Genomic DNA, 72,089 nt, shown 5'->3' on the forward strand with positions numbered 1-72,089 from the left:
CTCTAACTCATGAGCCATGCTAGATATGATGCTGGGAATAAGGCCCTCAATAAACCGATAAACCCTCTCGCGGACAGTAGAAACCAAGGCTGGTGCATGTCTAGCCAAGCTGGTGTAATGGACTACATACTCTGAGACTGTCATAGCACCCTGGCGCAAATGCTCAAACTCTGCGCGCCATGCGTCCCTAAGGCTCTGAGGAACATACTCCCTTAGGAACAGATCTGAAAACTGAGTCCAAGTCAGCGAAGCAGCCTCATTTGGACTGTCTAACTCATAGGTGCGCCACCACTCATAGGCGGCCCCTCGAAGCTGGAAAGTGGTGAAGGAAACCTCGCTCGATCCTGATATACCCATGCTACGAAGAACGCGGTAACACTCATCTAGAAATCCTAGAGCATCGTCCGGTGCTAGATCACTGAATATAGAGGGCTTGTACTTCTTGAACCTCTCAAGCCTCAACTGCTCATCCTCGGAAGCCGCTGCACTATCCTCGGGCTGAACCGACACTACAGGCGGTACAAGAATAATCTGAGGACCTGCTCAACATGCACTCGCTGCTCAGGAGTGCGGGCAGCGGGAGTCTGTGCTCCTTCCCCGGCTAGAGATGTGGCTGCAGCAAGGGGAAGCAACCCTACCTGAGCCAAGGTGGTGTACATGCTCATGAACTGCGCCAAAGTCTCCTGAAGAGCTGAAGTAGTAGTAGCAGTAGGCGTGTCAAGTGCCTGGACTCTGGCTGGAACTGCTGGTGGTACCTCGGCGGTAGCTCGCGCAGGTGCTCTAGCTGCATCACGTGCGCGTCCTCGGCCTCTACCCTGGCCCCGACCTCTGACGACTGTAGTAGGGGCGCGGGTGCCTGATCATCTCGGGTAGCACGTGTCCTCACCATCTATGAGAGAATAGAAGACAGAAGTATAGAATTGTGATGTCAAAATATTGCACGAAAAGGAAATCAAATGAAGTGGAAATTTTCCTAACAGTTACATAGCCTCTCGTAGATAAATACAGACATCTATGTACCGATCATCGATACTCTAATAAACCGGCTTGTGATCCATGACTCCTATGAACCTAGGCTCTGATACCAACTTGTCACGACCCCGGTTCTCCCTCCGTGAACCATCATGACGGCACCTAGTCTCTACGACTAGGTAAGCCTAATTTGCGGAAGAAAAACCAAAATTTGCGGAAGTAAACAATTTAAGACAGAAATAAAGTAGTAACAGTGTTTAAATGTGTCGCTCGGCTTATACCATATTTAACCCTCAATACCAATAAATAAATCCAAGACCCAAAAACCCACGAATCACAAGCTAAGATCAATACTACATAGCTCTAACTCCGGAATGTCTGATAAGAATAGGGAAGTACAGAAGGGCTAAATACTAAAAACATGAATAGAAAGGGATTTCTCGGTCTGTGGACGCGGTAGATGTACCTCAAAGTCTCTAGAGCAGTCACCTCCCTCAAGGATGGTAGGCCTGAGTAGAAGTACCTAGATATGCACATGAAAAACATGCGTAGAAGGGGCATGAGTACACCACAGCGGTACTCAGTAAGTGTCAAACCTAACCTCGGTCGGGTAGTGACAAGGAAGGTCAGGGCCCTACTGAGGTTAAATTCAATATAAGGGTTAACAGTGTGGAATAAAACAGTATAAATAAGTGCAATAGTAAGAAATAACATAGAATTGACATAACAACAACAACTAGAATAGAGACAAAACAAGTCACGGAAAGAAATACAACTCAACACAGAGATAACAACCGGGGCACCTTCTAGGATACCGTCCTGTAGTCCCAATTACAACTGTCCAGTAGATCTCCCGGGATACCGTACCGTAGTCCATCATATATATGTCTGAAGGATCTCCCGGGATCCCGTCCCGTAGTCCAACTATCAATGCATGGGGATCTACCGGAATCCCAATCCGTAGTCCCAAATGTAAATACCCAGTACTGGGAGAATCTACCGGGTGCATTCCCGTAGTTCCATATAACTGTGCAGGGGATCTATCGGGAATCTAACCCGCAGTCCCAAAGTAAATGTGCAGGGGGATCTATCAGGAATCTAACCCGCAGTCCCAAAGTAAACAGACACAAGGAGCTACCGCAATCCCACATTCGTAGTCCCAATGTAAATACACAGCAACAGCAAGAAAATATTTAGAGAAGGGAAATTTCATATTAAGGCAACAAATAATTCTAGCCTAGCATGCTGCACAGAGTTCAGGTAAACAGATTGAACAATTAAAGCAATTAAATCACTTAGACATGCTTTCTTAAGATAATAACAGGCTTAATAGTACAAGTAATAAAAGCAGGAGAAGGAACATACTGATAAGTACTTAAAGAAAACCGAATTTCCAACAATTTGCACAAGTACGCACCTGTCACCTCACGTACAAGGCATTTCAATTACCAAATATATCAATCCTAAGGGGAAGATCCCCCACACAAGGTTAGACAAGTCACTTACCTCGAACTGGCTCAAAATCAACCCGACACCACGTCTTTGCGATGAGTACTCGACTCCAAATGGCCCAAATCTATTCAATTCATTTGCATTAAGTAAATAACACTTCAAGTAACTGATTCTACAATTAAATTCTAAGCTAATACATGAAATTGTGTAAAATGCAGAATCGGGTGAAATTTATATTTTCAGAAATCTCGTACTCTCACGAGTCTATACATAACAAGAACAATAAAATCAAATTCCAAATGACCCCTCAAATCCTCATTTAAAGGCCTCTTAAACTCAAGCCCTAATTACCCATTTTTCCCCAAATTTCACACCACTATTAGGTCTTTAATCACACAAAAACGAGTTATGAAGTCAAAAATGTTACCTCCAAGTGATTCCCCTTGAATCCCTCTTCAACCCTCTTCAAAAAGCTTCAAAATCGCCTAACAATGGAGGAACCTAGGCTAAAATTCGCAAAATAAACCTTTTAAAACATTTTGCCCATGCATTTAATTCCTTCTTCGCGAACGCGGTCAAAGCCGCGCATTTGCGAAGCACAAAAATGACATTGACCAAAGGTTCTCTTACGCGAATGCGACAAGGCCCTCGCGAACGCAATGCTTTACCCGTCTAACCTTCACGAACGCATTCCTCTCATCGCGAACGCGATGAGTAAATTCTACTGGGCCAAATTTCCTCCTTCGCGAACGCGAAGCCCAATTGCGAACGCGGTTCACAAGTATCCAACCTTTCGCGAACGCGAATCTCCTATCGCGAACGCGAAGGCTTAATATTTGCCTTCCTCAAATGACTCTTCGCGAATGCAAGGTTCCACTCGCGAACGCGAAGGGTAAAATTCCTCTGCAACAACTGAACAAAATCTGCAACTTTTTAACAACTTAAAATGATCCGTTGAGCATCTGAAACACACCCGAGGCCCCCGGGACCTCAACCAAAGGCACCAACATATCCTAAAACCTTATTCAATCTTGTACGAATCTTTAAAACACCTCAAACAACATCAATTTAACCAAAACACATTGGATTCAAGCCTAAGTCTTTCAAAATCTTCCGAATCACGCTTTTGATCAAAACCCAACCAAACCACCTCCGAATGACCTGAAATTTTGCACACACATCCCAAATGACAAACATAACTACTTGAATTCTCGAAATTCCATTCCGGCCCTTGGATCAAAATTTCACTATCGAACCGGAAACTTCAAAAATTCGACTTTCAGCATTTCAAGCCTAAATTAGCTACGGACCTCCAAAATACAATCCGAACACGCATCTAAGCTCGAAATCACCTAACCGAGCTAACGGAACCATCAGATTTCGATTCTGAGACTGTCTTCACACTATTCCGACTACAGTCAACTTTCCAACAATTAAGCTCTCATTTAGGGACTAAGTGTCCCAAAACTCTCCGAAACTTAAAACCGAACATCCCGGCAAATCAAAATAGCAAAAATAAACTTGGGGAAAGCATTTAATAGGAAATTAGGACGTTAATTTTTAAGACCACCGGTCGGATCGTCACAACAAGTACCTGGAACTGAAAGATGATTACTCCCATCCTTGAAAGGTGGGGTAAAGAGAACTATCAAAAAAGAGAAGATATCCCTATATGTAAGATGGAAAAGCATTTTATTCTCCCAAGGGATCCCACTAAACAGATACATGTTACTTGTTATATACTTTTCAATAGCTTCAAATGGGACAAATAGAAATCTGCAGAAAACCCTTTATAAACTCAAAGACTGTAAAAAGGAGAATGAATATTTGTCACGGAAAAAAGGGGACCTATGAACAACCTGAATCTAAGTAATATTAAACCAACTTTCAATGTCGTATGACATTATTGCACTCAACAGAAAACAAAATTTTCTTTAAATGATAGGAAATATTGAGTTGGCATCTTCATAAAAATATGAGTTGATTCACTGTGAAAGAGCATGTCGATGGCATAGTCACTGTACGCCGAAAGGCGGTGAATGCCTCTATTGAGTCTATACGAACGATGTACCAGTTGCCCCCTCCTGTGGATCCTTATGATGACTATTATGAGGGATATGGCCTATCACACACGCAGTGGGCGAGGTTCTTTGAAACAATTTGTGTACCTGGAAAGGAGATAGTCTGGATGAAGTATGGTCGGAAGTTTCATTCCTCGGCGCTAACCTTTGAAGGGAAGTGCTGGTTGTATATTATCAACAACCGTCTGATCCCATCCTCCAACACTACGGAGGTAAATGGACCTCGAACGGCCCTGATTTGGTTCTTCATTAATGATCGCAACTTTGACGTGGCCAAAGTGATCCATGAGGAGATGTTCACCCATTGCCTAATCAAAAGGTATGGGTTCTTATTCCCTTCGTTGGTTACTAAACTTTGCAGGGCGGCTCGGGTGCCGAAAAATCTAGATGTTGATGGGAGAATGCCAAGAGACCACAAGTTCCGAGCTGACAAGGTGACTACTAGTAAGGAGCCGATGGCAGCTGGTGGTGATGCTAGTGATGATTCTGATGACTCTGAGGAAGCAGAAGCTGAGCAGGAGGAGGCGGAACTCGAGCCACAAGCCCATGAGCAAAATGAGGCAACTGCAACACAATCTGGGACAACAACACCATCTGGAGCTGCTCAGGTTACACTGTTCACAGCTTTGGAGCAGGAGGTGGCTGGATTGCGTACCTTGGTCACTGACTTGGGTACCCGTGTTGACGTAGTGGCTGACAGGCAGGTGAAATCGGAGAAGAAAATATTGGGCTGGTTGAGAGCTCTGGGTCGTGCTTGCAATTTGAACCCGGACATTGTCTCCGACCAAGAGTGATCCTTCAGGGAAGTTCCTTCACCTCACTATTTGTTATTTTGTATGCCATGGGGACACGACTTCATTTTGAGTGTGGGGTGGGGGTTACTTGAATGTATATATGTATATGTAATAATTTGACTGATTAATGTTCCTTCATTTCTTCTTGATTGTTTTTGGTGTCTTGAGTAATAGTACATTAGGAAAGCTTAAGGTAGGTAAGTTGACTTTAAAAAAAGAGAGAGAGGAATATGAGGACTCTTCCTGATGACGGATCTTTTAGACAATCTTCTTGAGGAAAGTAAGTCTAAAGAAAATACTAAAAAGATTTCGTATTTTTCTTGTTTTGTTTTAGGTAGTGTAGCAACTCCACCTTAGTTTTTCTTTGGGCCACGGTTCTTTTCCAAGGGTTTATCTTAAATCGGATGTAGTTAGTTTTTGTTTATTTTGATTTTAGTTTTTTTTAGTTAGTATTGATGGGCTACGAGCTGAAATAGAAAGAGAAATCCTTGGCGTTGATACACCTGAACACAGTAGACACTAGAGTGTAACGCTTAGTCTCAATGGTTGACTCTTGCTAAAGTGCCTTAAATTGTATGTTTGTAACTGACTTCAATACTCAAAAGAGAGTGTCTGGATAATCCAATCTGAAGTGAGTCATATGCCATGTGTGTGTGAGTTGTACTGTATTCTATGTTTTACATTTGATGCCTAGAACTTGCCCAGTGTGTTTGCAAAGCGAAATAATAGTTTCATTCAGTCTTAGAAGTGATATAGGCATTTCTTTGATAAGCCAGATATATAAAGTAGACCCACCTAAATGTAGTACATCGTAGTCAACCCCGTTGAGTCTTCAAGCATGTTTCTTTGGCAACCACATTGCAAACCTTACCCAATTTTTTGAATGGACATTTGTTTGAACCTCGTTACCTCATGTAAGCACTTGAATGGTAGTGAAATATGCAAAAGCTAAAGTGTGGGGTGGTGGTTTGGTTTTTGAGTCGAACCGATGAAATAGAGGAAATGTGCAGTTGTTTGGAAAAGTAAAAGAATAAGCACCACTAAAGAGTAATTGTAATAGTTGATAAGTGGTGATTTGATAAAATTGCACCTAATGGAATGTGATGTTATAAATAAAAATGTGGTGGAATGTCTGGTTGACATAAATATGGTTTTGAAGGTTAATGTAATTGTATTAAAAGTGCTTAGGGAGGTTAGTCACTATATCCAAATATATCATACCCGTCCCTTAGCCTACATTACAACCAAGTGAAGTCCTAACCGATCTTTGACTGAATGGGCTCGATTAGTAGAGTAGTATACTACGGGCAAGCCTATGGTGTGTCTTTGTGGCATGTGAATGTTCTTTTTGAGAGTGAGTGAACTTTCTTCATCTAAGTTCCTAATTGTTCTCAATATTAATATTTGCGGAACTACTCTCTTGTGTGATGTGAGGGCATGTGATTCACGAAGGAAAGGTAAGTCTTGACTGATGTATAGAGTAATTTGAGTAAGTACGAATATTGCACGACACGTGAGAGTCGACTTTTGAGGAAAAGATTGTTCACTACTAGGCGTAACTTTGGTGATTTGTTCTTGGTGTGATACATTAGGGGAAAAGACTTAGCGAAGGGACCTTTATAGAGTGTGATGGATTGCTCGAGGACTAGTAATGATTTAAGTGTGGGGTGTTAATAATAGGCTAGATTTATGTAATTTGGTGACTGCTTATGCCCCAACTTGACTAGGTTTGACTGTTGTAGGATAGTTAAGTGATGGTAAATTGGCTCTAATTGTGAATTTCATGATTTTCAGGAGCGAGTTACGCGTATGAGGACTTAGAACTGCAATTCGAGCTAGATTGAACAAAGGGAAGCTCAGAGCTGAGTACGTGGGAATAAGAGAGAAATAAGGGCTGAAATGAGAACCCAGACTAGCGTGCCCTCTAGCGCGACCGCGCTAGCCCAGGAATTCGAGGCAGAATGGTAGGCCACATGTGCGGCCTTTAGCGCGATCGTGCTAGTCCATCTCCGGAAAAATAAATTTCAGGGGTAACCTTCAAAGTTCGGGGGCAATCCCACTAAACCTAAAAGAGGTCCAGCTCGCCCACAGGAGGATTATCAAGATCTGGATAGCTAAGTTCAAGGGAGTGAAGAAAGAGGCAAGGAGGAGACTTCAACATAGAGTTCTTCATTTCTTCCTTTTGTATTTTACCATTTGTGATGAATTTGGCTATTGTTATGATGAACACTAGTATGAGTAGCTAAATATTTAGTCTAAGGTTTTGATGGACCCTATTGAAGGATGAACTTCTTGTTATGTTAATATAGATTGCTTGGTTTAATCTCTATTTGTTTCAACTACGTTCTTGTTGTAGTTAATTGATAGGATCCTCAATTAGTTGTGCCTATTTAGTATGCATAACTCGGGAGAGAGTGCATATTTAGGTAAGTGTTGAACAACACCACTTCCAGAGTATATGAGAGATCAATAACCGAGGGATTAAAGGCTAGATTAGGGATAACGAAGCCTTGGGTGCAATCTAAAGTGAGCTGTAATAAACAAAGCCAGCTAGCGTAACTCGGGAGAGTGTGTCTAGTAAATTGTCGTGATTACTCGGGAGAGATTTACGGTAATAAGAGTGCTCATGACTGATAGAGGTGATTAGGCGAATCTATGTGAAACATAACCAGAAGGGATTCCATCAATAGGGGAAATCATAACATTAGATCCTTCTCTTAATTATTTATAACTTGATCATAGTTAGTCTTTATTTACTTAATTGCAGTCCGTCATAGTTAGTGAAAATATTCTCAATTGTTTTTCAAAACGTTTGGGAAGTTGATTACGTAGAATTAAGTGAGTCTAACAAGAGTAATCGATAGGTTAATTCCTTGTGGGTTCGACTCTGGGCGAAATACTCAGATTATATTTGCAACGTCCGTTTGTCCTTTTTTAATAAGGCATAGTTGGGCGTGATCAAATATCGATGAGGCTTACTTGGTAGCACTTGCTCCTAAGCGCCGGTCATGATCCTAAATTGGGTCGTGACAATAGTAGATCTGAAAATATCAATCTAATGTGAATAAGGCAAAATGCATCTTTCACTACAATGTTTTTCACTGAGTAACCAAGTAATTTGCAGATGGAAAAGAAACAAAGAGGTAAGAACCCCAAATAATGATAATATCCCATCATCAAGACTTATCCACCAGGGTAGAATCAATATTTATTAAAACGTGCACACATGAAATATAGTGCTCATAATCCATAGGTCTATGTTTTAAGAGTCGAGCAAGGGCTTAACAAGAAAATAATTGAGGCTCAACTCTGTTTCTTACAAGTCCAAGAGAGGGAAACCACGCCATGGCTGCAAAAGAACCTATTGCATGTGATAGAAAAGCTTCAAATCACATACCATCGTGGGTTTACCACGCCAAGATAAGGGTTTGATTGTCTCTGCGTCCAAATAATTTTATAGCTCAAGAAAACAATTACCATTATTGCCTCTTCAAGATTCCTCTTTGAAAGAAAGATCAAACTCACCATTAAACTTTTTAGCTAAATCGAGAATTCCCTCAAGAAGCAATTATTTTTCGAGAAAAATATTCATTAGGGTAAGTATTTTTCTCAAAAAATGCAATTCACGTTAATATTTGAGGAAAAGTCAACTTAAATTCATCTCTCAAGAGAAAACACTAATATGGTGACAGATCAAATTGAGACTTTGACCACTGCCTTTGCACTATTTTTTTTTTTTGATAAGGTAAATTGTATTAATCAAAAGGGAGAGAACTACCGCATACAAGAAGTATACCAAAAAGTAGAGAATTTACTTCAGAACATGATTCTCTACAAAAGACGTCCAATCTTCTATACAAATAGGGGCTATATGAGTGGACCAAAAAGCGATCAAAGATAAATGACTATTCTTAAGATGTGAAAAAGGAGACTCAATCCCCTCAAAAGCTCTCCTATTTCTCTCCCCTCAAACTATCCACATGAGAGCTAACGGGGTGAACTTCCACGCCTTTTGCTTTCTTCTTCTACGGAAACCGGCCCAGCTATATAGCATTTCCTTTACAGTGCTTGGCATCACCCATTGAACACTAAAAAGGTTCAGGATCGCCCTCCACAAAGCCGAGGACACAGGGCAATGCAACAAAAGATGATCAACTTCTTCCCCTGAGCTTTTACACATATAGCACCAACTAACAAGTGTAATTTCCCTCTTTCGCAGATTCTCAGCAGTCAAAATCAATCCCCTCGCCGCTAGCCATGCAAAAAAGCACACCTTCGTGGGCACCTTAGGAATCCAGATCGAGGAGTATGGAAAAGAGGCCTCCTCTCTCACAAACATACTATGGTAAAAGGACTTTACGGTGAACAGACCATCACCACGCAAACCCCATCTCCAAGAATGGCTGAGGCCTGCCTTGCCCATATAGCAGTGTCAATAAATCTTGGAGTTCCGCAATCTCCCAATCTTGCATGTTCTTTCTAAATGAGAGGTCACATACTACCCCTCCCTCCCCCCTACATGCTCCTTACGAATCTGTTGGACCATCAATTCCTTCTAGTTTGAAACTCTGAAGACGCGGGGGAAGGAGACCCTCAGAGTATCCTCTCCACACCACTTATGATTCCAAAAGCTGATTCTCCTTCCATCTCCCACCCTATAAGATATGTTGTCACTAAAGGATTCTCAATTCTTCATGATGCTCCTCCGCATGCCATTAGTGACCGAAAATCATACTTTCTGTTTTAAAAGTAAGGAAAATACTAACTATTGTATCATTAGTGACCATGTTTTCTTGTATTACCAGCAGAACATATTTTATCTTTTGGATCAGTAGCCTTTGAAGAAAAAATCATCACATATTTGTCTATTCAAAAATAGAACAACTCAGGAAATTTTTTAAGCTAGATCTCTTAGACCGAGTTGTTGACTGCTTGACTCTATGGTCTGGTAGTCTATAACAAAGTAAGCATCTATGAAAAAGAATTGACCAGCTTGCTTATAGCCTCTTTACTTATGAACGATCTGATTTTCCTATGCAGGCTATGAAGAACAATTTCAAAATCTCTCGCATAAATTCCTCTTAGCATAATAAAGACGATATTAAACGATGGAAACAAATGTCCTTTTAAACCTATCACCTTAAGAGCCAAACTGATCCGACAAATGGGGTAGGACACCCATTTTGCAGTAATATTTGTTCAGAGGTTAACCGTCACCAAGCCTTTTATATCTCATGGAATTGCAATTATGTTTCATATTTTGTATCCTTTCTATTTTTGAAAATTTATCGGAGTAGCATTTCAAGTCATACTGAATTTAGGAAACTATAAAAGAATTTAAGAACCACAACAGGTGTCAAGGAAAATAGAACCCAAGGAAGAGAAATCTAAAAAGTGATTTTAATATAATACCTGATTTTGGCTCTTCAATCATTGCAACATTTGATTCGTCTTGATTTTCATTATCAGCATATTCACTATCAATTTGGTTACAACTTATTATCTGCTCTTCAGGGCATGCTGTGATATCCAAAGCTGCAAAAGAGCGACACATGTCTGGTTATCATCAGAAAAACCCATACCAACATAAGAAAGAGTAGAATGTCCATTGAGGCAATTTGGACAGGAACAAAAAAATTGACACCAATATTAAAAAGAGAGCGTGCATTGCATAATCAATTAATGAAAAGAGCCAAAGACATAGGTAAATCCAGAATAGCCATTAGAAATTTTTGTACCTTCTAGAGTCAGCGACGACACGAGAAATATTGTGTATAGAATTTGAAGATAAAGACGGAAATCCTTAAAAAAAATACTGCTTACATGTTATGCAAAATTGCTAGAGCCAAATACTCAAATCAAAATTGAGAGAGAAAGAAGAAGATAGAGTTATGGAAGAGTGAAACAGTTTCTAGAATGTGCAATTACGAAGGAAGAAGGAAACTTATGTATTCTTGCCCCTAGTTTGACCAATTATACATCAAAATTTCTGGCTCTAATAGAAATGCCTTTTAAACATAAGAACTGTAAATCACCCTAATTTCAATTTTAGTTTGTCCAATTCTACTCTTTATGTGTATTCACTGAACAAAAAATTTATTTTTTGCACGTCGATTCACATGAATAGAGCTGACTTAACTTCTTATAACCCACCAAAAAGTAAAGAGAAATCACTACATCTTAACACAAAATACAGAACAAAATATAATGGATAAACTATTCATAGAAAAAAACAAAGATAAAGAAGCCAACATTTCACCAAATAATACTCACCAGAAAAGATAACGACAACAAATGCACAAAAGGACCAACACCTGAGACGACGAAGAATGGATCCCATCTCTCCCACCCTCTACTTCACAAAAAAAAGTGAATGATGGTAAAGTAGCAAATACATAAAGCATTGGCTATTTGGAGAGAATCAAACAAATCACTGGCAACCATGAGCTATTTTAAGAGAAAATTCACATGCATACAATTATAGGAACAACAAAAAATTCTAAATTAAAAATGGAAAAAACCAAAACATGAATTTTCAACAGATAAAATATAAGCTGATGAATGAATTAATTTTCCGACAAAAAATTAGATCTTTTGTTAATTCCGTAACCTAGCCAACACACATGCATCTATAGAACCCAGCAAGAGAGTAGCAAAAATAAAATTAACAAATATCCACCAGAAACAGGCGTAGAATTTGTTTTTTACCAAAATTCAAAAATATAGACGCCATAGACAAACTTCAACCAAGACGGAAAACTTTTGGAGATGGCATTGTCAATAAAGTGAAAAATCGATGCATGCAAAATAACTATAACCTAAATACTAGAGAAAAGCATGAAATCTGAAAGAATATCAAATTAATCAATTAGAAAATCAACTAAAAAAACCAAAATCAAAAAATAAAATCGAAACTCACCGGCAACAGGCAGAATGTAGAGGAGCAGAATAAACTAAAGACTATGAAAGAATGTGATGGAGCGAAGAAAACACTCAAACATGAATCACAAGAAAAATGGAGAAGGCAAAATTGATACTGAAAGAGCCAAGAAACATAGTAGATGAGTGAGACACAGAAGAGTAGATTACCAACAGGGCAAAAAGAAAGTGGCACCTGTATAGCACGTGTTTACAAATGAAAGCAACAAGAACTCCTCAAATTACGAAAATGCCTTTCGTCGTACCTCAAAACCTCCACTTATTATATAGTTAAAAAATAGAAAAGAAATAAGTTAGTACATTCCTTTTTTAAAATTCTTTTTGGTACTAAAAATTAAAATATACTATTGTATATTACAAAAAATATATGCTCGATTTTAATTTGGATAAGCTTTGCTTAAAATTTTACCCTTATTTTTAAAATAATAAGAAAAAGAGGTAATCAGAGACATTTTGGTTTTTTATGTGTTTTGTCCAAGGCCAGTATTAGGATTCCATGTTAAATTCAATATAAATAATATCAGAAACTTGATATAAAATAATCTCAATTTACTTATACCAGAAACACACAATACAATATAAAATTTTCTATATGCTCTAGTAGGCTAAATTTGGTTTGATCAAAATCTCCAACGAAATACCTCAAACTCTTTTTTGGAATAGAACGTATTAAGTTTCACTTGATGCGAATTCTAAAGAGAAGTTATAAAATCTGTTTTTAATTTATTTATAGAAATTGAAATACTGATAGTATTCTATCTGTTTAGCTGGACATAATTCATTTGTTGAGACCTAAAACACAAGCAAAAAAAGACACTTGAGCATGAATTGGAAATGCATCCTCATAGATGTTTGGAAGTGATTGTGAAAGGTGGAAGTAAGATGATTTACCAAGTTATTTGTGTTATACGAGTGGAGAAGAAGTGCTTTGATTCCAATTTATAAGAAGACGCGAGAGAGAAACTCTAAACCTTGGGAAAGAGTGGCAAAACGTAGACTTAAAAGACACTATAATAATCACTAAGAATCTATTTGGATTTCAAAATGCTGGCCTGAAAATGAAAATGGATTCATATAATCAATCCCAACTTATTTGGGATTGCGTTGTTGTTCAAGACACATAAATCTTAATTCTTCTCTACTCATTATCTCATCGAAAATTGAGCTGATTCTCCTATTTATAGAGGACATACTTTACTCATGATAATGAAGTGTTACTTTCCAATGAAAAGAGTCGCAACGCATTTTCATGATAGAATATAACCACTCCAGAAGGATAAATGCTACTGTATTATCATTTTCATAAGTTTCATCAATCAACCAGTTTAGGAATATGCTAACCACAACACCAATTAGTTTGCAAATTTCAGAAATAGAAAAGTAGAGAAAATTCTGCATAAGGTATAGTTGGATTTAATCCTTCCTTTAGAGTAAGCTTTTCATGTTAGTTTCAGCTGATAGGTGGCCGGCCACTTAAACCACCACCTCGAGCTAGAGCCTGAAAAACTATATACACAAACGTATCTAACTTAAAATAAGAGATTTGAGTTGATTTAGCACGATTATGGCCATGTGGGCCATCCTGGATTCATATACAGTTGCAGAGTCCGTAAAACTCCAGTATGACGGCAAAGAATATATTTCCATAATTTAAACTTGTATTGTCAAGTACAATTGTATTCTTTTGTCTGGACGATCTCATACTGATAGATACACTTGCAATGACAAAAATTGAGTGAAAATTGGTCAGTTTATCAGTGGTTTACCTATTTCCAACTGATCGCTAGATCCAGTCTCAACAAGTCTGGAAATTTCCTGTGGCACTGGGATGTTAAGCTCCGAACATATCAAGTGTATTATTTTCGCAGTCACAGATCCAAATGACAACTTATTCAGAGTTACTGCAATTGCAAACTTATGCTTGATGTTACAAAAACCAGTAGATCCGCCCATACCGGAATGCCCGAAGCCAACAAGTTCCCCATTTGTTGAGTAACTCCTTTTAAGCCCAAGCCCAAACTGCCCATTAGGATAGGTAAGGTTTTCATATTCTCCAACTCCCATGAAAGCATCATGAACTCTTTGGTTGTGGAAGAGTTTGATATTCCGGTTATCACTTGACGTATCACCGCCATTGTAGCTATTGTTGTCAGGAATCCGGAGGTAAACATTACCTTTGCCATCATGTCCACAGCCATTCTCAATAGATGAATTGCTATTTTGAGTCGGTCCAGGACCATCAGCATCTGAAGCAGCAGTTTTCTTTCTAGATTTTTGCTTTTTAACAGTCTGTTGAGAAGGGAACTTTGGAATATGTGGGTGGCTTCCTAAGGTTGGCATGGAAGCATAATGCGGTGGAGGAACTTTCCCACCCTCAGCAAGTGCAGCATAATAGCGGGCTAGGGCACGAGCTGAGCAGTGTCCATTGGCAGCAGGTATAATAGCGCGGCGAGCATAGAGTGAGTTGAATATGACAGGTAAAGTAGTTGCAAGTTGAGCCATCTGCTGCGGCTGGAAGGTGGATGGTAAGTCTGAACGGTTGCTGACATTCGACAACTTGGTGAGATCATCCATATCTACTGTAAGCGTTGCAAGTCGAGATTCTACACCTGCAATAGGGAATTTTAGGTGTCAACTATCAAATGGTTATATAGAGAGAGAGAGGGGGGGGGGGTTATGATTATAGCTAGGAAGAGACTGATTAAATGACAACAAGACCCTTCAGGATCTACCAATCCCTGCCCTCAAGGAAGGGGATTGTCCATTGAGTGGTTTAATCGTTAAATGTGTAAAGCAAAGGCTGTCACTTGCCTCCAGAATTTAAACTGTTTGCTATATGAAACTTTTCTTTGAGGTTTAGACAAAACCTACAGAATCGGGACATAGGCGAAATTCATAACTTCATAGATCTACTCCAAAAGCAGAACATCACATTGTTGCATCAAGATATTTGGAAGAGAAACAGAAGGAGAAATGAGGTTTTTTCAACAAGGGGAAGCCTGAGAGTTGCTACATTGTGCCAAGTATCTACATCACCAACTTCTAAAGTATGAAGTTTTTGTTTTTGATCGGTCAAGGATGAAGCATATTTACATGGTGATACAGAAACTTCAGTCTAGAAACCCCTTTTTAGGCTAATTGCTTGAGGCTTTGGGTTCTACTGTTGACTATACAACATCCTGAGAACTCTATGGCTGTCCTCCTCCTGAAGGTCGTAGGTCAATGCACACAGCGGGTGGTTTCTCACAGCTTTGTACCATGTGAGAAATAAGATAAACAAGGTGAAGAAAAGGAATGCCAAAGACTAATGTCATACGTCTTAAATTCTTTTACAGTCACACTTTACAAAGTATCATCATCGCTATCATTATTATTATTATTGATATTGTTATTGTAACTGCTTTGTCTGACGCCAGATGGTTTGGAAATTTTGAAAACTTAGTAAACAGATTCATATAAGCTACCCCTCAAAACTTGAGGTGGTTACAGGCCAACTGCCCACCTTCAAGTACTCATAAATCCAGCATGTTAATACCAGCAATACTTCATCTACAGCATATAAACATGGGAAACTTATTTTGGACCTTAGAATTTAACCAGGTGGTAGCGAAAATGATGGATAAAAGCAGTTTACATTATCACTGTTCGGAAGTATTACCTATGAATATGGTATATCCCGCATGGTTAGATTAGTTATCAACTGATAAGGGACCTAGAAACTATGAGATTGTTTACTAAAATGTCAGTCAGCATAGTTGGCGAGATTGAACAAGCAAAGATGACTCTATTGATAGCAAGAGCAGCAGGAGAAATTAGGAAATGCTAAAAAGTAGACACTAATCATGCCTGGAGGAATTCCAACATAGAGCTCTCCGTCAATCTTTAAAGGTCGAACAAACACTTCTTCTAGGAGTTCTTGAAATCTTCTTCCTGATGCTCGCTGTATTGAGATGACAATAGATAAATACCTCAAAGCATGTCAAGATTATAAAATATACTGAGAGAGATATGTTTTTGTACAGACGCTCCACTACAAGATTATTTCATTTCAAATTCAAAAGAGGAGCCAGTAAGAGCTACTGTCAGGATCTTTCTGTAAAAAACCAACCCCCAGTCCCACCGTGACCATAAACATGGTGCACAAAGGAAACTTCCCTTCAATTTAAATTAAACTTAGTTCAATAACATTTTAACTTTGCATAATTTAGTTGATGTTTTAGGGGTCATGACACAAAATAATTAGCAAGAAATTATGGTCATGAAATTTGATCAGAAAACATGAAATGCAACATTACCTCAATAATGCCACCACATAACCAGCCAAAAGACAAATAATGGTACAGCTGCTCATGACCCGGTGCAGTTTCTGCAGCAGTCATGGCAATCCGTTTTAAACATTCATTCCAATCAGTCATCAAAAAAGGGTCTTCTTGGCTAATACCACCCATGGCATTATGTAAACCAGAGGTATGGTTAAGAACATGATGAACCTGCCGAAATTTTAAAAAAAAGAAAGATAATGAAACAAGCACTCAAACTGACATAGTAGGAAAGTAAATATCCAGGACTAAGAAATAGGTATTCTAGAATTCCAGGTGTTGCTTTCTGCCAGTATATTCGAATATTTCCTGAAAAAAGAACGACATTAACTCTTTTTTTTCTTCTTTAATCATTTACTCACTCAAGAAGTGTCAGAAACAAGATTTCCAAGTAAAAATAACAATTTCTATTATGGTGTAGCTCCAGAACTTCTTATACCTTTATTTGGTCTTTTCCATTTGATCCAAATTCGGGCCAAATATTTGCAATATTGTCATCAAGCTTCAGCTTTCTGTTAGATAAAATGTTCTCATTGGTTAATTGCAAAGGCTAAAATTATGTATCCTAAACAAAGCAAGAGCACGAAATGGCTCACAAACATCGGGTACCTCTTAAAACTTCAAAATGAGCAAGACACATTTAAAGAAAAAGTAGAACTACAAATGAGTATAGGAAAGATCAAGATTACTAGTAGGTAAATCAAAGATATTTCTACCTTGAAGCTCTTAAAGTTTGAATCAGTATTTTTAAAGTGGATGTATAAGCGAAGGTTCCATCCCAAGCAAAGCGAGGTGCATACCTTCTAAATTTTGACTTACCAGGAACCTTCTAATGTGAGGGCATATCGATAAAAAACCTAACAGTGATGAGAAAGTACGAAGAAATAATGACATGCCTTGATTGAAGGCAGGCCTTAAAAAAGTAACTTTTTCGGTAAACAAAAAAATCCACCCGTGTGAGCTTGCTCACATTGCCAGGTCCCAAACCCGGATAAAGAAGGGTAGTTGTGATAGGTTAGCAGCCAGTGTAAAATTAGGCCAGTGGCGCACGGTTCGAAACTCAGTGGATAGTGCCCCACACTCTTACCCTTCTCCACTTAAATACTATGCTTTTATCTGCGGCAGGGTTTGAATCCGTGATGTGCGCCAAACCCACCACAAGTTGCGCTCTTACCACTAGATCAAAGCCCCATGGGCAGCACTCGTTTTCTTTATTAGAATAAACGATTAAGAAACTTCTGTATTTTAGACAAGAGAATAGAAAATTAGGACATCCAAGAGTAGAAACTGAAATTATTGCTAGGATCACATACCCATTATCAACCAGCCAGTGTACTAGTCCCGCACTGATTCCCTTTGTTACTGAAAAAACAGAAAATAAGCTATCGGGTTGGACTGGACGAGGATCATATTTTCCAAGTACCCCAGCAGCAGTATCAATGATCACTTCTCCATCTTTGTAGGCACATACCTTGAAATACACAACAAAAAATGAGCATGCCTGAATTAGTGAAACCCGGGAATGAATCGACAAATCTATAAACCAACCTAAATGGAGAGACATTTTCTAAATTAGAACGTTAGGCAGCAGTATGACTAATCCCTTCAGCTAGGATCGTTAGATCACTTCATTAGAAGAGATATGGAAAACAACAGCCTCTTCTAAGTTGTTAAGTCCCAATCTAATATCAGAAACCCAGAAAGGAGCATCGAATAAAACCCTACACGGAGAATAATTGAGTACATATCCGATTTGTAGCACTATAGAGTTTGACTAAAAATTACCCATTCATATTCACTTAAAGAACTCTCAACTCAATTCAACAACTTCGAAGACTAAATTATGTCCTTCACTATCTGAAACATCCACATGGCTAACACAGAATTTTCCAGTGCTATTCTCACTCATCTCCCAGAATTATAATCTGGTTGATATTCTCCATAACTGACTGCTCCATCTTCTGTATTTATCCTGTGCTTTCTCTTTGTTTCAAGGTACAGCCTACCTCTACGCCAAACCCCCAACTGAAAAGGTAGTCCGCACTCTATATTTAATTTATTTTCTTCGATTGAGTGTTCAATATGAGATAGAGGTTCACTAAACCTTCCTTTTCCACGGACATATCTTGACTAAAGACCTTGTGTTACTTTTTTCTGCAGCAAGAAATTGTACTCCCACAGCATTAGTAGTGTTGGCTACCCCTGAAGTTGCAAGAGTGGGGAACAAAGCCTTTGGGAAGGGAAGCAGGTTGGTAGGATAATCAGACTGCAAAAATATGGTAGTTACGAGTATGTACCTGAATTCCGAGTATTTTCTCAGCATTCCCAAGCTCGACCAAAAGCTGCCTTAGCTTGGCTTCAACATCGGAATGAACTGGGGTGTCATAAATCCATCGTGGATTCAAAGCTGGCCCTCTATTTAAGTTGCTGGTACAAGTTGATGATCAGATACTTAGGGAGTAATGCATCCGCTGAACATATGGTAAAATAAGCACAAAACAGAGCTCACCATTGGAGAACAGATTCAGCAAAAGGTCTCATGATATCGATATAGACTATGCGGACATTCATTGTTGCAGAAAGCCCTGAGAATCACCGACAACCACTGAGTCAGTTCTTCGTACTTAGATGATACAAAGAGGAGATAATAGTGCACATTCATCACAAACCTCTAAGAAGATTAAGAACCCTCCCAAATATAACGATATCACTAGGAAAGGCATCCACCTGGAGAAAAAATTATCAGCTGCTTCAGAATCATCAAAGTCAGTGGTTGATAATTCACAAAGTCAACAGTGGTCAAAAAGCTATTAGCTTACAGGATTAAAGCGTTTCACTTCCTTCTCATTCAGTTTCATTTTTTCTTGTATAACCTTTAGGTTCTTTGACCTTTGCTCAGATAACATTTTCATACTTTCCTTCATCAAATTGAGAAATAAGTCAGACGAGGGAAATTGGATAGATATAATCAACTAATAACAAGAGCATCTTACAAGAGCTTCATTGGCAGGCGTGGAAGAACGGAAGAACACAGAAGTAACCTCCATAGCTTGTTCCGGTACGTCAAGGCGAAACTTGAGTCCCATTTCTGCAAATGCAGACAAAAGTGCAACATGGTCCCCCTGCAAGAAGTGGTATCTCAATTTTTACAATGGCAAGTTGGTAGAGAAACAGCATAACCATATTTTGTTGATTATCTGAAAACAGAAGCACAAAGTGATTGTTGTCATTGGAATAAGAGGGACCAACAGCGCTTCACAAAATAATTACATTTAAGTGTACGAGAATAACAAGATGAGCAAACATCTTGCACCTTAATTAGATTTTTTATTGAATTTGGTTATAAAACGTGCTTTATTCTTATAACTTTATCCTGAAAGAGGGAAACTCATTAAACAAATATACTATTAAATAATGGGGCTCATTGACCTATTACCTGGGTTTAAGCCCTCTGTACAATTAAATCAAACTATCACACAGATATAACAACAACAACACAGTGGGATCCCACAAGTGAGGTCTGGGAAGGGTAACATGTAGGCAGACCTTATCCCTACTCTGGAGGGCAGAGAGGCTGTTTCCGAAAGACCCTCGGCATCACACAGATATAAAGGTTTTAAATAATTATCCTTTTCTGATACCATAATATCAGCAAGGGTAGATGAAATAGGAGGTCTGGCTGGAGAATAGAATGTTAATTATTATTAAAAATTTGATTGTTGACACTTTGTAAAAAGTTAACTGTTGACAGACAGGACTGATACACTAGTACACTGCTTGTGATGCTAAGAAATGGCCAGACTAAGGAGTTCATGTTACTAGGTGGAATACTTGTCATGGCATATCGGAATAATACTACTGAACCAGTTAAGTACTGTAAGGGCTCGTTTGCTTCCCGTATATGAAAAATAACCGTGGCATAAGAATCTGCATTAGGAATAACAAGCTTGGTTCATGACATAAAATTCTGCATATTAACACAACATTTGCTTACCATTTTTGTTTTCCATATGAACAAAACATTCATAACTTATACAGGAATATTGTGTAGTATTCAATGCAAGATAGGAATTGGAATAAGAATATGTTTACTAACAATACATAGATAAGAAAACCTAAAATGATATAAAAAATGCACTTAAGTAATGCGCCATGTTTTAGTACCCAAAATAAAAAGGAGATACAATCTTAGTTTCTTTAAACTAAAACTTGTACTTGTGTACTAACTGGTATAGATCATTCTTGACATTTGTATTGCAACCCCTGCATAATAATTTTAAAGTAGTACTTATCGCATAATTGTTCTTAAATTATTACTCACCACATAACCATCATATATTACAGTCCTTGCATAATTAGACCATCAACCAAACGACTCTAAGTGAAACCTTCTATACCAATGTTTCCATCACCAAATGTCTTCATTTTGGAGTATCTTTCATCTGTAAAATGAATCATTTAAGTTGAATAATTGGGCCATGGATCCAGATCTAAATACAGGGTTCAGCAGGTAGTTGCAATCTCGTTTATTCCTGGAAGTACCAATAGATTGCAAGCTCATCCTCCACTTGGAAGGCAAAGGTTCCTTGTGCATCCACACATTTACGTGGTCCTTGTCCCTTCAGGTTTAACACTACTGACCTGATACAGTAGAATAGACCTTACAATCTTGAAGTCCTAACTGTCTTAGTATCTGACAGGAGAGATAAGAGATCACTTTCGCTTGTTTTCACATTGTTCCTTCACAACAGAACTGTAACAGTATTTTTAGTAGCTGCGGAAGACACTGTTGTTTCATCTTCAATGCATGAGTTTAGACATTAAACACTGGGATTGATCTAAAAAAGAAGGTTAAGTTATTTGCAGAGATGCTCCACGGGCTGCCATTATTTACTAGTGTAGAGTGTGAAGCAGGATCAATTGATTGTTTCATTCACCGCTCCACTTCTGGTGATCGGTCACTGAAACGAACACAAGGCTTTAGCAAGCCACCCAATGTAGGACGAATTACCTCCCATCCGTTCTAGCTACTCCACACTGGCCTTAAAAGCGCCTACTTTTCTTTCTTTTTTGAGCTCTCACCTTGAGCCGATCTTATTCAATGGATTGTGACTTTCTCACTTGAGCTTTCTATCGAATTTCCATTGGTTTGCGAGTCCTATAAGTGGAGTAAAGCAATATTTCTCCGACCAAATTATAGGACACAGTTTGGTGCCTCTCTATTTTAGGTCCCCGTACATTTCAGAACTTTTAAAGATTTGTATCAGGGTCCATACCACCCTAGAGTCTGTTTCTCTGCTCTCATCTGAAAAACCAATCTGTCTTCTGCCTCTGTGCAAAACTTGTATTTTTGTGGTGCAAGTGTACAAGCCCAACATTTTATGGTGATATATCTCTTCCCTGTTTCTATGTTGTAACATATGTGTGTATGTCGTGTTTAAGGCATCTTTGCTACAATGATAGATTTAGTATGGCTTTAGTAGTCAATCTTTCCGGTATGAAACCAAATTGGTTCTCGGAAATGGACACACTCCTCCTCATCCTCCCTTCTATCACCCTCTCCCAAACTTACATCGTATGGCTTAACAACTTGATACCCCTATAGTTGTTGCAGTTTTGGATATCCCCTTGTTCTTGTACAACAGAACCATCGTACTCCAACTCCACTCTTCAGGCAAAAGATATGGGTAAGGACGGCAGGAGGGGGCTTTGAATACTTCCTGGTTGAGATGGGGTTGCATCAGGGATCTGCACTTAGCCCATTTTTGTTTTCCTTGGCAATGGACGCATTGACGCGACACATTCAAGGGAGGTGCCTTGGTGCATGTTAGTTGCAGCTGACATAGTTCTGATTGATGAGACGCGTGGTGGTGTTAATGAGAGGCTGGAGGTCTGGAGACATACTCTTGAGTCTAAAGGTTTCAAGCTAAGAAGGACCAAGACCAAATACTTGGAGTGCAAGTTCGGCGGTGTTGCCCAGGAAGCGGACGGGGATATGAGGCTTGATATGCTAGTCATTCCCGGGAGAGAGAGTTTTAAGTACCTTGGGTCTATGATTTAGAGTGATGGGGAGATAGATGGATGTGTGGGCACACGAGATTAGACGGAATTCGGAATGAAGTTATTAGGGACAAGGTGGGAGTTGCCCCTATGGAGCAAAAGATGCGAAAGGTGAGGCTGAGATGGTTCGGGCATGTTAAGAGGAGAAACACAGATGCCCGCCTCGGTCAGGAGGTGTGAGAGGTTGGCCTTGAGGTGTAAGAGGAAGGGTAGAGGTAGGCCGAAGAAGTCTTGGGGAGAGGTGATCAGGCGGGACATGGCTCAGCTTGAGCTAACTGAGGACATGACCCTTAAAAGGAGGGTGTGGAAGTTGAGAATTAGGGTAGAAGGTTAGTACGTAGTTGAGTGTTTCCCTTTGTCTTCCTTGGTTCAACAGTATTCGTGTTAGTATGGTATCGATTTTACCCTTAGTTTGCTATTTTCACATATCTTGTATTGTTAGTACTTGCCATCAGTATCCCTTTAGTTTGATATCATTGTATATCTTACTTGTGATAAGTACTTCTTTCATCTTCCCCTTTGTAATCTTGGATTTAGTTTTCTAAATATCATGTATTGTCATTACTTGCTATCAGTGCTTCTTACATGTTCTCTTTAGCCGAGGGTCTTCCGAAAACAGCCTTTCTGCCCTTCCAAGGTAAGGGTAATGATGCATACATCCTACCCTCCCCAGCCCCCACTTGTGGGAATACACTGGGATATTGTTGTTGTTGTTGTTGTTGACATGGTATCTTTGACAAAACATTATTAGGTACTGATACTCTTGAATTTGTTTTAAATAATTTGTGAATTTTGTCAACTAGAAAAAATAGCAGAAAGATCAACTAATATGACTTGGTCAGACTCATAATGCATGACAGAGTTAGCCGGATAGGGCTTCGGCAATATGCCTGCATCAACAACTTCATAAATCCATTGTATCCATCATTACAAGCATATTACACAGTCCTCATTGGATGTTAAAGAACTTGACAAACCTCAGCAGCTGCCAGAAACATTTTTGCGAGAGCTTGTTTCAAGGAGCTTGACAGCAACTTTGTGAGCCCAAAATCAAGCAAAATTGGGCGATGAGGGGGTTCCTTGCTCACCAGAAAATTTCCTATTTTTGACAACCCAAAAGAATATTAAACAGAGTGAAACACTACTAAGAGTTGGAAACATGTATTCAGCATAATTAGCAGGACGAAATTGTAGTTTTTTGTAGAATCTTAGTGAGGTAAAAAGCATAGGCAAGTTAGTATGGAGTCTTAACAGCATATCAACAAAATCACGTCAGACGTAAATCAATGTAAGCACAGTGACTCATCCCTAGTGAAAGAGAAAGGAATGGAAAGCTACCTGGATGAGGGTCTCCATTAAAGAATCCATCAACATAAATTTGGTGTGCATATGCACGTGTAATTTCTTCCACAAGTTTTTGCTTGTCTATTCCCAAAGCTCGAAGTGATTCAGCGTCATTCAAATGAACACCGTCCATATACTCCAGTATGAGCACCTTTTCAGTGGACTGTCATTTCATGTAATCCAATATAAGAACATTGTTGAAAAAAGGAACAAAGATATCTCACAATACATGGATAGAAGTAACTAATGAGAGATTGGAGTGATTGAAGCCTACACCTTTCTGAAGTAATCGGTCAACTAATATAAATATCATAGACAATTTCAGCATCTTTAGGACATGTGAACTTATATAGGTGAGCCCCTCACACATCCCCTCGTTGACAAACATAAAGATCTCTCTTTCATATGTAACCAAAGGGTAACGAGTGGACCCTTGTGCGGAGAAAACGAAAAAGGAAAGACCCTACTCAGTGTATTTCCTCCCTGCAAGACCTAAAACTTGTTAAGACACAGGCAGACCGTCAAGTGATACATAAGATTGAGCTGGTTAGAGACCTTTACTGTCAAACTACCTTAAACTCCACTCAAAATGAAGCATAGGAAAAAGAGGTCAGGTGTACTAATTTGCATGTGTCAACTGTCTTTATCTTCATGCAAAAGATAACATGAAAAGAGATGCAATGATGACTAGATTTCACCAAGTACCTTCGGAGGATCCTTACAACAACAACTACTACTATTCAATCCCAAACAAGTTGGTGAAGTCCCTCTTAAATCATCCATATGAACCTTCGTGAAGTTCCTCTGACCATTACGGGGGACATGTTTGCTTCTGGATAGATTTGATGCAACAACTCTCTACATGTAGATACATATTAACTACTTACGGCAGGGAGCTCCTCTCCCTAGTAGTTCTATCAATAACATCAAATTTATAAAGCATTAAAGTAGGAACTTCTACTAGAGACTAGAGCTCCAAAAAAGTCACAAATAGTAGCTTAGACAGCTTTTAAGTACTAAGGGGACGTACTTGAATGACTTCAGGAATTAGTACGTCCACATGATTAGCAGGCTTGCTATCATCACATCTTTTGTTACAACGGAGATTCCTAGAGACCTTTCGAGTGTTTTCTGCCAGAACCGAAAGAAATAAAAAAAACTTAACAAACATGATCCAGAAAAAAACACTACTGAAACATTAAGAAAATCAATTTGACTACTTGAAGCATACCAGCCTCATGATTGAAGTCTAGTTCTTTAGGTGCTTCTTTGCACCATTCATCTATCATGGGGTGGAAATTATATTGCGGTTCCGCCCATGCTACCCAATCAACTATTGACTTGGCATTTTTCAGGTCCTGTAAAAGAACTGGAGTAAATGACACTACTCTTTTTCAGTACTCTATATTCACACAGCAAAAGAATCATTGCCTCTAGCATAAACAACCTCCAGAATAACTGCTTTTATTCCATCATGCTGAACTTTGACGACAACATCCTGTCCATCACTCAAAGTTGCACGATGAACTTGCGCTATCTGCGAAAAGGTAATGTTGACAGCGATAAGGATAACTTATAAGCCTCTTGTATTGAACAAAGAAAAATGTAAAAAGCCAATGTTGGGACCACCATCGGTCCTACAGCTCGCACCAACTTCCTCTATTATACTCCACATCTGCGTACTTCTAATAAAATTGATAAAAATAACTATAGATTTTACTGCCAAGGTAGGAAAGCAGTGGCTGAACTACTACTGCCTAGTTGGAAATCCTTGTTTTCACTCTGCACCTAGCTTTTTAGTTCAGACACTTACTGAGGCAGTTGCCAGAGGTACTTTGACAAAATCCAAGAATAGATCATCCATGGTCTTCCCAAACTCTTTCTCTATGGTTTGGCATACCTGGGGGCAAACAATTCATTCAATTAGTAACATTTATCTGATGAATGTTTAGATATTCTTTTTATCAATCTGATGAATGTTTGGATATTTGTTTTATCAGTCTGATGAATTTTAGATATTCACACTGCATAAACATAAATTGAACTTGCAGATTTCTTGTATGATTTTATGAGCCAAAAATATATAGATATTACAATGCTCTAAGAGCAAAGAAATGAAACCATAAGGAGCTATGTAGCTAATTTCCTGCTAAAGCGAATTTAGCATCCCAAGATCATGTCATAGAAAAGACTATCTGAATATATAGAAGATAAGTAGAATTTTTTTTATAGGATTTAAAAGGTGCCACTGAAATGTATAGCTCTAATGCTTAAAAAAAACTAAGAGTTTCCATAGGAGCAAACTAGAGCTATTTCGACTGAGCTACTCTTTGACATGGTTTTGTCTAGCAAGGACAGTACAAGAGCAATAATAGGCCCTAATAAATGAATGATAAACTGGTGCTTTTTGCTCACTATGGCATATAGGTTTTTCCATAATTTGCAGCTTCACACTGCAAAGGCATGCCATCTTCTTGTGACTTGTAATTGAGGAATTGCCATCTCCCACAACCATTTTCCTTTCCTCTTAAACTTCCATTTCCAATAAAAATGCGGAGCGTGGATAACATGCATGTAACCAATTAAAATTTTCAGAAATAAAACCGCATGGAGCAGAAGGGTATTTTCCTTGGTGGGTTTCTAAAGGAGAGGCTCTATAGGTAAATAAAATGAGATTTTCGTATAGAGAGGAATTTTGTGAAAATATGCTAATCAAAGAAAAGAAGAAGAAGAAGAAGAAGAAGAAGAAAAACGGAGGAGGAGGAATCATGTAAAAATATTAAAAGAATATAAGTGTTTGAAGAAATACTTAATATCAATTCAAAAGTCCAAGCAACATAGAATAGATAACATAGTGGGATAATGACGCACGTATTTTCCCTGTTGTCTTTTGGTTCTCCTGCTTACTTCTGAGATGCACCATAGTATGACTTGTAAGTAAATGAAGTCAGAGAAGTTTTTAGCATATCTTTTCAGCTCGATGTAACCTGAGGTGCTTCGACTATTAATAGTTAACTAGGTCATGTTAAAAAAGCCAATTAAAAGTTCGACTTTAAAATGTGGTTAAACACAGCCTCCACTCTTTTACAATTTCTCTCTCCTTCTCTCCTACCAATTTTACCCTCTCAGCCACACAAAAAACAGAACACATGGGTCAGGATGTGCAAACCACTCTTTTTTTGTGCAAGAGATTTTTGAGAGAACCTTCACGATGTTTCTCAAGTCTCAATCATAAAAAAAATATTCAGGTTATCATTCATACAATCCTCATCAGAGAAAACTAAATCAGATCTCAACATACAAATTATAAAACTAGAGAACCCCCCCCCCCCCCCAAAACCCCAATAAAAGAGAACTCTTAAAATAGAGTGCAAGGAGAAGACAAACAAACGAAGGAGGAATGCCTGAAAATAAAGAACGAAAAGAGAGAACACTGACTCACCAAATTCAAAGCACCAGTTAAAGCTCTTTGAATTATTTATGCAAATTGACAAGAGAACTATACAACTAATAGCATAGAAGATTCACCTCCATGTCACAAGCATAAAGATACAAATGATCAATTTTTCTAAATGGTTCTTTTTTTTTTTTGGGCAAGTAAAGATTCTAAATGGTTCCTGAAAATGTAGTTTCTCTAGATGATAAAAGTTCTAGCAATAGGGTTGTTATTGGAAATGACTAACATATAGAACCGATTGACTATCAATAGAGTTGTTATTGCAAACAATCCGATGTTGAAACTCCTTTTATAAAGTTTACCGAAGTTACCTCTTTTAAAGAGCGGGGGGGAAGAGAGTCCTGTAATTGCTTCAAAAGGCATGTGTAAGCCTCTGGCAGTACATCAGCACGTGTAGATAGGTACTGTCCAAGTTTCACCCACAAACCTTCAAGCTCCACTATTAAATTAAGCACACGCTTAGCATTGCGTTCATGAGCTTTCTCCCATAGAGAAGCTTTCTTTGACTTGTTCGCCCATTTTTCTCTCTGCTGTAAAGCCTTGATGAAAACATAACATAATAGTGGTCATAAGCTCTTCAATGTTCTTAGCAAATAGAAAAGGAAATAAGATGATAAAACCCAGTTTCTTGTTCTTGCATCTTTTAACTTTCAAACATAACACTAGCAAGCTAGCAGCTAAAGGACATAACTCGTACCTTGTAATCAAAGTAAATGATAAGAGCTACAGTAAAAACTTTCACACGCCTCTTATAGATGTTTCCCCATCCCATTGATTGTAGCCTGGTTGAGAACTGTACGTCCACCTAAGAAAAAATAGATCTGCAAGAAAGGAGACTAAAGAAAGATTTAGTTTGGAAAAAAAAATGAGTCCGATCATCCTGCTAAACCAGCATGAATAGCAGTTAAAGGATCCAAAAACAGTTCTGAAAACTTCAGTTCAGAAATAACGGCTCAATGGTAAACTAACAGACTATGAGAACACTTATGAAGACTTTAGTTCAGAAATACTTGCTCAACGGTAAAGTAACAGACAAGAAGTCACTCTATGTCTATCAATGTCATGTCAATAGTGGGAGGTATATCAAACTATAGGAACCCCTTACCCAAACCCAAACGGAGAAAACAAAAGAAAATAAAAAGCAAGAAGAAATAAGTAGTGGATTGTCATGTGAACAAGCAAATGAATGATCTCCTAAATATCAAAACTTAGTTACCACACGGACTTAAACCAGATTACTCATACCTGTGGTGTCATTTGGCAAAGACCAACCCATAGTAAAGGAGTAATTGCAAAGTAAAATTAGAGTCAACGAAATATCTGCACAAAATTAAATGTGTTCTTACAGATCTGAGAACAATCATCATTCAGGCACTGACTGCATTCTATTTTCCATAAAACACTCTTTCCTTTCTGGTCTTTTCTAAAAGACCGCTTTTCTACATTTAGAGCTCCTAAATCTTACCATTCTCATTTTGCCCTTAATTACATACTCTTGTAGGAATTAACATGGCATGTAGAGGTCACTAGATATTAAAGGGTACTTTTGGTATGTTATATATAATTAGCTCATATGTTAAAAGTGTTAGATAGTTATGTGTAAATATTCCTAGTCACATATGTAGTAGGAATAGAATATGTCATAGTCTCATATGTAGTAGGAGTAAAATATGTATCATATATAGGGCTCATTGTATCATTGTTAAAAATAATAATATTTTCTTCCGTGCTTTCTCACATGGTATCAGAGCTTCAGTGAGAAAATTAGAGTTGTGTGTCATTCCAGCGATATCTGGGAAGAAAGATCTCATTGTCGTGCAATTTTCCGGCAACTTCGACTTGTTCCCAGGGTTCATCACTGCTATAGTGGTATTATGCATATACCAGTACCACCATCAGATCTGAAACCCTTGTGCGACCAAACCCAACAACCAGTCCTATCAGAACAGAAAAGTCAGACATCGTGCATCTTTCCGGTTGATGACTGATTTGCGTTATCTCCTCATCGGTAAGTGTTGTGTGAAAACCAACACTACCATCTTGATCGGAAAAGTCAGGCGACAAAACCCCAGTCAATCGCTCCGGCAGAAAGTCACTCGCGCGCCTCCACGCGCCGCCAGAACTAGGGTTCCAACGAGCTTCAGTAACTTTTTCGACGTGTGTAAGCCATTTCGGCCACTTTTTGACAAACCTTCTTCAGGACAACTTACTCGTCCAGTGATTCCGAGTAAAAATATCTCGGTTCTATGACGTGATATCGCGGATGACAAATTAGAAAAAATAGAAATGGGATATGTCTACTTACTTAGGACAAGTACAAGCAGACATGGAGGAATTTGAGAAGTTGATGCCAGTTTCAGCTACTATTGAAAAGCAACAAGAGCAACGACAAAAGATGTTTCTAGTTCTTACACTCGCTAGACTTCCTATTGACCTTGATTCAGTGCCTGACCAGATTTTGGCTAGTCCGACTGCGTCTACAATTGATGAACTATTCTCTCAATTACTTCGCCTTGTTGCAGCAGCCAGTCACATAGTGATCTCTTCACAGACAGTTGACTCCTCTGTTCTCGCATCCCAGACAGTGGAAAATCGGGTATCTCAGACTATGGAGAATAGACGAGGAGGAGGTCGTTTTGGAAAGACTCGACCCAAGTGTTCTTATTGTAATAGGCTTGGACACACCCGTGAGGTGTGTTACTCTCTGAATGGTCGACCACCTAATAATGTTTATGTCGCTCAAACAGAGACTACAGGTAACCAGAGGTTTTCTTTATCTGAAGGGGAATATAATGAGTTCCTTTAGTATCGAGCAAAGTAAGCATACACCTCCACAAGTAGCCTCTGTTGTTCAGACTGATACTTATGTTGTCGGTAATTCCTTTGTTTGTGTTTCCCAATCTACTACTCTTGGACTGTGGGTCATGGACTCAGGCGCCTCTGATCATATTTCTGGTAATAGGTCACTTCTGTCAAATATTATTTATTCACAGTCTTTTCCCAATGGAGTCCAAACAAAAGCAAAAGGAGTTGGACAAGCTAATCCTTTATCCTCTGTCACTTTAGATTATGTTCTTTATGTCCCTGGTTGTCCTTTTAATCTTGTATCTGTTAGTCGGTTGACTCGTGCCCTCCATTGTGGTATATATTTTATTGATGACTCTTTTGTTATGCAGGACCGCAGTACGGGACAGACGATTGGCGAATCACAAGGCCTTTACTACCTTGACTCACTCAATCCTTCCGCATCATGTCCAGTTACAGATCATCCAGACCTAATTCACAGACGTTTAGGATATCCAAGTTTATCCAAGCTTCAAAAGATGGTGCCTAGTTTATCTAGTTTGTCTACATTAGATTGTGAGTCGTGTCAACTTGGAAAACATACCCGAGCCACCTTTTCGCGTAATGTTGAGAGTCATGCAAAGTTTATTTTTTCTTTAGTTTATTCTAATATATGGGGTCCTAAAAGAGTCAATTCAACCTTAGGATTCGTTATTTCATGATGATTACTCAAGATATGGTGGCATGTCTTGAACTCATAATAGCTTATGAATAAGCAATCGTCGAGATTGAGGAAGCTATTTTAGTTTAGTAATGATTCAAATGGATCTATAACAATAAAAAGTTGTTCAAATAGGAAATTGATAGCAGTAGGTGATGCATCATCTCCTATGAAAGCCAAACCTCCAGCTGACATTCCTGCTGCAACAGTTTTTGAACGAATGAATGCAGCAACAGCTGGTGCTTTGAAGGCTGCTAGTTATTCAGCTGTTACTTTATCTGGATAGAATCGTCAAGGGGCAGGAGATGTTGAAAAAGATGTAAAAGTTCCTAATACTATAGGGTCAAATATGGAGATTGATGTTGCACTGAATACAACAGTGGATAGAGCTGCATTTACCTTTGTTAATATAGATACTGTAGCACCTGTGGAACGTGTAGAAAAATCTCCAAATCCTAAGAAGGTGGATCAGGATGTTGATACACTAAATGCAGCTGGAAAATCTGAAGAGCAGGGATTCACTACTGATGCTCGAAATATGGATGATGCAAGGGTTAATGCAATAGAAAGAACTGGGCAGATTCTGCAGATTACTGATGATAATGCATTAGCTTCAGCTTTTCTGAACAATGCAACAGTAGCAGGTGCACAATTTAGTTCATCTGCTAATGTTGAATCAGCTGCACAAGCAGCTTGTTTAGATGCTGCTTCTGTTGTGGGATCAGGTGTTAAAGTAGAGTATCGACATGGGCAACAATCACAGAATATGGGTTGGTCAGTTGTGCATCGATCACCTAGCAAGAAGGAGGCTTCAGATATTAAAATACTGGAAAGGGCAGCAGAAACTTTCAAGTGTTCTAACTCTTTTGATGCTTTGCTCAATGTCCATGAGCAAGGTGAGAAGGAAGCTAGGAATATATTGCAACTGGTGCAGGGTGACACAGGTTTAAATGATCGACTTGGGATTGCAACAGATAAAAATCACATTGTTGAGGCAAGTCAAGTACATGATGATCCTACAACAACAATGCACATTTCCAATACAGAGCTAGCTAAAATGGTAGAGAATGCCCAAGCAGCTATGATGATGAACACAACTCCAAAAAATGGGCAACCACAACCTTTACGCAGTAACACGCAGCAGCAAAATTCCAAGAACATAGGTGATCATCTCACTATTTCGAAGGACATTTTTCGTGTTGATAAGCAAAAGGCAGAGGCACACAGTTCAAATGCACCTACAATACATTTTTTCAACCCTCAAGTAGAACAAATCATCAAAGATGCTCAGAATGAAATGATGAAAAATTCTACTGTTGTGAAACAACCTGTGGTCACTTTGAACACCTCCGTATATGATATCCCTTCTCAATCTGCGGAGTCGTTTGGGGAATTAGAAGGTGAATCTAGGCAGTTTATGTTGTCAACGGGGAATAACAACGAGGTTATACAAACAAACGTGAGGCTTAAGGCTATTACATCCAAACTGTGGCAAGATCAACGAGACGAAGATGAAGAGGAGGACTGGGGCGATGGTTTTGCAGGATACTCAGCTGAAGAAGGTGATGAGGAGGTGGATCAGGAGAGTGCAGGTGAGGAGCTTGACTCTCTAGTTAAGTCAAAGTCTCATGGGAAAATTGCAGCAGTCCCCACGAGCAAATTAAACCTCCATGCTCCTGCATTTGTTCCCAGAATGTCTCCTAGTGCTGCAATTCAAAATGCCCCAGCTGGAATTTTGCCTCAACATGTAGCAACTTCTTCCAAGCAGCTTACTATAGGTGCTAAGAGTTGTTCCCCAAATACAAGTCCAAGTCAAGCTGCAACAGCAGGTACAAGGCAGACTGTTAAAGCTACACATCCTACAGCTGATCGGGCAAAAACTGGGCAGTAGCAACTGGTCACCACTAAACCAGTTATTTCAGAGGAGGAGAGAAAGCTTTTGGAAGCTATGGTAAGTTCCATACCTGTAAATCCTATTACATCTAGCACAGGTCCTGTAGGTAGGAATAACAACAAATTACAACACATTGGACAACAACAAAGTAAGGCAATGATGGCAACCGGAGAATCTGCCTTGGTGTCACTAGATACGATTCAAAATGAAACACAACCTGTGAATTTAGGGAGAGAGTTTTTTGAACAAGGAGAAGAAGATGCAATGTTACAACAGTGTAGAGAAGAGGCGGCAAGAAAAGGGGATTTATCACCAATGCATAGTGGAAAAATTTGCAAATCTCATACAAGGAAGAATAGTTGGGATGACAAGGTTAGTGATTTTTTAAATGTTAGGCGACCTCCAATGAGAGTTGCCAAACAAAAGAAGGCCGCCCCAACTACATCAACAAAGTCCAATCGTTCAAAAAAGAAATCATGAATTTTGAATACATCTTGAAGAATTGGGATTGTGATGAAAAAGAGTTACAAATTGAAGAAATTACAAGTTCGGACAAGAAGGGACAACATTTTAATTCCTTCATCATTTTATTCTACCATTATGTTAGTATACTCATTTGTAATATCATCACAGAGTATGTTATAAACTCTGTGATGATCATTAAATATTTGGTTCTTTCCAGTTCTTTCTTTTTACATGCTTGTTAGTAAGCGAGGCTTTTTATTTGCCTCAATAGGATTAGTAAGGTAAGGTTTAGCCCGGTTTGTGTTGCCCTGGTCCTATGCCTTTGGAAAATATCCACACGGTTATGAGATTATATGCCCTCGTGAGACGTTGCCGACAGCTACACCATGAATCCTCTACATGAGGCTGTCATCATAAGGCAGTGTGAGGCGCAGAGGAGTGATTATATAGCCAAGGCATATGGGTAACAATACCGGTGCTATTGTCCCCCTTATTTGTACTTTTCCTATTTGTTGTATTTTTCTGTTCTTTTATTAATAAAAAACTTAGCCCTAGACGCTTGCCTAGCGGATTGCCAAAAAAAAAAAAAAAAAAACCAGCACAGAAATAGAAAGAGTCGTGCTTCAAAGTAGAATTCTTCTAAGATCCCGCTAAAGGCACAACTGGCTGGCTTTCTCAATCTTCAATCTAACTTCAAAAATTGAATAAGCCCCCTTGACGAGATTAGATCTAATTCTCTTTCTAACATTTTGATTAAAAAAGCTAAAGTACTATTGATGGACTTGATGCAGCTGGCTTTCACTCGAATCTTTTTCGGTTATAAGGTTTTCTACTCATTTATCCTTTGGGACCTTTTATCATGAATTCTACTCGTTGCATACCTTGATCCACTATTGTACGGATAGCTTACTTGGATTTTCTTAATGAAAGATTGTTCTGAATTGTTTTCTATATTCCAAAGTTTTTGGCTGAAATAAAAAATTAGTTTGGCGTTTTTGTTCGCATCTTTAGAAGTGATAATGCCTTAGAATACTTATTCTTAATTTCACCAGTTTATGACTTCTCAAAGAATTATTCATCAGACATCTTGTCCATATACCCCTCAGCAGAATGGGGTAGCAGAGAGAAAGAATAGACACCTCATTGAGACTACCTGCACACTTCTAATTGAGTTTTATGTTCCGCTGCGTTTTTGGGACGATGCAGTTCTCACGGCTTGTTATCTAATTAATCGGATGCCTTCATCTTCCATCCATAGTCAGATTTTGTATTCGATATTGTTTCCTCAGTCACCCTTATACTCTTTTCCCCCTCGTGTGTTTGGGAGCACATGTTTCACCAAGAAAAAGATAAGTTAGCTCCCTGTGCTCTCAAGTGTGTCTTCCTTGGTTATTCTCGAGTTCGAAAAGGATATCGTTGCTACTCACCTGAAATTCGTAGGTACCTTATGTCAGCCGATGTCACATTTTTTAAGTCTCGACCTTACTTTACCTCTTTTGATCACCTTGATATATCAGAGGTCTTACCTATACCGACTCTTGAGGAGTTTACTATAACTCCTTCTACATCTTCCGCCACAGAAGTCTTACCCGTACCGACCATTGAGGAATCTAGTGTTGCACCTCCTAGATCCCCAGCCACAGGAATACCACTTTTGACTTATCATCGGCGTCTACGTCCAGCATCAGGCCCAGCTGATTCACGTCCTGCACCTGACCCTGCTCCTACTGCGGACTTGTCTCCTCCTAGTCAACCAATTATACTTCGAAAAGGTATACAGACCACATTTAATCTTAATCTCCATTATGTCGGTTTAAGTTATCATCGTCTATCATCACCCCATTATGCGTTTGTATCTTCTTTGTCTTCTATTTCCATCCTAAGTCTACAAGTGAAGCACTGTCTCATCCAAGATGGCGACAAGCATGATTGAAGAGATGCCTGCTTTACATACGAGTGGTACTTGGGAGCTTGTTCCTTTTCCTTCGGGTAAATTGACTGTTGGTTGTCGTTGGGTTTATGCAGTCAAAGTTGGTCCGGAAGGCCATGTTGATAGACTTAAGGCCCGTCTTGTTGCCAAAGGATACACTCAGATAGTTGGGCTTGATTACAGTGATACTTTCTCTCCCATGGCTAAAATAGCATCAGTCCGCCTTTTTCTATCCACGGATGTTGTTCGCCATTGGCCTCTCTATCAGTTGGACATTAAGAACGTTTTTTCTTCACGGTGATCTTGAGGATGAAGTTTATATGGAGCAACCACCTAGTTTTGTCGCTAACTAGGAGTTTAGTGGCCTTGTATGTCGCTTGCGCCAGTCACTTTATGGTCTAAAGTAGTCTCTTCAAGCCTGGTTTGGTAAGTTCAGCGCAGTAATCCAGGAGTTTGGCATGACCCATAGTGAAGCTGATCACTATGTATTCTAGCAGCATTCTGCTTCAAAACTCTGTACTTATATGGTGGTTTATGTTGACGATATTGTGATTACCGAAAATGAGCTGGATAGTATTACTAAGTTGAAGCAACATCTCTTTCAACACTTTCACACTAAGGATCTGGGCAGAAAGTATTTTCTGGGTATTGAGGTCGCTCAGTCTAGCTCAAGTATTATGATCTCACAACGAAAGTATGCCTTAGACATTCTTGAGGAGACAGGAATAACAGGCTATAGACTGGTTGACACTCCGATGGATCTAAATTCTAAACTTCTGCCAAGACAGGGGGAGCCGCTTAGCGATCCTGCAAGATATAGGCGGTTAGTTGGTAATTAAATTACCTCGCAATGACTAGACCTGACATTTCCTTTCCTGTGAGCGTTGTAAGTCAGTTTATGGTTTCTCCCTGTGATAGTCATTGGGATGCAGTCGTCCGCATTCTTCGATATGTGAAGTCCACTCCAGGCAAAGGGTTATTGTTTGAGGATCGAGGCCATGAGCAGATCGTTGGGTACTCCGATGCTAATTGAATAAGATCAACTTATGATAAACGTTCTACGTCTGGATATTGTGTTTTAGTAGGAGTTAATTTGGTGTCTTGGAAGAGCAAGAAACAGAATATGGTTGCTCAGTCTAGTGGACAAGTAGAATTTCGAGCAATTGCTATGGCAACATGTGAACTAGTTTGGATCAAACAGTTCCTCAAGGAGTTGAAATTTGGTGAAATCAGCCAGATGAAACTTAAGTGTGATAATCAAATTGCCCTTCATGTTGCGTCAAATCTGGTGTTCCATGAGAGAACTAAACACATTGAGATTTTTTTTTTTTTTGGCAATCCGCTAGGCAAATGCCTAGGGCTAGTTTTTTATTAATAAAAAGAAAAGAAAATACAACAATTCGGAAAAGTACAAATAAGGGGGACAATAGCACTGGTTTTGTTACCCATATGCCTTGGCGATATAATCACTCCTCTGCGCTTCACATTGCCTTATGATGGCAGCCTCATGTAGAGGATTCATGGGGTAGCTACCGGCAAAGTCTCACGAGGGCATATAATCTCATAGCCGTGTGGATATTTTCCAAAGGCATAGGACCAAGGTAACACAAACCGGGCTAAACTATTCCTATTGAGGCTTTAAATAGCCTCACCTACTAGCATGCATGTAAAAAATAAGAACTGGAAAGTACCAAATATTCAATGATCATCACAGAGTTTATAACATACTCTGTGATGATATTACAAATGAGAATACTAATATAATGGTAGAATAAAATGATGAAGGAATTAAAATGTTGTCCCTTCTTGTCCGAACTTGTAATTTCTTCAATTTGTAACTCTTTTTCATCACAATCCCAATTCTTTAAGATGTATTCAAAATTCATGATTTCTTTTTTGAACGATTGGACTTTGTAGATGTAGTTGGGGCGGCCTTCTTTTGTTTGGTAACTCTCATTGGAAGTCGCCTAACATTTAAAAAATCACTAACCTTGTCGTCCCAACTATTTTTCCTTGTATGAGATTTCCTATTTTTTCCGCTATACATAGGTGACAAATCACCTTTTCTTGCTGCCTCTGCCCTGCATTGATTTAGAATATCATCTTCCTCACCTATTTCATATGTATCTATGCCCACAAGCACCTGATTTTGCATGTCTTGAACATGTTCTTGAATTACCATACTGTTTCCATCCATTGCATCTAATAGCTTTCTTTCCGCTGGTGTAATAACTGTCACTTCGTCAGAGAAAAGATACTCTCAGGAGACATTACTACAAAGTTTGTGAAGTCGAATGATCAACTTGCAGATATTTCACCAAGTCCCTCACTGGTCCTCATATTAGTTACATATGCAACAAGCTCGGCACATATGACTTGTATGCACCGGCTTGAGGGGGAATGTTAAATAGTTATATATAAATAATCCTAGTCTCATATGTAATAGGAGTGCAACATGTATTATATACGGGTCACTATTATCATTGTTAATATATCAATAGAATAATTTTTCCGTGTATTATTTCTCACAGGCTATATGTTAAAAAGAGCAGCACCAAACACTATTACAGTTAAATGTGTGAATAGGATGCACGTTACGAGTTGGAATCCTACCACCGGTAAGGAACATGGTATTAAGAAAGAGCCAGTGCAGGATACAGGGATGGGGCCATACGCCCCCTAATTCACAAGGAATATCTCGATTATCATAAAAAGATAAATATAACTGGCGAAAAGGCATATCAATTGCTGAATAAGCATTGTGAATGAATATTTTAATGAGTAGGAACAAAATTTAGGCGATTAAACAAGAAATTGCGTCTTTGCAGATTTATATGTATCAAAATCAATTGACTACTTTACTTCATTTATTTCATTCCATTGTAGTTTTTTCCAATTTTTTCGTCCACGTAGTTTTTCTTTTGCATTACCTACATTGCTTTTAGTATTTTCCTTATTTGTGCCTTTATTCACCAAAGTGAGTCCTTTAGTTGTGCTTTCCGCTTAAAACCCCATCAGACACTTTGCATTTGACAACACTTTTTTGATAATGTAAATCTTTTCATTAATACATTGAGGAAAGCATCCTACATATATGGTGTAAACAAGAAAACAAATAAGCCTACAAGTGGACGTGTTTAATACAAAAACCAGACAATCAATACTTATTGGAATTCCTTCACATGCTCTTCTATTTATCTCTTTCCACATTGTTCACATGAGCGCTATTGGAAACACCTCACACGCTTTATTTCTTCTTTTCCCTTTTCTTGTTGATAAAGGGCTTTATTTCTATGCCTTTTCCTGCTGTAGCAGTAGCCTACCTAAATACTAAATTACTGCTGGAATGATCTGATTCATTTCCCTCAAATTCTCTAATGTGATTCTGGTAATCAATTATGTAAAGATCAGATAAATTCTATAACGAAGTCCTTCTGCAATTTGAGTAAAGAGAAACTACATGCTCTTAGTCTCATTCAAGAGAAATGCTTCTGGCAAATGGAGAAATATATGCGAATGATATCTTTGATTATGCTAAGCATGACATTGACACTGAAATTTCTTGCCTTTTGTATTTTATACTACTAGTGCTGTTTCAAATTCATCTTTCCAAAAAAAATTACAGTCAAAAAAAATACTTGTTTTTTTCTGGAGCAATATGGCAGATGCACATGATACACAGGATGTAGAGGCCATGCTCAGTTTTATTAGCTCTCTTCACAATCAATTTTTTTTGGTTGTAACTGTTTCTAATCACCAGCAAGCAAGCACTTGATGCTGGTTTTCGTTTATAAAATTACCTTATCAACAAAAAAGTAGCTCTATCATTCTTGACTACAAAACTCAAAATGAATAATTGCAGCATGCAAGTTCTCATAAGTCAGAAAAGTTTAGGCACATTGATGTAGAATGTGCAATTATAGTATGAGAAATTTGTAAAGGAAGACTTAAGCAGTTACAAGTGCTAAGATGACATGCACTAGACCATAGCAAGAGCATGACACAAATCATATAAAATCTTGAATGCTCTGATTAAAACTTTTCTTAACAATTTACTTGATGAAACAACCAAACCTCAAGAACCCAAGGGTGTCTTAAGAATTATGAGGTCTCAGGTTCAACTCCAACAGAGGCAAAACACTAGGTAATTTCTTCCCAGCTGTCCAAATTTTCGTGGATAGAGTTAACCATTATCGGGTACCTGGGCAGCAGCAACAACCCGACTAGTCGTTTTGCACATTTGTGATTTAAATTGAGTTTGGAGACTTTCTATAAGTTCATATGATCATTTTGGACTTATTGGGATGATTTGGGATAGTACCCGAGGCGCTCGGGCGGGTTCCATCATCCCATGGGGCAGGAATGCAAAACCGGGAAAGTGCACTTTGTGCTCTAGTGCTTGCACAAGGCCAAAATTTTTTAGCCTTGCGCATTGGGGACGCGCCGCACCGGAAAAGCACAAGGGAAGGGCGTGCATTTAAGGTGCGCCGCATGGGGAATATTTTCAGACTTTTATATATAGACCAAACTAGTGACGTATTTCAAACTCAACTTTTGCCATTTTGGGTAAGGAGGAGGTTGTGGGTGGAAATTCAAGTGTGAGATATCAACCTAAGCTATTGAGGTAATGATTCGACAACATCTTGTGATTATTATACTAGAATTTGATGGAATTTCAATTTTCTACCACAAATTCATGACATTGGATAAGGGAAATTGTGAAATTTGACCTAACTTCCTGAAAGAGAAATTTGATGATTTGACTAAGTGAATGCACTCTAATTGAGATCCTAAGCATAGATTTGAACACATGAGCTTATGGATCACCGAAATCTGAAATTTATTTCGGAGCTTGACGAGGTTGACTGGGGGCTAACTTTTCGTTAAATTATGGAAATGGTTTTCCTAGCCTAATTTGAATGTGTTATTCAATATTTTGCATAGATTGATATCATTGGAGGTCGTCTCGGAGGACTTGGCCGTTACAAGTGAAGTAAATGTTCACCGTTTCAAGGCAAGTGACATTTTTAGCCTCTTAAATGCTTGGTTTTCTAATGTCATGATTTAGAACTAGCACAAATGCTTTCAAATACCTAGTATGCTGAGGGGCGAGTGCGTACTAGGACATTTATACAGTTTTCTTAGCTTATATGCTATATACCAAAGTACTTCTCTCTCACAATCGAGTTTACAAAGCATGCTCTATATTTTTCATGATAAATTGAGCATGACATACTAGTTGCATTGATTAGGGAGCATATTATGATATGTGTCATTTCTATACGTGTTGAGATTCATGGCATGAGTTCATTTGTATCTATTGATATTGTTAGATTGCACAGTTTGTCTTATATGCATTTGATTGAGATGATGCTAGCATTATGCCGGTTGTGGAAGGTACATAGTTAACTCACAGTCTGGTTGCCACCACCATGGTCTGCCACTAAAACGCACAAATGGTCGAGCACAGTATGAGTTATTGTTGTCTATGAACGGTCTACTGAAATACATAGTTCAACACAGGTAGGAGTGTGCCCTATGGACAGTCTGATGCTACGCATATGCGATCCATGAGACACAACTTATGAGATGTTGCTTAAGAGATGTTGCATGTATATTTATTGCTATTTCATTTATACATTAATTGAAATTATGATATATGCTATACTTTGTTCGTAGAATGCATGTACTTTCAGTCCAGAGGCAGAGCCGGGATTTCAAGCTTATGAGTTTTGGATTTTAGAACGACTTTAAGTACTAATGACCGGGTTCTAAATTTAATATTTGACATATTCAATAAATTTCTTAACACAAAATACACGGTTTGAGAATAAAGCTACTGGGTTCATCGAACCCGTAGCTCAGCTGCTGCCTCCGCCCCTGTTTCCAGACACTTGCTCCTCGTGGTATTGCAGGGGAGCGGGTCAGTGATCTTGTTGAGCTTTAGCTTAGCAAAGTTGATATGTCCTGCCTTGTGCAGATCCTTCTAGTACAACTGTTGGACATCCTTGATCTTTGTTCGACGCAACTTTGGTATCCAGTTGAGATGAGCCAACCACATTGCAACCGCGGTGGCATCTCTCCTTTATCTTTCAGTTATTCAGTTATATTCGGGCTGTTGAACTCCTGTACTCAGTTTCATCATAGAAGCTCCTTGACAGGGTATTAGGTATTTGGGATGATTTCATACTTGTAATGTTTTTTTATTGACTTATGTTGTTTATAAAAGTTAATTATCATTATTAGTTGCATTTCACTTTTTCTTTTGATATGAGAATGAGTTGAGATGATAAAGGACAGGATTTGTCTATAGGGTAGTCGCTCTATAGGTGCGAGTTGTGATGCCTAATTATGGGTTGTGACAACCTGTGATGGTGCAAGGTAGCAAGTACCTATGGAATTGGTCGAGGTGTGTGCAAGCCCAAGCACCACGGTTATAAGAAAAACAACCAAACTTCACTCGCTACGACAATAAACATCAATATCAACCAAGGAGAACATGAAAAAAGAAACAAAATCCAAGCTTTCCTGAGAAATTCCAGATTATAAGTGAACCTGCTATGCATTTATATAAAAAAGTAATTACGGGGATTAGCCTGCCAAACATTTCCTTTACTGTTTCTCTTACACTCTTGCATAGAATCACTAGAAAAGAGATTTTTTAATTTGATCAAGCACCAATTAACCATATTTCAACAAAAGGATAAAATGAATTGGAAAAAAGCCAAGAACTTTGATAAACACAAAAGCCCACCTGGGAAATGAACAATTCAAATCAATACAAAATCATCAAGATCCCTCTTAATCAAAAACAAAAACTCAATTTTCATATGGTAAGAGCATTAACAAAAAGAACCTTGACGTACTAAAATGAAAAATAAATTGCTGCATTAAAGATAACGTTGCAAAGGGAAAACCTGGCTTAAGATCCAAAGAGAGTCTGAATTACAACACAAAATTGGGAAGAACCAAGAATAGGAAGTGATGACAGAAGAAGGCGTGTGAATAAGAAAAGACCGACCTCTTTCTTTGGAAAAACAACGGGGTCCACGACGTCGTTTTACAATAAGTCTAGTGCTTAAGTAGGATTCTCTTTCGGTTAACGCTATTTCGCTCCTCACCTGCTTCTGAGAGCGATTCTGTATTGAAAAATCAATATACTTTTTTAAAGCATACGTAACTGCTTTTCAAAATGGACCCCACCTACTTTTTGCCCTTTTTTTTTTTTGCCAAAACATATTTTGCTTTTTCCATCTCAAACTGGTCTTCTTCTTTTCTTTTCTTTTTTTTTTCGATTGCCGACTTTTCTTATTTGGTCCATAATAGCATTTGTTTCTACACGATGCCTTCGGTCAAATTTTCAATATGTTGGAGATAGAGCGTTCACATTTCTAAAATGGCATGTTATTTATTGGATTAGTTACCTCCTATGGTAAAGGTTGATATTGTATTTATTTTAAATAAATACTCTTTTAAAATTTTATATTTCATAGCTATCTTTTGATTTTTTTTTATAGCCAAATATCTATTTATGGTCACCTCCAACCCTTAAGCCATAAAATAAGTTTTGTATTATTTTTCTCTCTCCACTCAAATTTCTCATATCCCCTCAAATTTCTGGTATTCCCTACCCCGTATCTATTCTCCCTCTCTCTCTCTCTCATATCTTTCACCTTCATCTTACTACCAGAACTCTCCGGCAAAGCATCAGAATTAGAGTTTTCCGGCGAAGACTCTGCTTCAACCTCACCACCGCCGAAGACTATGCCATCCTTGGAGGCTGCAATTAGGCCAATTAGGGCTCAGAAAGATGTCATTGGTGTTGTGGGTGGCCATATTAACCGTGTCGTGGTTCCTGCCACCGCAGTTCTCAAAGTGTTTGATGCCATATTCATGAACTCGAGAAGTCCTTATCCGATCCTCAATCAGACCTCCGGGGATACCTTGGTGTGCTCAAGAGACTTGAAGAAGCATCAAGATTTTTAGGGGAGAATTGCGAGATGGCAATTCAGTGGCTGGCTGATATTGTGGAGTATTTAGAAGACTATGTTGTTGCTGATGGAAGGTTTACTTCATGTATGAAGGAAGCATTGACTTTTCTTAGGTTTACTTCACAGCACCAAGCATTCATTGTATTTCAATGTATCTCGCTGTATTTCATCTATTTCATTGTATTCACTGTCTCGTTGTATTCCATGAATATATTCATATTTTTTTAATTGATATAATTTATGTATTCATATGTATATATGTATTCAAATTGCTCTGTTTTTGTTGTATTTATCGGCTGGGAAAAATATTCAGCATATTTTCTCTGAAGATTGCTATGTTTTTGGGGTGTTTTTCGGTTGAGAATCTTTTTTATAACTGAAAATATAAGTTTTGTGTGTTATAATTGAGTTTGTTGAGTTATATTAGGAGTCTATTATGTTAATTGATTCACTTCCATTTAAAAACAGCTGAATAGACCATGAATTGCATTATTTACATTACTGTATTCACAAATACATATCGTGGATACAGTCGAATACAATAATATGTCTAGCTGTAATCCCCTGTTTTACGCCGTGAATACAGTCGAATACAAATATCTATCTAGCTGAAATCCCATGTTTCACGCCTAGAAATGCTATTGTATTCTTAAATACATCAAATACACTCTAAAAAATCTAAAAACATAGCTATAGGAAGTAATATAGTAAATGGTAGCTACAACTAGCTAATAACCACTAAAACATAGTGGTTTCTGAAAGTTTCTCTTATTTATTTAGTTGTTTGGAGTGTTCGACTATAGGTGGGCTCGCATATGAGGTTTTTTGAGGTGTTGCTCCCTTTCGTACAGAAGACGCTCAACGAAGACCGTTTGAGAACACTTTTTGTTAGACAACTACCACCGCACTGCCCGACTAGCACCCTTGGCGGGTTTTTTTGTCATCCTCCAGGAACGGCTTCCCCAACTAATAGTTTACACCTGGAACCCCTTTTTTGTTATGACCCATCCAGAGGTCGCCCCCTAGAATGTTGTGTATGATGCCTCCTACCCCTTGTATACCTTGGTTTCTATAAGAATAGTTTCATTTTTGAAATCCATAATTTTGCACATCGGATTCAAAGTATATAAAGGTTTGTAATAAATCCTATAACAGATACATATAACTTCTGTACCAGGTAAATAATCATAACCATATAATTTAATGCTAAGTATCAAAGCATTTAAAGAATTCTCATCATTAAGAGAAATTTACAAATTGGGATAAGCATTAAAATAAACAGGGCCATAGGCCAAACTGGTTTGCACAGTCCCTATAAGAGACTTTTTCCAGTTCTGGTTTCTGCCATCTCTGAGAGCTGCTATGAAACTTTCAGGTAAGCCTCTTAACGTAAGTGGCTTAAATGCGACTTGTATTAAGCCTATATGTTTACTTTGTCAACCCGATGGGGTTAAATCACTTTCAGATAATAATCTGAACGTAACATGATCACTATTTACGGTGATAGTCTCTTCAGTAGTTTTAACTATTTGTTTTAAACCTATTCTTTTGAAGGTACCTAACTGGTATATTACCTTAGGCTTGACTAATGGTATAGTCTACTTATTAAGCAGATCTAATTGTTGAGGCAATTCATATTCTTCTTTTCTACTGTTTTTAACAGTAGTCTTCTTCCTAATGATATTCATTAAGAAAATAGTGTTAAACTTAGCTTCTAAGGTTTTTTACTAACATGGCTCTGATACCAAGGGGATACAGGATCGCTTCCAAATAGGGCTCAGGAATGAATTATAAGAACACCAGTCCTGGCCAGCTATTAACCTCTACAGTAAACCTTAAACCACGAGGCTCCTCACAACCGTTCAACGGCCACCTGCCTAAATGGGTTTACGAGCCCCATCGGTTAGGTTGGCCTAACCAAGATCTACTGTCGAGATTGGTAACTGCCTGGTCTATATAGTTCTTAACCCATAACCCCATCGGGTTGACAAAGTAAACTCCTAATTACCAAGCATGCATAGTAAATAACATTCGAGAACCAAGTTTAACACTTACCTGTTTAGCCTATCATTTAGGCTAACAGTACCGCAAGAATAGAAGAGAAAAAGGAGAAGAACAGTACGAGACCAGAGACACTTAGTTGTGGCCAAGCGACCTTTTTGATTTTATTTCAAAATGGAAAATATTACAGAAGGGATTCTTTACAAGTGGAGTAAGAGACTAGAGAAGGTAGAGCTTATACTTTGGCTAACGCCTGCCTCTAAAGAATGGAAAATGATCCTTATATAATGGATCAGTCTACAACCAAACAAAACTAAAAAGTAGAACTGGCCAACAAAATAATTACAGGTGTGGCCGACAAGATAAAAAGATAAAGTTCTATAATTACAAACGGACAAATTGCTTTATAAAAGCAGATTTCCTTCAATAATAGAGGGACCCTTTACTTTATTAAAGTTGTCTTTATCACTCAATAATTTATCTGATGGGGCCTTCAATAATTTAGACTTTACTTTTTCCTTTGTCGTTTTTCTCCGAAGATTCTTCGACATTTTCCTTTAGCTTTGTAAGGAAATCTTCAATTTCTTCAATATTGATTTTTGTGTCCGAGGGGATCTGAGCTTCACCTGCTACACATATTTCGTCATTTGAAGTGCTTCCAATGGAGGCCATAGAGATATCATCTATAATTGTTGTTTCAAAATTTCTTGCTAGATCCTTTTTTATTTCTTCAAAATACGAGGCAAGGATCTCTTTCTTTGATATAGCCTCTTTCTTCATTTGGAGCTTCTTTGTGATTATTTCAAAAGGACTTAATTTTTCCTCTGCAACCTGTGTTCTGTCTAATTTGACATAGGCATCTATTTTAGCCTATATTTGTTGGATTAACTCTTCACCATATAACTTCCCTTGCTGATTGGACTAGAGTAATTTTGTCCAAAACTTGTGATAAAAGATTCTATTTAAACAGGGAATTCCTTCACTGGTATAACCAACTTGTACATCCTATTTTATTATCCACGGGATAGAAAATTCTATGAAAAAGTACATGGCAGCAATGCCCTCATAAAAGATATTATCTTTTTGTAATGAAATAATTTTGGGAGATATATCTACCCATTGAGAATATAAGTTTTTAAATAGGCTTGGAAGTATTTCTAGTGATGGACCGTATAACTTCCACCATTTGAAGAACCAATTTGGGATTTGTCGTCCAAACATATTAGGACAGAGCTTAATAAACCAAGAATGTTTCCTATTAGGATTTTCATAAAGGAAAGTTTTATTAAAACTCTCTACATAGTCCCAATAATTAAATTTGACCGAAATTTTTTTGTCAGGATGTGTATATTCACAATCCTTGAGGGTACTGATACCTCATTCATCAGAAGGTATAACCTTTTTAAGAATGATTTTCGAAAAACTATAAGTTTTTCTGGTATTAGCAAGATAAAAGTGCTGAATTTCAGCGGATCCTGTTATTGAGAGTATAATCTCATAGTGCATCTTGTATTTATAAGCAGGAGTAGCGTATGATGTTGTATAAAAATACTTGGCCATTATTTGCCAAGGGTTATCCTTCCATTTAAGGTCGGATTGTTCCAAAAGAATTATTAAGTCTTTTGTTTCTTTTTTAGTATAAATCTCAAAATTTTTATTACTATCCTCTGGTATAACTGAGAAATAGGTTGGTATATTAGATGATGTACCTTCATCTTTCTTGGATTGTATAAAATCCATGAATTCCTTGTATAACGGATGTTCGGTATTACCTTGTGTCAGATTAGCGGCTATTAGCCTTTGATTTCCAATTTGGGCAAGAGTATTACTCTCTCTATTATTAGTAGATGCCCTTCCTTTTCCTCGTTGCCGAGGAGGTTTGTATTCAGGCCTCATAATTTGTAGAGACTAATAGAGAACTATTAGTTCAAATATTCTGAATAGGGCTCAGGAATGAATTACAAGAACACCAGTCCTGGCCAGTTACTAACCTCTACAGTAAACCTTAAACCACGAGGCTCCTCACAACCCTTCAACGGCCACCTACCTAAACGGGTTTACGAGCCCCACTGGTTAGGTTGGCCTAACCAAGATCTACTATCGAGATTAGTAACTGCCTGGTCTATATAGTTCTTAACCCATAACCCCATCGGGTTGACAAAGTAAACATATAGGCTTAATACAAGTCGCATTTAAGCCACTTACGTTAAGAGGCTTACCTGAAAGTTTCATAGCAGCTCTCAGAGATGGCAGAAACCAGAACTGGAAAAAGTCTCTTATAGGGACTGTGCAAACTAGTTTGGTCTATGGCCCTTATGGGTTAAGAACTATATAGACCAGGCAGTTACCAATCTCGACGGTAGACCTTGGTTAGTCCAACCTAACCGGTGGGGCTCGTAAACCCGTTTAGGCAGGTGGCCGTTGAACGGTTGTGAGGAGCCTCGTGGTTTAAGGTTTACTGTAGAGGTTAGTAGCTGGCCAGGACTGGTGTTCTTGTAACTCATTCCTGAGCTCTATTCGGAAGCGATCCTGTATCCCCTTGGTATCAGAGCCATGTTAGTAAAAAACCTTAGAAGCTAAGTTTAACACTATTTTCTTAATGAATATCATTAGGAAGAAGACTACTGTTAAAAACAGTAGAAAAGAATAATATGAATTGTCTCAACAATTAGATCTTCTTAATAAGTGGACTATATCATTAGTCAAGCCTAAGGTAATATACCAGTTAGGTACCTTCGAAAGAATAGGTTTAAAACAAATAGTTAAAACTACTGAAGAGACTATCACTGTAGATAGTGATCATGCTACGTTCAGATTATTATCTGAAAGTGATTTAGCCCCTTATAGGGATTCACATAGATTTATACATATAGGCTTAATACAAGTCGCATTTAAGCCACTTACGTTAAGAGGCTTACCTGAAAGTTTCATAGCAGCTCTCAGAGATGGCAGAAACCAGAATTGGAAAAAGTCTCTTATAGGAACTGTGCAAACCAGTTTGGCCTATGGCCCTGTTTATTTTAATGCTTATCCCAATTTGCAAATTTCTCTTAATGATGAGAATTCTTTAAATGTTTTAATACTTAGCATTAAATTACATGGTTATGGTTATTTACCTGGTACAGAAGTCATATGTATCTGTTATAGGATTTATTACAAACCTCTATATACTTTGAATCCTATGTGCAAAATCATGGATTTAAAAAATGAAACTATTCTTATAGAAACCAACTTTTGCAAATCCAAAGTAACCACCAGAAGACCTATTAATTGGGATGAAATTGATTTCCCTAAAGAATGGGTCATAGAGGAAGCTGTTGCACCTCGAAACACTGGTAACACTGAGATTACAGAAATAGAACAAATCTGAGATGGCACTGTTAAAATCAGGTTCAATGAACCCATACAAACTGATAATATCCGTTTATCATCTAGGTTGACTAGATCAAATTCTTCATACATTTCTCCAATTGATTATGTGGTAGATTTTCCATCTAGAGCATCCACATCTCAAATTAGAGAAAGCAATAGAATAAATGATATTAGCATCAGCAGTGATAATATCGTCAAGATTAATACAGATCTTGAACCAACTGCATCCGAAATGGATTTTTCAAATGGGTTTAAAAATGATTGAAAACCAAATAGATTTTAGTCCGGGTTCACCGGCAAGAAAAATAATTTTAGAAAAATTTCTAAAACCCAGATGGGCTTTTTTCAGAAAATGGTTTCATGAAAACATGACTCCTGAATTGGTACAATTTTTTAGACATGACTTTTATGCAGATATTAGCAAGAAAAATAAAATTATTGTTTTTGTTCCATGGTTTATGTCTAAGCATGTTTATAACTATATTTCTGTGTTAGAGAGAGATTATACGCTCACAAATGGAAATATTTTTAATTCTATTTTTCTACCCCAACAATTTTTTCATATAGGGGAAAAAGATAAAATTATTTACTGCACTACTTTTTAAAAAATATTTGAAAATGATGTTGCTATTATAACTGCTAAGAATTTTGAATACCATGCTTACTCAGAATAATTATACTAATATATATGTGAGTATTCTGGGTGAACAAGTAATTAAGATTCATGAGAAATTGGACAAGCTTATAGCTGAGGTCCAAAAAATCCAACAGAAGGATACTAAAGGTAAAGAGAAAATCGTCACTACAAGTATCCAACCACCTCCTGAGGTAAAAGACTTTAAATTGAAAAGTCTAGATGACGTAAGTCTAGAAAATATTGAAGAACTTCTTGTTAAGAAGTTAGGTGAATTTAGAGTTAGTCCTTTAAGTTTAGAGCATGCATCTACTAGCAATCTGAAAGTAGATGACGAGATTAATAAAATCTCTGAAAAGTATGCTCGGAAACCTTACCAAAGAATATTTTATTTATCCTAGACCAACCCCTCAAGATGTGAATAGAAGAACAGGACAATGACCACTACCACCAAGGTTTTAGTAGGTCAGATATCTATGAATGGAACATAGATGGTCTTGCTGAAAGGCAAATATATACAACAATACATAGAATGCTTATGTACAGTACTATCTGTAAAGTTAATAAAAATACAGATAGAGCAATAGCAGAAATGATTATTGCTGGATTTACTGGTCAGCTGAAAGGCTGGTGGGATAATTATCTCACTAATGAGCAACGCTTTCAAATAATGAATGCAACCAAGACTGAAGATGAAAATACTGTTCAAAGCTCAGTCTATTCTTTAGTCATGAATATTATCGAACACTTTTCTAGAAGATGGTCTGATAATAGTGAGACCATTAGAACAATGCTCTAGAATTTGAGGTGTAAAACCCTCACATCTTTTAGATGGTATAAAAATATTTTCTAGTCCAGAGTGATGGAACTGCCAGAGAGTAATAGTACTCATTGGAAGTCCAAATTCATAGATGGGCTCCCTCCCTTATTTGCTGAAAGGATTAGAAAAGTCCTTAGAGGCACATGGATGAGTATCGATTATAATAATTACTCATATGGTAAACTATTTAGTGTATGCACTCAGGAAGGTTTAGCTCTGTGTAATGAGATCAAGCTAAACCAACAAATTAAGAAACATCGTCTCACTGATAGACAACAATTAGGTGAATTATGTTAACAATTCTCCATTGATATACCATCCAAAAGAAAGAAATCCCATAAAAAGGATTTCAATAAGAAGAAGGGTTCGCCGGAAAAAAGGCACGAAAAGTCCCAAAGAAGGAAGGTTTTTCATAAAGCCAGAAAGGGTTTTATTAAATCTAAAAACCCTCAGGCTTGTTATAAATGTGGAAGAGTAGGACATTATGCAAAAGATTGCAAGATCAAAGATAAAATCAAAGAACTTGATTTAGATGATCATATCAAAGATTCTTTATGTAAGATTCTTTTAAATTCTCCTCCAGAAATATCTGACACTGATGAAGGATCTTCATCAACAAGTGAAGACCTAAGTGTCCTTCATGAAGAAAGTTATACTTCATCTTCTGAAGGAGAGCAAGAGTCTTGTAATAAGGGTCAATGCTCAAATCATTGTTGTAATAGTGACGATGAACTTTTTAATATTTACTCCCAATTTAGGGACTTAAAGATCAATGTCCTGTCTAATGACAATCTGATTGATCTACTAAGGGTTATTAAAGACCATGAATTAAGGTCCCAACTAATAGATAAAATTCCTACGAGTCCAGAAGTAGGAATAGAGGTGGAAGAAATTCCATCTCAAAAAGGACCTTACACCATGTCTGAAATCAGAAAAATGGTGAAAAATAAGTCTCAGCCTGAAAGGCTTGCTACTGTCCAAGATTTAAGTACTGAGATAAGTTATCTCAAGAAAGAAATCTCGGAATTAAAAGCTTCAAATGTAGCTTTAGATGAAAGAATTTTCAAATTAGAAAATTCTGGGGTGATTAATACAGATCCCAGTATTAAGATTACTGAGATAGATAATATTGCTAGCTCTTCAGAAGAAAAAACTGCTAATACTTTACTGGCAAAAATGGATTTTCCTGAAGATGAATTTCTAGAAAATTACAATATTTTATCACCCAAAAGTTTTTAATAAAAATAACTCTTTTAATTGACTACAATTTCAAAAAGGAGTTTGTTGCTTTATTTGATAGTGGAGCAGATTTAAATTGTGTAAAAGAAAGAGTAACACCCTCTAGATATTTTCATAAAACTACTCACCGTTTAAAAAATGCTAGTGGTGGTGCAATGAGTATTTCATATAAATTACCGAGGGCTTATATTTGCCAACAAGATACATGCATTCCTGAAAATTTTGTATTAGTGAGAGATATTGAAAGGGATGTAATACTTGGTGTCCCATTTTTATTAAACTAATGCCTTTTTTTTATTGGGATACAAAAAGTTTTACTGGTACTTACAATGGTAAAAGTATCACTTTTCAGTTTATAACTGAGTCAGTCCAAAGATTTTTGAATGATATTATTTCTAATAATATTTCTTCAAAAGTCAATCAAATTGAATTTTTGAAAAATGAAATTTGTCCATTACGATTGAACATGATTTAAAAAATCCTAAGTTAGTAGAAAAAATTAATTTTCTACTTCTATTTGTGGTGACCATCCGAATCAATTTTGGAGTAGAAAGAAGCATATTATAAGCCTTCCTTATGAAGAAGACTTCTTTGAGGATAATATTCCGACCAAGGCTCGACCTTGTCAAATGAACTCCGATTATTTGGAGTTATGTAAAAAGGAAATTGCAGCAAAAAGGTTTAATTAGACCCTCAAAGTCCAAATGGTCTTATACTGCTTTCTATGTTAATAAGCATGCTGAACAGGAACGAGGAGTTCCTAGATTAGTGATTAATTACAAACCCCTTAATAAGGTGTTAAAATGGATTAGATATCCCATCCCTAATAAAAAGGATTTATTAGATAGATTACATTATACCATCATATTTTCCAAATTTGATTTAAAATCATGGTATTGGAAAATTCAGATATCTGAATCTGATAGATATAAAACTGCTTTCAATGTGCCAATGGGTCAATATGAATGGAATATTATGCCCTTTGGTTTGAAAAATGCTCCCTTTGAATTTCAAAAAATTATGAATGATATTTTCCTTCCTTATACAGACTTCATAATTGTTTATATTGATGATATTCTAGTATTTTCAAAAAATATAGAATCTCATTTCAAACATTTAGATTTGTTCAAAAAAATTATTATCCAGAATGGTTTGGTAATATCAAAACCAAAAATGATGATTTTCCAAACTTCTGTTAGATTTTTGGGTCATAACATTGAGAAGGGTAGGATTATTACTATAAGTAGAAGTATTGAATTTGTTTCTAAGTTCCCTGATATAATTACTGATAAAACCCAGTTTCAGAGATTTCTAGGAAGCTTAAATTATATTTCTCCTTTTATAAAGGACTTTGCTAAAGATAGTGCGCTTCTTTATGAAAGACTAAAGAAGAACCCTAAAGCTTGGACTGACAGTCATACTGAAGCAGTCAAGAGAATTAAAAAAACAGTTAATAACCTTCCCTGTTTAACTCTCGCCAATCCCACCTGAACAAAGGTTGTGGAAACTGATGCCTTTGATATTGGTTATGGCGGGATATTAAAGCAATGTTCTCCAGTAGATAAACAAGAATATCTAGTTCAGCTTTATTCTGGTAAATGGAATGACTCCCAGAAAAATTATGCGACTGTAGCTAAAGAAATTCTTGCTATTGTTAAATGTGTTATGAAATTTTAGACTGATTTATATAATCAAAAGTTTCTAATTAAGACTGATTACCAAGCAACAAAGTTTATCTTTAATAAAGATTTTAAACATGATGTTTCTAACCAAATGTTTGCAAGGTGGCAGGCTTTATTAGCCCCTTTTGATTTTGAAATTATATACAAAAAAGGGTCGGATAATACCCTTCCTGATTTTCTTACAAGAGAATATTTGAACTAATAGTTCTCTATTTGTCTCTACAGATTATGAGACCTGAATACAGACCTCCTCGGCAACGAGGAAAAGAAAGGGCATCTACTAATAATAGAGAGAGTAATACTCTCGCCAAAATTGGAAATCAAAGGCTAATAGCCGCTAATCTGACACAAGGTAATACCGAACATCCGTTATACAAGGAATTCATGAATTTTATACAATCCAAGAAAGATAAAGGTACATCATCTAATGTACCAACCTATTCCTCAGTTATATCAGAGGATAATAATGAAAATTTTGAGTTTTATACTCAAAAAGAAACAAAAGAATATTAATTCTTTTGGAACAATCAAACCTTAAATGGAAGGATAACCCTTGGCAAATAATGGCCATGTATTTTGATATAGCGTCATACGCTACTCCTGCTTATAAATACAGGATGCACTATGAGATTATACTCTCAACAACAAGATCCGCTAAAATTCAGCACTTTTATCCTGCTAATACCAAAAAAACTTATAGTTTTTCGAAAATCATTCTTAAAAAGGTTATACCTTCTGATGAATGGGGTATCAGTACCCTCAAGGATTGTGAATATACACATCCTGACCAAACAATTTCGGTCAAATTTAATTATTGGGACTATGTAGAGAGTTTTAATAAAACTTTCCTTTATGAAAATCCTAATAGGAAACATTCTTGGTTTATTAAACTCTATCCTAATATGTTTAGACATCAAATCCCAAATTGGTTCTTCAAATGATGGAAGTTATACGGTCCATCATTAGAAATACTTCCAAGCCTATTTAAAAGCTTATATTCTCAATGGGCAGATATATCTCCCAAAATTATTTCATTACAAAAAGATAATATCTTTTATGAAGGCATTGCTGCCATGTACTTTTTCATAGAATTTTCTATCCCGTGGATAATGAAATAGGATGTATAAGTTGGTTATACCAGTGAAGGAATTCTCTGTTTAAATAGAATCTTTTATCACAAGTTTTGGACAAAATTACTCCAGTCCAATCAGCAAGGGAAGTTATATGGTGAAGAGTTAATCCAACAAATACAGGTTAAAATAGAGGCCTATGTCAAATTAGACAGAACACAGGTTGCAGAGGAAAAATTAAGTCCTTTTGAAATAATCACAAAGAAGCTCCAAATGAAGAAAGGGGCTATATCAAAAAAGTGATCCTTGCCTCGTATTTTGAAGAAATAAAAAAGGATCTAGCAAGAAATTTTGAAACAACAATTAGAGATGATATCTCTATGGCCTCCATTGGAAGCATTTCAAATGACGAAATATGTGTAGCAGGTGAAGCTCAGAGCCCCTCGGACATAGAAATCAATATTGAAAAAATTGAAGATTTCGTTACAAAGCTAAAGGAAAATGTCGAAGAATCTTCGGAGAAAAACGGAGAAGGAAAAAGTAAAGTTTGAATTATTGAAGGCCCCATCAGATAAATTATTGGGGTAATAAAGACAACTTTAATAAAGTAAAGGGTCCCTCTATTATTGAAGGGAATCTGCTTTTATAAAGCAATTTGTCCGTTTGTAATTATAGAACTTTATCTTTTTATCTTGTCGGCCACACCTGTAATTATTTTGTTGGTCAGTTCTACTTTCTAGTTTTGTTTGGTTGTAGACTGATCCATTATATAAGGATCATTTTCCATTCTTTAAAGGCAGGCGTTAGCCAAAGTATAAGCTCTGCCTTCTCTAGTCTCTCACTCCACTTGTAAAGAACCCCTTATATAATATTTTTCATTTTGAAATAAAATCAAAAAGGTCGCTTGGCCACAACTAAGGGTCTCTGGTCTAGTACTGTTCTTCTCCTTTTTCTCTTCTATTCTTGCGGTACTGTTAGCCTAAATGATAGGCTAAACAGGTAAGTGTTAAACTTGGTTCTCGAAGGTTATTTACTATACATGCTTGGTAATTAGGAGTTTACTTTGTCAACCCAATGGGGTTATGGGTTAAGAACTATATAGACCAAGCATTTACCAATCTCGACAGTAGACCTTGGTTAGGCCAACCTAATCGGTGGGGCTCGTAAACCCGTTTAGGCAGGTAGCCGTTTAGGGTTGTAAGGAGCCTCGTGATTTAAGGTTTATTGTAGAGGATAGTAGCTTGCCAGGACTGGTATTCTTGTAATTCATTCTTGAGCCCTATTCAGAAGCGATCTTGTATCCCCTTTATATATATATATATATATATATATATATATATATATATATATATATATATATATATATATAGTTATATATAGTTATATATAGTTATATATAGTTATATAGTTATATATATACTACTCGATAATATATAGGTCAAAATCTGATCAAAGGAATTCTACTTAAGGGAGAACGACCAGTGGTCAATCAAGTCGACGTCACGTACAGGAAACAATGTATCAGCGAATGATTTCGCTACGGTCGAGGTCGAGCACTCAGTTCGGCCCGAACGACTAGTTCGACACTTAGACATTTCAGAGGAATACTCTAGAAGATATTTCAAAAACTTAGGTACTCCGGTTAAGGACCGCTGGGTAAGGGAAGTGTTTTGTATAGATATCATGAGAGGGACTAACAGAACGGGGGATGATAGGAACACATACATAGACCTTCATCCCTTTGAAATAGAGGATGTTCCATCCTCCCAGGATCTTCGCCAAAATGGGGATAAATCTCAGTATTTTGGCATTCATATGTAGTTCAACTTTATCAAATGTATGGAGGTCTATCTAGTTCAAGAATGGTGATTCTTTTCCTTTATGTATTCATCGTTATCATTTGATATTATTGAAGCCATCTTCATTTTCTTACATTATGGAATCCAATCGTGACTGTAATCAAATTTTACTTTCAGCTATGCGTGTCTATTCTTGTCTTCTATCTCAGATCTAGAATAAATTATCTCCGGCTAGGATTACCCCATATCTTCTTATTTAATTAGTTTAATAAAAAGGCTTGAAACTTTTTAGTCAAACAATTTGGCACCGTCTGTGGGGATTTCCTAACCAAAGTTTTAGTTTCCTCTAGATCTAAACTTGGTTCTAGTTCTACTTCCCGTTTGTTGTAACTTCATCCTTCCGCCTGTGTGCTTGTGGTGCGGCTTATGTTTCCATATCTTCATGCACTCGGGACTGGATCGGATTGGGACTTGAACTCGAAGATCCCAAAGGGTGAAGTAAGTCATCAGCCCACAAGGTGCCCATATTTGACTAACGTCGAAGCGAAGTGCGAGGCTGAGATCGGATCTGAAGCTAGCACTCTCAGTTCGTTGTCAATCAGATCGAAGGGACTCTTTAGGACCGAGTAGCGGAGACGGAAAAATACCAAGCCAAATACCCCACATGATATCATCCAAGTTCGGTGGATATTAGCCCAACCAATGATAGCAGCTACGAAGCATAGCCAAAGAAGGGAACACATGGTCGCTCCCTTCCGCTCGTCAACCAATCAGTCATTGTAACAAACGATTTTGTTTGGCTTTAACTTGATATTTTGTTTTAGAGTGAGACAGGAACATGGGCATACTCACCAAAACGCGAACAGGGAACAAACACCTCCAAAATAACACAACAAGAAAACGCTCCGCGCTATATCATCCTGCAGGTAACGGTTGAGCGGACCCCCCTCCCAATTAGTTGGTACTCAATGCCATAAAGGAAAAGTCTGTATAGACAGGGACTAGGTCACCAGCCCGGAAAACATACGAATCTCTCCAACATGCATACAAAACACAATTGCGTGAAATTCACCCACACGCTCGCCAAAGCCACTATGCGACGACACAACTAGCTAAAATTCGATCTCGTACATACATTGAGACGTCCCGAAGCTTGAGCGATGAAGGGACTATATAGACTAGGACTCCTCGAATATATGTACAGACCGTACAATAACATGTAGTATTCTCCAATAAACGAGTAAGCGAAGCAACATACGGAATTCTTACGCAACTCCACCAAGTTTACACATCACGCCAACAATGGAAATATACATTCGACCTCGCTCAAATTAGCAAGATAAATTCGACCTCGCTCAAGTTAACAAGATAATTTTGACCTCGCTCAAATTAGCAAGATAAATTCGACTTCGCTCGAATCAACAAGATAAATTCGACCTCGCTCGAATTAGAAAAATAAATTCGACCCCGTTCGAATCAACAAGTCTAAATTCGACCTAGTTGATACCCAATTTTTCCTATATATTTTCAATATGCAAAAAAACTTCAAAATAGCATATATATATATATATATATATATATATATATAGACATATATAAGCATGTCCAAGATTTTTATTATTTGTTTCATAATTTTAAGGTTTTAAATTAATTTATTTCCTCCCTTTTATCCATAAAATCCCCAATAATTATTTCAAATTATTATTTTGATAATTCATATATTGGATTTTTATATTTATTCCAAAATATTGCTAATGTAATTTTTACATATTTTTACAATTATATTTAGTATTTTTAAGGCTAAATTGCACATAATTGCAATATTAGTCATGTTAAGGTTCAATTATGTTTTATACTCATAAAATTGGATTATATATTTATAAATTGTTAGTTATGTATTATAAATCACTTTAGTGCTTTAAATTTATTTTTTAGAAACTATTTACTATTGTTTATAAATTAAAAAGAGAAAACTCACTATAAATAACAACCCATTTGTATTTCAATTATAGCCTAAATTAAACCCCAATTCCCAACCCAATTAAACCCATCAGACCAAGCCCAAACCCAATTTTATAACCCGACCCACCTAATTCATTTCCTACCAACCCGCCGCCCTTGAATCCCCTTTCCTCTCCAATTAACCTAAACATTTCCTACCAACCCGCCGCCCTTGAATCCCCTTTACTCTCCAATTCTCTCTGCAATCTCACTCAAATCCTAGCCGCCGCCACCCAAACTAACCCTAATCCCCTTCGATCCTCACCCAATCCATGGACTCCCATGGCTGTTTGAGACGTGTACTCGTCTCCTACGTCTCCTGGTGGCCCGCTTTTGTGATTTTGTGGAAAGATCTCGAAGAGATCTAGTCCAGTTCTTGCTCAACTTCTATTCATGGTCTTTTCCGACCATCCATGGCTGTTTGAGTCAGATCCAGATCTCTCATCCTTCTTCGGGTTCTCTGAAACCTTAGCTCTTGAGACTTGTTACTTCTCTTTAGATCTATCTTCGATCTAGGTGTATCCATGGTTTTAACTGACTTTTTTCTTCGTCTCTGCTATTTTCTAGAAAAAAACCTAGTTATAAATCTTCCGATCTTTTTAGATTTGTGATGGATCTATGGGTTTCTTAAGGTTTTCACTTGTTTCCCTCAAATGTTTCAACGATTTCAGACAGTTTCTTTATTTTTCAAACTAGGGTTTCAAAGCTTTTTTGCAAAAAATGATTTCTTTCTGATTACTATGATTTTAGCATGTTTAAACATTACCTGAGTCTTGTTTGCAGTGTGTTTTCATGACTATTATGAACCTTCTGGGCTTTGTGTGTGTTCTATTGCTCTTGTGTTTCCTGTTTTGATTTGTTCTTAAGGTTTCATTGATTTTGTCCAAATCCATGTCATTTATGGGTCCGATCATTTGTTTTACTGAGTGTTCATATAATTTATGGTGATTCTGTGTAATCACCTTAAACCTATAGCTTTGATTTTGTATATTTTCCTTGTAACTCTATACTGATTTTTCGAAATTGCTTCATTACTTTTGTGATACTTTCCTTGGTTAGTAATGATTCCATATGATTTTCAATCTCATCCGTGATTCTTTGAACTAATTTTCAGAATCAATTAGTACTCTACCTTGTTTATGTGCACAAATATGCTGTCAATTAACGTGTACTTTCCTTATGTTGAAACTATTCTGAATTTGGTCCTTATTACATGCTATATGCTTTTACTATTCCTATTATGGTAAAACCAGTCTCACAGGCAATTCTTTTCCTTATTTGATACAACTTATACCCGTTTGAACTATGACTCCTTAATTGAAGGGAGTCCGAATCTTTAATTAATTCTAACTTGTATTATTTCTATAATTATGATAAGTCAGTACTTGTTACCTTATTTTCCTGCTTGTTTTTAAAACTATAAATACTCTACCCTCTCTTCTTTAAACACACGAAAAACTAGTTCAGAACACAAACATACACATTCAAACTCTCTATTCTTTCTCAATTACTTGTGCTACTGCTTTGTCTAGCCGGCTGAAAGCCAAGGCTAGACTGTGGAACTCTGATTGCTTTACTTTTTCTGCACTTTGCTTCTTCAACTGATATGTTCTTAGTTTAAATTCTGAAACTCAACTCTAAGTGTTCCCTTGTTTGTCAATCCTTGTCTTTTTCTACACTAACTTAATGGCTCATGCTGTTAAATTGTACTTCTTGTTTACTTCTTTACTAAGCATGCTTAAAATTCTGCCCTCCTTTGTTCAAATGTAATCAACATGTTTACTTGTTCCTGTTTATGTCCCTCAACTAGCATGTCTCATAATGTACTTGATTCATGGCTAATTATGTGTTTCTGATTTGGGTCCTCTATGTCCCTAACCCCTACTTCCCTGTTTGTAACTGCTGAAGCTGTACTACTCTCTAAACTTATTCTGTATGTGTTGTTGTTGCTCCTATCCCCTGCCCCTTTCAAAAACTGTTTTCCCTAAGCAACTCTTCTGTTGTTATTGCAATTTTATTTCAAACCAATCATTTTCAAAATTGTTTTCCAACTCAACTCTCTTAAATCTATGTCAAGCACTCTCACATGCACTCTTAGATTATTAGGTTCTGTCCCTTTTGTGTGAGCATTGCTTTCGGACCCTTGAGCTCGCTTGGAACCTGGTCATATAAGAGATGGCCCTTCCACACTACATTTACTCTTAGTTATGCAATATGGGTGTGAGCACTGCTCGGGATCCCTTGAGGTCCTTAGGGAACTCTAACACACCCAGATATGAGAAAGGCTTTTGGAACAATATTGGCATTTGAGGTGATTTATTACATAACTCAGAGAGGAAGTCAGAATCAGGCTTCCTATAGTTGTAACTTCTTACTTTGCATTTTTCATGTAATTCAATCACATGGTCTGTAATATTTATAAACAAGTATTGGGGTGGCTAGTGAAAATGGATGGGGTAAATATGCATGTTAAGGGGAGAAAACATGTTATTAGGTTGATGTTCCTAATTGCGTAATAGAAACCATGCTTAGGGTTCATGCATGCATTAGAAATCATGCTCTTAGGTCTCATGTTTATTGTTCCAGCATGTGCACCTTTACAACATCATGTTTTAAATCTGCTAATAATTAGCACTCTACTATTATCTGCATTCCCGCCATATGCATTTAGAAATCCTGCTTTTAGGAAATTCTGCATTCGTGCCTTATGCACTTAGAAATCCTGCTCTAGGAATTCTGCATTTTAGATACCATGTTTTAGGATCTTATTTGCACTTACACTTAGTGTAAATTGCTGATTATAAAAGAGGTAAAAACAGCTTCACACCAGATTATCCCGTTTAAAACAACTGGTAATAATCTCTATATTTGACTAGAACAACATGCTCTTAGGGTAAAGAATAAGCTCCAAACCGTCTTTTAATAATTCTGAATAATTGTTGCATCTCGCTTTGTGCCTAGGCAAGCCTTAGGTAATAACTTAAATAAAACTGGAACTGCCTTTGTTTAATTATCAATTGTTAAAATCAGTAGGCAAACCTGATTCAGACTTCTTTTTTGAGTCATGTAATAAATCTGGTTCTGATGTTACTACTTAAACACCATGCTTTAGGATTTTAAATTCAGACCTTAACTGTGTATAAGTCATGTTGTCTATGTGTATTATTTGTGGAGGTATAACTGAGCCTTCTGCTTGTTTTCTGTGTTTTCCCCCTTTAAATGCAGTCCTACTTGTTTTGTATGTTGCCTTAGTATTTTGCCTTTAAACATGAGGGTCTGCCTAGAACCTCCTTATAGGATAGGAGTCCTAAATTCCTTCGGGACTGATAGGAAGGGACGGGTAACATCATGCAATAAGAGTCGAGACCAATTTTCGCTTAATTACCTTCACGGGGTGTGAAAAGGTAGATATGGATATGATGACCGGTGCGCTAATACCACGTGTAGCCCCTCTTTTGAGGACTGTCATATCGGGTATTGCATTGATGTGATCCATATTACAAACAAACCTAGGACACCCCGTTTACATTCATAAGCATGCTTTAGATTGTAACTCTTTTCAAAATTTCGCCTTTCAATAATTGTTTTTCAAACGCTTGTGTATTTAAACTTAAATCCCTAATTATTTGAGCTCTACTTGTCTATTTGCTAATTGCACAAATTCACAAAAACTGTCTGGCCGGGAACCACACTAGTGGATCCTGAGGGGTGCCTAACACCTTCCCCTTAGGATAATTTCAAGGTCTTACCCTATCTCTAGTTATCAAATGCAGTTGTAGATGAACCCTATAGGTGCCCTAATGCGCCTTAAAAATCGTTAGGTGACGACTCTTCAAAAAACGCAAACCCCTTTCCCAAAAGGAATGAGTTGTCCCATACCCAAAATGTCATGAACCCGATTTCCGATGGAAGGGAAAAAGGGGGCGCGACAGCATGGTGACTCTGCTGGGGATTTTTAGGCTTTTATGATTTCAGATTGTTCTTGTGAATTTATACCTCCCTATGTGCAATTATTTGTTTAATTTCTTTAAGCATTTAATTTCTTCTTCAAAAGCAAAACTGACATATCTTTCTTGTTTCATTCCTTTACTGCCGCTTTAAATTATAAAATTGTTGTATTTATCGCTTTCTTAACGTGCAAATATATGTCAACATGCTTATAACTATTGCATAATCATGCTCAACATCATACTCCACTCGTACCAAACAAATACCATAGCAACACTTGATGAGTGGTTGCGCTATTCCTATATCATTACCCCTAAATTAAGAAAGGCATATTTGCGGTAAAACTATTCGATCAGCAGTGCAATCGACAATTCCGTGTCTTCCCCCTTGAGTTGTCCGCTCAAGGGTACCAGTCTAAAATCCCATAGAAACCTTACTCTGTTTAAATTTTGCATGCTTCATGGTCAAACCTAGCCAGGTCATTTATGTTGTCCACATGATGATCCTTTAATATAGCCTAGTCCAAAGTTCACTGGGTTTCCCTAAAACCCAAACGGACATCATCACGTTCTGTGCATTTATTTGGAGAACTAAATGCTTCATGATAATTGTTGATGATAAATAGTCGAGCCTGGTGGGAGAGGGTCTAACCCTTTTGTTTTGTAGAAAATAAGGCACGAGGTCCCCAGTTTCGGTATGATTAACATGCCCCCACTCTTGCTAGACTGGTGGATGAGTCTTCCATCAAATGACCAAATCAATGAGTGGAAAGAGAGGGCCGCCAAAGCTAGCGAAAAGTTGGAATATCTAGAATACAGTCTGCTGGAATTGGAAGGAAAAGTGAGGAAGAGAGTCACTGACTGCCAGAACGCTGAGGGAAACGAAGGAGAACACCTGGCAAAGGCATTTTTACTGGTGAACCTATGCGAACTGGAGGATCTGATAAACGAGAGCATTCAACCTGAGGAAGACCCTTCTGGGACCAAATAGATAGGAATTTACTTTTTCGCTTTATGAATGTAATAAGGCCAATGGCCATTAGTGATTTTTATTTCTTGCTTATTTAGTGTCGTTTTGAGATTCGCCTATCTTTATCAATAAAATGAGGCATTTAGCATTTGAAGTTCTCCAAATCTATTTGTCACTAGGCCTACCTTGGGGACAAAGAGGTTCCCAAATTAGGACGCGCTTTACATTCTCGCACTATGTGTTTAAATATTGCAATACTTTTTATAATCCTCACTGGCTTGATTACCTTTTGTTTTATTTTTTGTTTTTATTATTCTCTTCCCCAAAGGTTAGTTCATGCACTCTGGCATCATCATCTTATTTCACGATCCAGGGGCCCTCCACCCACTCCTCTTCTTAGTCCCATTAAAGGCAAGAACAAAGGTAAGATGGAAGATTTAAATAACATCAGGAAGGAGAACACAGCTAAACGGGTAGAGGGCCTGATGGCCAGGGTATTCGGGTTCCTAACGAGAATGTGTCATAGCTTGAACAGAAACTATTGAAGTTCCAGGAAGAGCTCGATCAGGTTCAAAATCTGGCAAACCTGTCATTTTCCCTCAGCACCCCAGATATCAACTTCCCCAACGCTCAAAACCCTACACCTCCTCAAAATATCCCAAAACAACAGAATCATCCCGTACCTCACCATCACGCTGCTCCACTAAAGAACCAATGTAACACCTGCCATACCCCAAACAACACTCCACTACTCCAAAACTCCACAAACGACCATTTCCACACCCATACACCAGGCCATCATGACAATCCTATCTACGTGGAGACCATGCCACACTTCACCCAACCTATCTCATGCACACCCGAGTCTGATGAAAAAGATCTACTTATTAGGAACTTGGCCAAGGAACTTAAGAAACTGACCAGCCGGATTCAGGGTGTTGAAGGAAGCAAAGGAATCGAGGGGCTGAACTATGAGGATCTTTGCATATAGCCTGATATCGAACTGCATGAGGGGTACAAACCTCCTAAGTTTGAAATGTTTGATGGTACGGGTGATCTAAGGGTCCATATGAGAACACATTGCGACAAGCTGGTTGGACTAGGGAAGGATGAAAGGATCCATATAAAGCTATTCATGAGAAGTTTGAAAGGAGATGCATTATCTTGGTACATCAGCTAGGATCCCAAGAAGTGGTTAAGTTGGGTAGGCATAGCGTCTGACTTGTTCACAACTAGGATCTTGGTAATATAGAACGCACCAGACGTGTTCTATATTCAGAATTTGAAGAAGAAGCCCACATAGACGTTTTGCGAATATGCTACTCGCTGGAGGTTCGAAGCTGCTAAGGTCAGACCCGCCTTAGAAGAGGAGCAAATGAACAAGTTTTTTGTCCGGGCTCAGGACCCACAGTACTATGAGCGGTTGATGATGATTGAGAACCACAAGTTCTCCGACATTATCAAATTAAGTGAAAGAATTGAAGAAGGTGGTTACAAATTTCAAGGCCTTGCAAGCTACAAATAAGGCTTTACAGTCCAGTGATTTATCCAAGAAAAGGGACGTAGGGGCCGTAATGGTTGCACAAAGGACCAAATCTCCTCTCAAATACCAAACTTACCCAACACCTCCACTCACATACCAGCCAACCCCAAATTACCAAGCACCCTTACCTTCATACCAAGCTCCGCCACCAATTTATCAGTCATCTCCACCTCCTACATATCAACCTACCTCACCCAGATACTCCCAACCCGCTCATATCTACCAAACCTATAATGCTCAACCATCCCACTATCAATCACCCCTGCACGCCAAAACTTCCCTAGACCTCGACCTAATTTTGATCACAGATTTCCAAAACAATATACAACCATCACTGAACCCATTGACCAGTTGTATGAGAGACTCAAAGCTACTGGTTATGTCACCCTCATCCCTGCTGCAACTCTTGAGAATCCTTCTCAGTGGGTTAACCCAAATAAATCCTGTGCATACCACTCTGGCATGAAAGGGCACACCATCGATGAATGTCGTTCCTTGAAAGACAAGATCCAGTCTTTGATTGACAATAAGATCATTGTGGTAAAAGAACCCGCTCTAACTGTCCGCAACAACCCTCTTCCAGACTATAAAGGTGGAAGTATCCACATGATTGAAATAGAAGATGACAGGGATCCCGAGGGATCAATCAGGTTGATCACAGAAGGTGATGACCCAAAGAAACCAACAATTACTCTCAATCCAATCATAGTCCATATCCAACCGCTGAGGTGAATATGTCTATACCACTTGAGTTTGAAGCAACACCATCCACAAAGACATCGGCCCCAATTGAGGTTGAATTTGTATCTCCGGCAAATACACCCGTACCATTTGAGGCTGCAGTCTTGCCGCCCAAGGCACATGTTCCGTTCGGAGTAAGAATAGTCACGTCGATCCCAATAGCGATGTCTACCATGACACCATTCTAGACAACTGCCATACCCTGGGACTATACAGCAGAGGCGAGAAGGAAGGGCAAGATCAGAATTGAAGAAACTATCACAGCACAGGGTATGACAAGAACTGGTAGAGTCTATACCCCAGAACATCTAGCTGAATCAAGCAAGCAGGACTCCAATTGGCCACCCCTCATTGAGACAGGTCTGGACGACCTTTGGAGGAAAATATAGGCCAAGGAATATTTAGTCGTCGACCAGTTAAACAAGACGCCATCACAAATATCCATTCTCTTTTTGCTGTAAAATTCTGAGGCACACAAGAATGCTCTATTAAAGGTGTTAAGTGAAGTATACGTACCAAGTAACATCACTGGTGGGGAAATGGCTAACATGGTAGGGCAAGTGCTGGAAAGCCATAAGATCACCTTCATGAGGATGAGCTGCCACCTGAAGGGCTGGGGCACAACAAGGCATTGCACATCACTAAACAATGCGAAAATTATTTCATCACCAGAATCCTGATCGATGGAGGTTCCAGTCTTAACATTTGTCCGCTGGTAACACTCAAGAAGTTGGGTAAAGGGCTGCATGAGATAAAGGATGGAGCGTTCAATGTGAAAGCCTTTGATGGTTCTCAAAGGTCTACCATTGGTGAGATTATTCTGTGCTTACAGATGGAACCAACCTGGTTCGAGATCGATTTCCAGGTGATAGATGTACTGGCGTCCTACAACCTGCTGCTGGGATGACCATAGATTTATACTGCTGGGGCTGTAGCTTCAACGCTGCATCAGGTAGTAAAATTTGAATGGAATCACCAGGAAGTGATCATTCACGGCGACGGTACCAACCCTATATACAGTCGTCAGACCATTCCGGCGATTGAGGGAAGAAGGAAACTAGGTGGAGAAACTTACCACCACATCTAACGGGTCAATGCTATCTACAAAGACAAATGGTAGGATAGCAAAATCGAGAGTATACTAAATTGGAGTGGGTACGAACCTGGCAAAGGGCTCGGCAAGAACCTCCAAGGAATCTCTAAGCCCATAAAACTCAAGAAACATGGCACTACCTTTGGTTTGGGATATGATTACACCTGGGAAGAATTCAACAACTGGTCGCCACCATGGCACGGTCCTTACTATCTACTAGAGCAGCCAATACCGCATCTGGAGTAGACTTTCCAACAGGCTGACATTGCTTATGGGTCAGATGAAGAAGAAGCACTTACAGTGGTAAAGAACTTTTGTTTCTAGAGGACAATGATATGGACTGTTGCATTATTCTCGAGGAGGAAGGGGAGGAAGGCCCTTCCATACAAGCTGTGAGTAGAGGGGCCCATCTCAAGAATTGGACCATCAAGACAACCAAAGCCCGACGAGCCTCGGGGTAGCAAGGCTAAAACAAGCATCATTCACTATTATTATTTACTAAATGATTTTCTTCTCGCATTTTTCAATTCCCTCAATAAGATCTTCTATGTTCAAAATAGTTATTCAATTTATCAAAAGCATGTTTGATTTTTCTTATGAATTGATATTTATTGCTATCGTTTTCTCTCCTTACTTTACCAATACAGCATTACTATTACTTATCTTGATGAACCAATGACTGTGACATGCAATGAGACAACGCAACAAACGGACATTGATTCAAAGGAAGACGATATACCGGACGATATTGTCAAAGAAGTTGAGAACTTTGAGAACAGATCTAAGTCCAACCTGGACGAGACCGAAGATGTCAACTTGGGAGATGCGGAAAACATTAAGGAAACACGAATCAACATTTACCTATCGCCATCAGAGAAGAAAGAATATACAGAATTTCTGAAAGAGTATGAGGAAATATTCGCCTGGTCGTATGATGACATGACTGGTCTGAGTACGTCTATTGTCGCTCACAAACTGTCAAATCCAATGTGTCCACCGGTAAAGCAAAAGTTCAGAAAGTTCAAGCCTGATATGAGTTTGAAAATCAAAGAAGAAGTCAACAAGCAGATCAAAGTTAAGGTTCTCAGGGTAGTGGAATACCCGACATGGTTAGCCAACATTGTGCCAGTGCCCAAGAAGGATGGGAAGGTCAGAGTCTATGTCGACTACCAGGATCTCAACTGGGCCAGTCCGAAAGACGACTTCCCTTTACCAAATATACACATCCTAATTGACAATTGCGCCAAGCATGAGCTACAATCATTCGTGGATTGCTTCTCTGGTTATCATCAGATTTGGATGGATGAGGAAGATGCTGAGAAAACAACTTTCATTATGCGTGAGGAGTGTACTGTTACAAGATGATGTCGTTCGGCCTGAAAAATGCAGGGGCCACCTACATGAGGGCCATGACTACCATTTTCCATGATATGATGCACAAGGATATAGAGGTATATGTGGATGATGTTATCATCAAATCCAAGAAGGCCACTGACCACATGGAAGATCTGAGAAAGTTCTTCAATAAACTGCGGAGATACAACCTGAAACTAAACCCCGCAAAATGCGAATTTAGTGTCCCTGCTGGGAAATTGCTTGGGTTTATTGTAAGCCACCGAGGAATAGAACTGGATCCATCAAAAGTCAAAGTTATTCAAGAACTACCACTGCCAAATAACAAGAAGGATATAATGAGTTTCTTGGGAAAGCTTAACTATATCAGCCGGTTCATAGCACAGTACACAGTTATCTATGAGCCAATCTTTAAGATGTTGAAGAAGGACGCCGCTACCAATTGGACTGATGACTGCCAAAAGGCCTTCGACAGAATCAAGGAGTACCTGTCAACACTACCAGTCTTAGTCCCGTCCGAGAGGGGTAGACCCTTACTACTCTACCTTGCAGTGTTAGATGGAGCTTTCGGCATTCTGGGGCAGCATGATGAAATAGGGATGAAAGAACAAGCCATTTATTATCTTAGTAAGAAGTTCACCCTATACGAGGCTCGGTATTCTCTATTGGAACGCACTTGTTGTGCTCTGACTTGGGTAGCTCAAAAGCTGAGACATTACTTCTATACTACATACCTCATATCAAGGATGGATCCTTTGAAGTACATCTTTCAGAAGTCCATGCCCACCAACAACTAGCCAAGTGGCAAATCCTGTTGAGTGAGTTAGACATTTGTTTACGTAACTCTGAAAGAAGTCAAGGGATAGGCACTAGCAGACCACCTTGCTGAAAACCCCGTGGATGGAGGATACGAACCCCTAAAAATGTATTTTCCTGATGAAGAGGTATCATTCATAGGAGAAGAGATTGCAGAGTCCTATGACGGTTGGAAAATGTTCTGCGATGGAGCAGCAAACTTCAAAGGAGTTGGCATAGGAGCAGTCTTAATATCAGAAACCGGTCAGCATTATCCGATGTCAGCCAAACTCAGGTTCTCCTACACCAACAATATGGCCGAGTATAAAGGCTGCATCTTAGGGCTCAAAATGGCCATTGACATGAACGTTCAAGAGCTGCTAGTGATTGGAGATTCAGACTTGCTTGTACATCAGGTACGAGGAGAATGGACAACCAAGAACTCCAAGATACTCTCGTATCTACATCATGTACAGGAATTGAGAAAGACGTTCATGAAGACGGAATTCCAGCATGTTCCCAGAGTCTAGAATGAGTTCGCCGATGCATTGGCTACCCTATCATCTATGATACAACATCCAGACAAGAATTTCATTGATCCTATTCCAGTGAAAATCAATAATCAGCCAGCTTACTGTGCCCATGTCGAAGAGGAAGCAAACGGAAAACCTTGGTTTCATGATATCAAGGAGTATTTGACAAAAAGAGAATACCCCGAGCTTGCTGATCCTACTCAGAAACACACATTTCGGAGATTGTCCAACAACTTCTTTCATAGCGGAGGAATCTTGTATAGGAGGATTCCTGATTTGTGACTATTAAGGTGTGTTGACGCAAAGGAAGCATCCAAGCTGCTAGAGGAAATTCATGCTGGGACTTGCGGTTCACATATGAACGGTTTTATCTTAGCAAAAAAGATACTTCGGGCGAGTTACTTTTGGATGACTATGGAAACAGACTACATCCAGTATGTCCGAAAATGTCACCATTGTTAGATACATGCAAACATGATAAAGGTACCTCCGAGCGAGCTCAACACAACAAGCTCACCATGACCGTTCGCCACCTGGGGAATGGACGTTATTAGACCAATCGAGCCTGCCGCTTCCAATGGGCACAAGTTTATCTTAGTATCCATCGACTATTTCACCAAATGGGTCGAAGCAACATCCTACAGAGCAATGACTAAGAAAGTCGTGGCAGACTTTGTCCGTGACCGCATCGTTTGTCGATTCGGAATTCCAGAGTCAATCATTACTGATAATGGCTCCAACCTCAACAACGACTTGATGAAAGCTATGTGTGAAACTTTCAAGATCAGACATAGGGATTCCACAGCCTACAGGCCTCAAATGAATAGAGCTGTAGAAGCCACCAACAAGAATATCACGAAGATATTGAGGAAAATGACTGAGAGGCATAAACAATGGCACGAGAAGTTATCATTTGCTCTACTGGGGTATCGCACCATAGTTCGCACATCAACCTGGGCAACCCCCTATATGTTGATTTACGGTACAAAGGCTGTCATTCCTGCTGAGGTAGAAATCCCTTCCCTAAGGATCATACAAGAAGTTGAGCTCGACGATGCAGAGTGGGTAAAAAGTCGTTATGAGCAACTAGCCCTTATAGGCGGAAAGAGAATGAACGCAGTTTGCCATGGTCAACTCTATCAGAACAGAATGTCCAGAGCATTCAACAAAAGAGTCAAAACAAGACAGTTCACACCGAGGCAGCTGGTGTTAAAGAAAATTTTTCTGCATCAAGATGAAGCCAAGGAGAAGTTCTCTCCCAACTGGCAGGGTCCATACATGGTTCACCGGGTTTTGACAGGAGGAGCCCTCATACTTGTAGAAATGGACGGAGAAGTCTGGCCAAAGCCGATCAATTCAGATGTAGTCAAGCGTTACTATATGTAATCTTTATGCTTTCCTTATATGATGTAAATTGATCTATGCCTGACCTGATTCCTGTTTAAGATGGGATACGTAGACAGCCCTATGAGTTCGATCACAATTCAATAAAAATTCCATCCCCCCCCCCCCGCAATTAGAAACTGGGGCAGAATTTTGAGGAGGACCCTCAAAATTCCGAAGTAACTTCAGCCGATTGTCGCACGAGCAGTAATTAGAAGTGTCAACCCATCAAACTGGGGCAGAATTTTGAGGAGGACCCTTAAAATTCTGTAGCAGGAGAGGTTGCAATGTCCTGAACTATGTCACAGTTGTCGGTTCATCTAAAAGCTATTTTCAACTATACATTTATGTCATACTTTTACAAAATCATGCATGTTTATTATTGAAACTGCTTTGTTTAGCAACGCTACCCCAATGATACAGACAGTATCACCAGATCAAAGCCGAACGATTCAAGTAAAGCTAGCGGGGATATGAACTAACCCTCCCCTTACAAAACTCACGATTTTTCTTTGGATGCATGCACTAGGATTGCAAAATCATTAAACATATTGTACGCCCATGGAACAAACATTGATCAAGGATACGACTCTCCGAACCGTTGCACTCGCCAAATATTTTCTATTAGTATACACCAGTGATGCCCCGCATGTCACGATGCTCCCAATAATCACAACGCCGTAATCTGCTATCAACTAAGAAAACTCCACTGTCAGTTGTTATCTTGTTTCTTGCATAAAGCTACCATTCTGCCTTCCGAAACTAAACGATGTCTCCATCTGCATCTGCATTGCATAAGGCTATCATTCTGCCTTCCGAGACTAAATATTGTCTCCATCTACACCTGCATTGCATAAGGCTACTATTCTACCTTCCAATTTGCATGAGGCTACCATTCTACCTTCCGAGTTTAAGCTCTACCTCCATCTGCATTCTTGCATAAGGTCACTATTATCCCTCCAATTTGCATAAGGCTACCATTCTGCCTTCCGAGACTAAACATTGTTTCCATCTGCACCTGCATTGCATAAGGCTACTATTCTGCCTTCCAATTTGCATAAGGCTACCATTCTGCCTTCCAAGACTAAACGATGTCTCCATCTGCATCTGTATTGCATAAGGCTACCATTCCGCCTTTTGAGGTAAAGCTCTACCTCCATCTACATTCGTATTTTTTCATAAGGCTATCATTCTACCTTCCGAGGCTAAGCTCTGCCTCCAATTTTCTTCGAAACTAAGCACTATCTCTAGCATTATTTATCTCGCTTTTCTTACGAGCTAAGCTCTGCCCTTCAATTCGCAAGACTAAGCTCTGTCTTGTCCGCATTATACTACTGCATCTTTCATGGGCTGAAATATCGCCAACTCATCCAAAGGCATCATCGGTCGGAGGCACCATCTTCATAGCCCAAGAACACCATGTCATGGCCTGAGGATCTCTTTCAATCTTTTGCATATCATCATTCAAAGACGTCATGGTTCGGAGGTACCATCCTTATAGCCTGAGAATATCATTTCATGGCCTGTGAATCCCTTATCATATGCTTCATGGCCTCGGATATCATGGTCTAAGGACGTCATCCTCATCGTCCAAAGACAACATTCATGGTCCAACGTGAATTTGCATCATGTTTAGATTTACGCACAATATACGCTTGTATTACTTATTTGTAGATAAGACGGCGAGCAAAGACCATCCCGACAGGAGCGATCCCGCTCCAGTGACCGCAGCCATATCGAACCTAACCATTCCCGTAAAACCTTTCACTCATCCAGCCCTAGATGTTGCGTCCGTTCTTGAAATCGCCTCATCGGTAAACTTTGCTGGTGAATCCTGAACTATATACGACCTGATTCTTGTAAAACTAGGGATATGTAGGCAGCTCAGAAGACAAGGTGCGGCCTAACCT

The 72,089-nt window shown here is 38.3% G+C and overlaps 1 protein-coding gene across 6 annotated transcripts; it reads right to left on the reverse strand.

The window, feature by feature from the left end:
- Positions 1 to 13,861: 13,861 nt before the first annotated feature.
- LOC107800283 (uncharacterized) lies at positions 13,862 to 42,367 on the reverse strand. Of its 6 annotated transcripts, none has more exons than XM_075253603.1 (19): positions 42,234 to 42,367; positions 28,116 to 28,239; positions 27,730 to 27,957; positions 25,775 to 25,861; positions 25,409 to 25,498; positions 25,193 to 25,319; positions 24,992 to 25,092; positions 23,956 to 24,124; positions 23,595 to 23,716; positions 19,551 to 19,679; positions 19,377 to 19,475; positions 19,227 to 19,284; positions 19,067 to 19,142; positions 18,855 to 18,984; positions 17,871 to 18,028; positions 16,997 to 17,069; positions 16,534 to 16,728; positions 16,085 to 16,178; positions 13,862 to 14,847 (listed from the first exon to the last, which is right to left on the reverse strand). In XM_075253603.1, exons 2-19 carry the CDS (start codon positions 28,188 to 28,190, stop codon positions 13,985 to 13,987), a joined length of 2,874 nt encoding a protein of 957 aa, XP_075109704.1. In that variant the 5' UTR covers positions 28,191 to 28,239; positions 42,234 to 42,367; the 3' UTR covers positions 13,862 to 13,984. The 6 variants fall into 6 exon arrangements, with proteins under 6 accessions (XP_075109704.1, XP_075109702.1, XP_075109711.1 ...); XM_075253601.1 differs by having other exon boundaries at positions 13,862 to 14,841; positions 16,076 to 16,178; XM_075253610.1 differs by having other exon boundaries at positions 42,130 to 42,266.
- Between the last annotated feature and the right edge of the window lie 29,722 nt (positions 42,368 to 72,089).

This window comes from Nicotiana tabacum, chromosome 1, assembly GCF_000715075.1.
Source record: "Nicotiana tabacum cultivar K326 chromosome 1, ASM71507v2, whole genome shotgun sequence".
NCBI lineage: Eukaryota > Viridiplantae > Streptophyta > Magnoliopsida > Solanales > Solanaceae > Nicotiana > Nicotiana tabacum.

Bases quoted from the DNA above. Each gene is read 5' to 3' on its own strand.
- LOC107800283 (XM_075253601.1), bottom strand. From the start codon at position 28,190: ATGGGATGGGGAAACATCTATAAGAGGCGTGTGAAAGTTTTTACTGTA. The intron at 19,285-19,376 runs GTAAGCTAATAG...TTTTTTCTCCAG, and splicing joins AAGTGAAACGCTTTAATCCT to GTGGATGCCTTTCCTAGTGA. The intron at 16,179-16,533 runs GTAATGTTGCAT...ATCTCAATACAG, and splicing joins TATGTGGTGGCATTATTGAG to CGAGCATCAGGAAGAAGATT.